Source organism: Salmo trutta, chromosome 1, assembly GCF_901001165.1.
Source record: "Salmo trutta chromosome 1, fSalTru1.1, whole genome shotgun sequence".
In the NCBI taxonomy this organism is placed as follows: domain Eukaryota; kingdom Metazoa; phylum Chordata; class Actinopteri; order Salmoniformes; family Salmonidae; genus Salmo; species Salmo trutta.
The window spans coordinates 56,641,920-56,709,631 of NC_042957.1; the positions used below are offsets into that span (position 1 = coordinate 56,641,920).

The following is a 67,712-nucleotide window of genomic DNA, read 5'->3' on the forward strand; positions in this document are numbered from 1 at the left end:
TGGTTGTTGTAACAGTGACTGTTCCATTTATCTCTAGTGGGTATTGCCATCCCTTTATAGTTTTGAGGGAGGTGGGGAGATCAGAGGTAATGAAAGTCTTCTATACGCTCTCCCAAAGTCTACATTTGCAAACTATTTCTTCAGGAGCATCTTGTTATTGTCATGAAACTGGTGTTATTAGTAAAGATAATATTGTGTTGCCTGTAACACCATAGGTGTTTTCGTTTGGCTTCTTCTTGTTTTTTGGGGGGGTTTTTTTACCCATTTTTCTCCCTAATTTTGTGGTATCTAATTGGTAGTTACAGTCTTTTCCCATCGATGCAACTCCCGTATGGACTCGGGAGAGGCGAAAATCGAGAGCCGTGCGTCTTCCAAAACACGACTCGTTTGGCTTCTTTATGGACCTTTTTTAAGGTCTTTCAATCAATTTGTGGGGTCATTTGCCAGTCTAATGATTTGATAGTAACCACTGTCATGTTGACGGCTGGTGAGATTGGAAGTAAATAACACAAGGCTGTTGTGTCAGCAGCAGAGCTATATTTACCTGCTCACGTTTGTGGATTAATACTGTGGAGTGGAATGATCACTGTTTTATCCTTATGAGGTCAGGTGACGTCATCCTGAGGCATCTGCTTAATTCTTGTTGTTTGGAGTGGTTAAAAAAACAAGCATGAACAGATTCAATATCTCAGACTGTATGTTACATGTTGAAGGGTCTCTTACAAGTGGTAATACAGTAATGGTCATCATGCATTACATACAATGCAACATTTGGGAGTAGGTATCCTACAACAAGGGAAAACTAAAACCAAGGCCATAAAAACATGTACAAACTAAATATATTTTTTCCAATCTCTTTATTTGATCAGGTGGGGAGAGCAAAGAACAGACATCATTTTTGCTTTAGAGAGAAGAAGCAGGTTGTAAGTTGACATGTCAAAGGAAAGTCGATTCTGTAACAAACCATCCTACCAGTAACCACCATCATCACCAAGCTCTGACTCAAGGCAGACGTTTACTAAGGTGACACCTAGCTGCTTTTAAAAATGTCAAGTAAAGTTGGAGCTGTGTTTTGAACATAGGCAGACTAGTAACACACCTCTTTCTGACTGTTGCTCCTTCAATGGGACCAATGGGATGCTAAAGGTTTAGGGGAAGAGGGGATTCACTTGCAGGCTTTCTTTCATCACATAGCAATGCATTGTGACTGGAGAGGGTTGACAGAGAGGTACAAAACAGATGCCTCTTTCCATTGCTCTTTAGATTGAGTAGCCATGGCACATACATCTTCACTACAAGACATTTATGTTCTCTGACATTTGGTCAAATATTTATGGGTTCAAGTGATTCATTTTAAACATATTGCTTATCCATAGCTCCTTGTTTCAGTCAAAAACAAGATTTAGGTCACTTTAGGAATGTGAAAGATTACCAAAAACAACCTACCATTTAAAGTGCATAATTTTAAAGTTCTGCCTCTTCTTTAAAAGCCATTATAATTTACTCAATGGACACAAATCTGTATAGCCCTATTTGCTCAAAGACAAAAAATGACAATCAAAGAAAACTACTGTTTTTTGAGGCACGGAGCACTTTCCAACAATTTTACATTGACCATTGGCCTACTTTACCTTAAGAAAACGTCCAACTCTACAAAACAAGAAACCCACAATAAACCAAGATGTTGTTCTGTAGATTCAGCTCCACCAAGATGTGATTGGTTGAGGTTTCATTCCCAGAAATGGAATTCTCCTGCCTCAAGAAGGAGGAGGGAGGCCTCCTGGGACTGTCCTCTGCTGAAATATCATTAGAGGGATCTGCAGGACAGATGGGGGATTGAAGATGTGATTAAAAAAAAGATCCTTGTTGTGCTGGCCACGCCCTGGCCTGTTATTAATTCCAGATGCTTTTCACATGGCAATGCACAGTCTCTGAACACTGGACAGACAATAGCTGCATCAATTCCAGATGACTGAGATGGAGCTGCTGCTGTTGTCTGTAACAAATCAATTTTGGGGTTTAGGTTATAGGATGTTGCCTGTCAAACTAGACTGGAAAATACCCAAAGCACAGGAGTTAACATGTTAGCAAGGAGCTTCAATCAGCAGTGGTATATTCAGAGGTGGAAAACTACTCAATTCTCATACCTGAGTAAAAGTAAAGATACCTTCGTAGAAAATGACTCACGTAAAAGTGAGACATCCAGTAAAATACTACTTGAGTAAAAGTCTAAAGGTATCTGGTTTTAAATGTACTTAAGTACAGTGGTGGAAAAAGTATACTTGTCATACTTGAGGAAAAGTAAAAATACATCAAATTCCTTATATTAAGCAAACCAGACGACACGATATCCTTATTATTATTATTTTTTGACAGCCAGAAGCACACTCCGCCACTCAGACATATTTTACAAACTAAGCATTTGTGTTTGGTGAGTCTGCCAGATCAGAGGCAGTAGGGATGACCAGGGACGTTCTCTTGATAAGTCTGTGAAATGGACCTTTTTCCTGTACCGTTAAGCATTCAAATTGTAACGAGTACATTTGGGTGTCAAGGAAAATGTATGGAGTAAAAAGTATACTATTTTCTTTAGGAATGTAGTGAAGTAAAAGTAAAAGTTGTCAAAAATATAAATAGTAAAGTAAAATACAGATACCCCAAAAAAACGACTTAAGTAGTACTTTAAAGTATTTTTACTTACTGTAAGTACTTTAGACCACTGGGTAAATTAGCCCTCGTGAAAAAGTACTACTGAATTATTACACAAAACCTATTTGTGCAGTAGTGACTATGTAGAGACTTGTAAGGATTGTGTAGATTATGCACTACTCAAGATACACAAGTAGTGTTTTGTTGTGTTCAGCTTGAAAACAGTAGTGATTACAGTAGTAATCAGGTAGAGCTTTTTACTACATGATGCATGTAATAAATATGTAGTCAAAATTCTACAGCTTTTCTACACAGGCTTTTCAATAGTAATCAGGTATAGTTTTTACTACTTGATATTAGTAGGAAATAAGTCATTTCAACACTATTGCCAGATTACACAGGCTTTTCGCAACCGCAGATGAAGGCAAAACAGGAAGTAGTTGGTTATTGTTGGGTAGCTACTGTTTTTGACAATTCCGAATGTAATCATCTTCCATCCTTCATCATCCTGTCTTTCATAGCCTTTATGCTGGCACCATCTGTAAGTTTAACTTTTGTTTATGTTTTCTGAATAGTTTCATGTTGTTGTTTAGCAGTTTATCTAACTTTTTACCACATCAAAAAGATTGCTAGCCAAAACGGTGTTGTGTTTAGCCTAGTTATTTGCTAGCCCCATTGGAATGTAGCTATGTAGCCTCTGTTTTTGTCATGCTAGCTAATAAGTACGCGTGTTTGTATGCAAATGTTTTTCTGTGTTGTCTTATATGACCTCTGATAGCAAATTATTGATAATGGCTTATATTTTGTTGTCTCTGGTGCTTGTCTTAATTTTCTAAAAGATTACGTAGTGGAGAAACGTGGCTGCAACAAAAAAGAGGATCTGAAGATAGTTAAAAACATCTTAAGGATCGGACCCTTTTTTTAAATTTTCACCTTAAATGACATACCCAAATCTAACTGCCTGTAGTTCAGGCCCTGAAGCAAGGATATGCATATTCTTGATAACATCTGAAAGGAAACACTTTGAAGTTTGTGGAAATGTGAAAGGAATATAGGAAAATATAACACATTAGATCTGGTACAATCATTTTTTAAATGCAAGAGAAAGGCAATAATGTATTATTCCATCCCAGGTGCAATTTAGAATTTGGCCACTAGATGGCAGCAGTGTATGCGCAAAGTTTTAGACTGATCCAATGAACCATTGGATTTATGTTACATTTTTGGATCAAGACTGCCCAAATGTGCCTAATTTGTTTATTAATAACTTTTCAAGTTCAAAACTGTGCACTCTCCTCAAACAATAGTGTGGTATTATTTCACTGTAAAAGCTACTGTAAATTGGACAGTGCAGTTAGATTAACAAGAATTTAAGCTTTCTGCCAATATCAGATATGTCTATGTCCTGAGAAATGTTCTTGTTACTTACAACCTCATGCTAATCCCCTTAACCTACGTTAGCTCAAAAATCCAATGGGGGACCCACCGATCCTGAAGAAGTCAAAGCTGAATGAAGACAAGGCCTCAAAGGGATTAACAAAAGTGTAAATATGTAATTTAATCAGTGGCGACCCGTCATTCAGGGCAGTTTTTGAGCACCACACTTTTAGGTAAAATAAATAAATATATATAGCATTTTTTGGGGGGGCTTGCCTGTTTTGCATATTATTTTGGCATTAATACGTGTTCCATATCAGTTTGCAAACAATGTAAAAAAAATATATACTGCTCAAAAAAATAAAGGGAACACTTAAACAACACATCCTAGATCTGAATGAAAGAAATCATCTTTTTAAATACTTTTTTCTTTACATAGTTGAATGTGCTGACAACAAAATCACACAAAAATAATCAATGGAAATCCAATTTATCAACCCATGGAGGTCTGGATTTGGAGTCACACTCAAAATTTAAGTGGAAAACCACACAACAGGCTGATCCAACTTTGATGTAATGTCCTTAAAACAAGTCAAAATGAGGCTCAGTAGTGTGTGTGGCCTCCACGTGCCTGTATGACCTCCTTACAACGCCTAGGCATGCTCCTGATGAGGTGGCGGATGGTCTCCTGAGGGATCTCCTCCCAGACCTGGACTAAAGCATCCGCCAACTCCTGGACAGTCTGTGGTGCAACGTGGCGTTGGTGGATGGAGCCAGACATGATGTCCCAGGTGTGCTCAATTGGATTCAGGTCTGGGGAACGGGCGGGCCAGTCCATAGCATCAATGCCTTCCTCTTGCAGGAACTGCTGACACACTCCAGCCACATGAGGTCTAGCATTGTCTTGCATTAGGAGGAACCCAGGGCCAACCGCACCAGCATATGGTCTCACAAGGGGTCTGAGGATCTCATCTCGGTACCTAATGGCAGTCAGGCTACCTCTGGCGAGCACATGGAGGGCTGTGCGGCCCCCCAAAGAAATGCCACCCCACACCATGACTGACCCACCGCCAAACCGGTCATGCTGGAGGATGTTGCAGGCAGCAGAACGTTCTCCACGGCGTCTCCAGACTCTGTCACGTCTGTCACGTGCTCAGTGTGAACCTGCTTTCATCTGTGAAGAGCACAGGGCGCCAGTGGCGAATTTGCCAATCTTGGTGTTCTCTGGCAAATGCCAAACGTCCTGCACGGTGTTGGGCTGTAAGCACAACCCCCACCTGTGGACGTCGGGCCCTCATACCACCCTCATGGAGTCTGTTTCTGACCGTTTGAGCAGACACATGCACATTTGTGGCCTGCTGGAGGTCATTTTGCAGGGCTCTGGCAGTGCTCCTCCTGCTCCTCCTTGCACAAAGGCGGAGGTAGCGGTCCTGCTGCTGGGTTGTTGCCCTCCTATGGCCTCCTCCACGTCTCCTGATGTACTGGCCTGTCTCCTGGTAGCGCCTCCATGCTCTGGACACTACGCTGACAGACACAGCAAACCTTCTTGCCACAGCTCGCATTGATGTGCCATCCTGGATGAGCTGCACTACCTGAGCCACTTGTGTGGGTTGTAGACTCCGTCTCATGCTACCACTAGAGTGAAAGCACCACCAGCATTCAAAAGTGACCAAAACATCAGCCAGGAAGCATAGGAACTGAGAAGTGGTCTGTGGTCCCCACCTGCAGAACCACTCCTTTATTGGGGGTGTCTTGCTAATTGCCTATCATTTCCACCTGTTGTCTATTCCATTTGCAAAACAGCATGTGAAATTTATTGTCAATCAGTGTTGCTTCCTAAGTGGACAGTTTGATTTCACAGAAGTGTGATTGACTTGGAGTTACATTGTGTTGTTTAAGTGTTCCCTTTATTTTTTTGAGCAGTGTATATCATTGAGTTAATAAAGCCGCATACAAACAAGGTCTCTTTTTTGTTTTCTTGAGTAAGGTAGCTCCAAAATGCAGGTGTTTCAGCCTAGCTCAGTGCTCTCTGTGGTGGTGGGGCAAGCCAGCAGAAAATAGCATTGCACCGTGATTGGCTCAGTGTTCTGTCACTCATGGGGACACTACATCACTGCCAAGTCTAAGGGTAGAGCTAGAAAATTCTAGCCCCTTGGGTGCTACCATAGAGTTACATTAAAAGTGCCCATCCAAGAAGGCTCAAGGTCATTGGCCACAGATAAAGTAGCTTTGATTGGACTGATCATGTCAACATCATACTTCCAAAATCTTAGCTAGCAGTCATCATTATGGATCAAGTCGACAATCTACTGGCAAATCCTTTTTAATTCTTGTCATATGAAGATAAATAATAAAGATAAAACGTATCAGTGCTCATCGGCCATTGGACATAAACATTACACAACAAGTTGGAAATCAGGAATTCAACAATGAGTGGTTTGGAAAGAATCCGTGACAGTGGCTAACTGCAAGCATTGCAAAGCAATCACTAGTGGAGTAGCTCTGTGGTCCCAGAACTTGTTCTCAACTGGCCTATTTGATTAAATAAAGGTGAAATAAAAAAATAAATAAATGAAATCTGGGATTAAGGGTCTCTTTTCCAAGTTTAAAATGATAAACATTCAACCTTGGCCATGCTGTCAATGAAGCATGATTTGTGCCGCGCTCAAAACAACTGTTAACTCAGAACTGCGAAAACGTGACTTCAGTGAGTTCAAGACAACTGGGAAGTCAGGAATTAACGAGCTCCGACTGGGAAAATAAGTCATCCAACTCGGAATTGTAAATCCGGCCTTTTTCTAGAGCTATGACCTGAAGATCAATGATGTCATCATGATTCAGCCTTGTTTTTACAGAGTTCCCAGTTGTTTTGAAAGCACCATAAATCCAGAGAATGCCAGACTTTGATGACAGAATTTTCCCACGATGAACCGCCGTGCCACCTTCCTGTTCAAGTGAGCACAACACAACAAGGTGAGCCCAAAAGGTATTGTATGCTGCTGCGTAAATTATGTAATATGCCAGGGAGATATGTATACTGTAGCTAAGAAAGTAATACTCAGTGTATGTTGTATAGTAAGATGTTAGTAGCCCATGTGCCTCACCCTAATAATTTGGTCTATTTACCCCTCTTAATTTATTCTACTGTTCTGGCTTGGTGGTGCACATGTAGCCTATAACCTGTTTTAGAGAGATGTAATCATTGAATAGTGTAAGAGCTTTCATTGTCTGCTTATATGCCCCCTTAACTTATCCTACGGTTCTGACTTGGTGTACAGGGAGAACACTGTAAGAAAGGCCCATGTTCTGAATTCTGTCGCTGTACATTTCAAAAGTGCTAAACAAATAGTTATATTGACTAGGTCCGTCCTAGCTCGCTCATTAATGTCTTAATCAAAATTACGGATTGCCTCTAATCCGCTTGTCGTCCCCTTATGCCATAGTTTGTACATCTTAATTGTCATTAGAAACCACATTTGGAAGTCAGCCATATCAGCTATGTTTTTCTAAAAGGCAGTAAATGAGGCTGAATGAACTGTTTCACTGCGAGACAAGGCTCCGCTGATAGCCAGGTGGAGCAGTGGTAAGATGTTGGGACTGCTGTTGGGACAGCTTTATGTAGGCCGTTTGTGGGCACCGTTTGCTACAGTGCAATTAATGTATTGTTTAGTGTTGTGTTGTGTAATGGTTTGCTGTCATGTATCCCACTTTTTTTGCCCCACCAAGCTTTACATGCTAAAATCGCCACTGAATTTAACATGTAATTCATTTTATTTAAAAAATGAAATTATGTTTGTGAAAGCTTATTATCTCTTGTTTGATGAAATAACTTCAGTCAGAAACTTGAGGAAATAACATGTGCACTAGTCTAGTAGTGACACAGTAGTCAAACAAGATGTCAATAGTGATTTTTAATAGTAGTATATGTGTCCGTTTTCAATAGTAATTCAAAATGGTTTATGTAAGAAATGAAAAAGGATCAGGAGCAATTCACTAGTGATCAGTAGTGACATAACACTTCACACACAAATGGCAGTAGTTATTCAATAGGGATTGAGTAGGCATACAGCAGTAATGTGAAGGCATTACATAGTTATTCATAGTGAACATGTAGGAATTGTGTCGGTATGTGTAGGTATTAAGGATCGGACCCTTTTTTTACATTTTCTCCTAAAATGGCATACACAAATCTAACTACCTGTAGCTCAGACCCTGAAGCAAGGGTATGCATATTCTTGGTACCATTTGAAAGGAAATATTTTGAAGTTTGTGGAAATGTGAAAGGAATGTAGGAGAATATAACACAAGAGATCTGGTACAAGATAATACAAAGAAAAAACAACCGTTCTTTTGTATTTTTTTGTACCATCATCTTTGAAATGCAAGAGAAAGGCAATAATGTATTATTCTAGCCCAGGTGCAATTTACATTTTGGCCACTAGATGGCAGCAGTGTATGTGCAAAGTTTTAGACTGATCCAATAAACCATTGTATTTCTGTTAACATGTTTGTATCAAGACTGCCCAAATGTGCCTAATTTGTTTATTAATAATTTTTCATGTTCAAAATAAATTGTGCACTCTCCTCAAACAATAGCATGGTATTATTTCACTGTAATAGCTACTGTAAATTGGACAGTGCAGTTAGATTAACAAGAATGTAAGCTTTCTGCCAATATCAGATATGTCTATGTCCTGGGAAATTTTCTTGTTACTTACAACCTCATGCTAATCGCATTAGCCTACGTTAGCTCAACCGTCCTTTGGAAGGGACACTGATCCCAAAGAAGTTTAAGTAGCAGATACCCAAAAGCTCAGTAGTCATCAAGGAAGAATTATATATTGACTTGAATAGGAAATATGTAGTGTTCACCAGTAGTGAAACGTCTCAATGTATCACTCATTACTAGTTAATTACTACACAAATCAATACTGGTTAACTACACATCTCAATAGCAATCAAGTAGTAAAACCAGTAGGTTTTGTGTAGATCTCAGGTAGTAGTAATGAGTAGTAATTCAGTAGTATTCCATTTCTGGTGTTTAAGTTTGAGACATAGAATGCAGCCATTGAGAGAACTCACCAGATGTGTAGCCATCAAGGTGAAGACCTGTCTTCAGTTCGTGTCTGGAAGAAAAGAGAGAAAAGAGGGTGCATAAAAGCTTACATGCGGGGGGGCATTAATCATTTAGGGAGATATCATGCTATGAATAAATGAATAAACTCACGTCTCTTCATTTGAAAAGACCCGCCTCAGATCTGAGAGCTTCTACGCACAGGTTGGGTGAAAGTTCACACTAATACAATAAAGCCTATTTCATTCATCCTGAGTCTTTTGTGTGTGTCCCTTCATTGACCCAAATTTATGAGGCCCTGCACGACTCCATTGAACTGGTAGGCTTGGGGAGGTAATGCATTTATAATAACCTTCCACAGAGCTGATGGATTGTTGTTCTGCCACTAAATCATTTAGTGGGAGCAGCGTAGTGGTGAGTACTTGAAAGCTAAATGTGGAACGGGCATACATCTTCTCACTTCATGCATCTCTACTTCTGCCACATGTTCCATTTTCCCTCCCTCTCTCTTCCCCTCCTCCTCTTGCATTCATTTCCACATCTTGAAATATCAGACAGCATTCAGTTCTCTAGGCTACTTGTTATTTTACTTTTATGTACCATGTAGACTGTAGACTAGAGCTACATCTGCTGTGAGGGTTGTTATTTCTTAGGGTCCACTCCATTGCTCTTCATGTAGGGCACCTCATTGGCATCATCAACATTGTGCCTGAAATGGGAGATGAGGGACATTCATCAATTCAGTATTGTTGATGTTAGCACATATTGAAGCTTCATTACAATTCTTTACTTGTCAGTAAGACTGATAAAACTATGAATCCTAATTTGATATAATCAGATAATGAATATGTGTCCATGCTTTTGAGCTTGATATGTTGCTGCAGCCACATGACATTATGTGCTGTTGCCGTGTGAGTGTAACGGTTGTCCAAAGGAGTAGACCAAGGTGCAGCGTGGTAAGTGTTCATCTTTATATTTATTTTAAATCAGAACACTTAAACAAAATAATAAACAATGATAAACGACCGTCACGTCTTGCAGGCTATACTGAGCAGTACAAAAATAAGATCCCACAACTCAAGGAGGGAAAGGGGCTGCCTAAGTATGGTTCCCAATCAGAGACAACGATAGGCAGCTGCCTCTGATTGGAAACCATACCTGGCCAAAACATAGAAATATAAACCATAGAATGCCCACCCCACACCCTGACCTAACAAAATAGAGAAATAAACCGTTTCTCTCAGGTCAGAGCGTGACAGTGAGTGGTCATGCAGGGCCAGGGGGGCTGAGAGGATTGCACTTAGAGTCAATTAGCAGCCCTCTGATCAAGAGCTCAGATGCATTTTTCTTTATTCATCCCTACATTAGATGCAATTTTGTTAATTTATAGTCACTCTGTCCGGGACACTCAAATTAGTATGATATGTTGCGTTTTGTGTGGTTACATAAGACAGAAGGTTATTTAAGGAGGGAGGTATAACATGAACGTCTACCAACCCAAAGGTTGCGTGTTCAAATTTCATCATGGGCAACTTTAGCATTTTAGCTAATTAACAACTTTGCAACTACTTAGCACCACAAATTAATACATACCATACCAAACGCAGCATATCATACTAATGTGAGTGTCAAAGATTTTTGTTTACTATGTTACGTCTACCCCTGAGTCCAGGTTGCAGCCGCAGCTCAAACCTGGAAACTTTCCACTTGATGTTAGATCAAGATTGTGTATTATTTGAGGAAGACAAGCCATGACTTTCAGGACAGTTTCAGTGATATAGCATAACTTATCTAGCATTTAGATGATTGCCCCTTAGAGTAATCACATTATGATCAATGTTTGATTTCATGTTTGATTGGTAATTAGATATCTGTTCAAATAATTAACATTCAGTGCTATTGAGACATTTGCTGTAATTTTCTATGAAGGGCATGAGAACACTTACAAACAGTACACAAATCCCATGAGAGAATTCCATGGCAGTATCAAAATACACTACCGTTAACAGTTCTGATGCACTGTGTGACATAACACCGTGATGCAATAGGTAACCAAAAACAATAAAAAATAGATAAATATCGAACCAACCAAGATACATTTCACAGAATCTGTCAACCTTGCCTGTACATGTGACCAGATACATGTGGCTCTGTGTATTATCAACTAGGTTTTCCCTCAAGAAGTGAACGTGACCAGAGCAAGAGGCATAGGATGAGAAAGAGTAAAAACAAGAGTACTTACGGTTCGACTCGGTTTGAGAACTTTCTGTATAGGATGACAGCAATAGTGGTGAGGACCATCGTAGTGGTGCACATGGTCCTATCACATGTATCCCGTCTTGGGACTGCAGCTGGGTTAGAACACGGACTATTCCTCCCATTGAGGGAGAGTAGAATGATTCCTGTGGCTCTCAAGCTAGTGGCAAGATTAGCCTATGGGATTAGCTCAGATCAGGGGAAGGCCTTGTTGCAGGGGCAGGAGGTAAACAGAAAGTAGTGTTTGTGGTCTGAGCTCAACCTTTTAATCCTCCATCGCCACTAGTGTAGCTTTACAGGGGCACTATGTGCTGTGGCCATTCATGTGGTCTGGGTTGAACTAGCGCTGCAGGGCTGTCATGGACCCTGATTTTGCTGTAGTAGCATACTCTCATGCTTAAAGTCATAATGAGTGTTTTGTCTTTATTGTGTAATGTCTCAGGGCTTTGATAGAGTAGAGCGTGTAGCCTATATTGTAGGCTACTAGGCTTATTGAGTTTACTTGAACTTGATCTTGTGTAAAATCATTTATGTAATGAAAACCTAGATTAAGCCTTCATCTTGGGGACAGCATAGCTGTCTTAATGTTTGTGTGTGTTCATGTTCATGTCATTGTTTTCAGTATCAGATTCGGCATATATGTAAATAACATATCACTAGTAGTTCTATTGCACCTTCATAGAAGTCATTAAGTAATCCAGACTCATTATAGTAATGTATTGTTACTGCACCTTCTATTCTGTAATGATATCTATATACAGTAGGTTGGTATGGGGGAGCACATACGGTACACAAGTCTTTATTGATGCTGGTGTGAAAGGCAACATGTGCACTTGTGTTCCCACAACAATCAATAATGTGCAGGGAGAGGTGGCTGGATTCAGAACTGAGCAACACTCTCTCTGAGTGTCTCGTGACATGGGAGGTATAAATACCTTTAGGCCTCCTGCTAATCCACCTATCGTTAGGACTGCTGACTCACAGGGAGTAGGCCACAGCAGGAGGAAAGAGAGTGCTAATACCTCACAGTGAAAAACAAGGGAATAAGAATAATATGCATGTCATGATTTCCATTATAGATATCGTAATTGTTTTGGTTTATTATGTTATTATGCAGATACAGGCATTGATAAAAAACATTAACATTGCTTAAATGTGGACACCACACCTCACAAGTTATTTCTCATTTTGTGAGACAGTGAAGTGGATCTGATTCTGAAGGGTGACTGATTCTGAAATACAATATACTGCCCAGGAAACACCAGCAAAGCATCGCATGAAATGAACAAAGGTCTTGATGTCAGTGTCAGGAATAAAGAAAGGCACAACCCAGGTTAACAACTGAGGGATTAGCAAAAGACCTACTCTCCCCTGTATGTATCTGTTTTTGGTGTAAAGATAAAAACATGTGTATGAGAGTGTACGTTTAGACTGTCTCTATGACATAATACAGTTCTTATGTCTGCCAATCCTCAATCTTCAACATAATCTCATGGCAATGTAACTGGAGACATCCAATATTCTATCAGTCTGTGTAGGGTTTATGCTCTACCTCAAACATAAATGCATACACACATATGGCCATTCACACACATTCCAACCAAAGTCAGCACAAACCACCACCCCATCATTCATAAGAGAGTCCATCAGAAGAACACACCCCACAGTGGGGCATGGGAAAGATACATGGAGGGAGCCATGATAATACATAGGAAGATTCTATGAGCTCTGGAAAGATACATTTCTTCCCTTGAATGGTCAGACGTAGATTGTCGTCCTCCTAAGCCAAGGCCCAGTAGCAGTCAGTCTCCGGGAGTCCACAGCAGTCACTGACGGTAGACCCAGACAGACAGATGGTTCACACAGCAGAGCTGGAGGCCCAGCCCACCTCCTCATACACGCCTTTCACGTGCCAGTAGACGGCATCCAGCAGTTTGGTCCACGCCACTGCCACCTCTGGAGTGATGTAATCAGGAAAGTCTTCAACCAGCACCTCCAGAATCACCCCACACAGGATCTGAGAAAGAGAGAGAGGGAAATGGAATGCTTTGGTGTGCCTGTGGATAATAGTTATGTGAAAACATGTTGCCTGGTTCTTCCTCACCTTGAAGTAGACAGGCTCCACCTTGTGTCTGAGTGCATGGGCCTTGCCCAGCAGCTTCAGAACAGACACCATCTTGTCCTCGTCATGGAGGTTCTCCACCAGGGTGTTGATGGCATTCATCACCCTGCGTGAGTGCTTCCTGAGCTGGGCACTCCTCTCCAGCTCCTCAGGGTCTTCCACCTGTTGGAACTGGCTAAAGTACTGCTTGGAGGAGGGGAAGTTCACAAAGAGCCTGGAGAAGAAAGGAGGTGCATTACTTGGCCCAGTGAGATATTATAAGTGAACATAGTTGAAGCGTGTTGACACAGCTGCGGAGCATGTTTTCCCTTTTAATGTTTAACCACTTTCCAGGTTCTGTACAGGTTATGCTTCATTTACTCAACCATGGCCTGAGCACAAGCATGTGCTATTCAAATACAAGATAACTGTGTTTGTAAAAACATACATTTCTTCCAGCTGATAAGGCAGAGAAATGTTTGTCAGTTAACAAAAAAACTGAGTGAAGAAAAAAACAAGCACAATTATATCATGTACCACAATGTAGAGCAAGGCATTGGTAAGAATCTATACAGTATCACACCCAGCCTGTCATCATGCTACAGGTCTGTGTACATCCTGGCGTTTCGGTGGCTACTGCTATGTTCTCCTGAGTCTAGGAGGCCTGTTGGTCCAGGTGATTGATTTATTTGGAAAAAGATGCACTGGGTACAACCCAGGCGATAACACGGTATAACAATTCCACTTGTTTCCAATGTGGTCCCTGATGTCTGGTCTCAGTGGCTGACAGTGACTGTATACAAGCTGTACAGCTCTCCCCTAAAACTCACAAAGCTGGTGTTTCATCATCTCCATGTCTGGCCATAGGATTAGCAGACCAACAGTGAAGTGCGCTAATGAAATTGAGATGGTTAGTTGGTTGCTTGTGTAATTACACACTGAAATAAACGGTCAGAATGGCTGTGTGTACTCAGGCAGCAGTGACTTCATCTGCTGCTTCCCTCTCACTGTGTTACTGTCGGGGTTGGAGACAATTAGCTCTACATCATAGGGATATACCATATGGTTGGTTTGGACGGATGCACCTACACCCACACTCATGTTCAACATTGGTGTGCGACAGTATTTGTGTATTCCTGTCAGCTCTTGTAAACACCCAAACAATGTATTAGGATAAGACAAATTCCTTACGTACCACCCATCAAATTCTCTACCATATAAAAACAGAATAACTCCAATGATGATATAGGCTTTCTTTGTGTAATAAACTGGTTTGAACACTGGAGACCACATTGTGAAAGAGAATAGTATTGAGCAATAAACTACAGCCTACGGTGACCAGGACAGATACACACAGACAGCTGTATTGTATCTGTTCCAGATGTCCCATACCTCTATCCTTTTAAAACCCATAACAGAAAATGGAACCTTTATGGGGAAGCCATTGTGTTTCGATGAAAGCACATGGCTTCCTGTCACATCCTGACCAGTAAAGAGGTTATTTGTTATTGTAGTTTGGTCAGGACGTGGCAGGGGGTGTTTGTTTCATGTGTTTCGGGGTTTGTTGGGCAATGTTCTATGTTAGTATATTTCTATGTTCGTTCTAGTCTTTCTATTTCTATGTTTAGTTTATTGGGTTGACCTTCAATTGGAGGCAGCTGTTCCTCGTTGCCTCTAATTGAAGGTCCTATTTAGTAGGGGTGTTTTTTCATGGGTTTTTGTGGGTAGTTGTTCCGTATGTAAGCTGTGTCCTTACAGGACTGTTTTTTGTCGTTGTTTTTGTTTAAGTGTTTATTTTTGTTTTCTTCGTAAATAAAGAAGATGAATATTCACATTCCCGTTGCGCCTTGGTCCCATCTTTACGATGAACATGACACTTCCACTACCTTCACCTGTGAAATCAAGTGTTGGGAGGAAGCAGACAAGGAAGACAGAGGACAGGGTCTCATTCTCTTCTGCTTAAAGTGGAGGGTCTATGCAATGACATTCAATTGTAAAGCCAGATCCTCTGTTTCACTCATAAGTAGTGAAGACAGTGGTGTTTAATCTCTCCCTTGACCTATGGTGGCTGCATATAAATAGCCTCATTAGTGTTTTATAATCATCAGCCTGTTAATCCTACTCTGGGATAGGGCTCATTCCTGAGATAGTTGCATGGCTGTTCTAAAAGTGACATACTTGCCCTGAGTGGAAATTGTATAGGTATTTGATAAATGCAAATGCAACTACATATGGATACCCTGGATTGTGTTACAATGAGATGCATCACTGATACAACACTTTCAGAGAGCTATGGGTATTTCACATTGGATATTTTAGTTATTTAGAGAGCTAAATTAACCAAGCATAGTTTTTAGTATTAAACTGACAGAGAGAGAGAGAGCAGTTGAGGTTTGAGGTTTGACATTATACTTGAACATGCCTTCAAATCTCCAAAGATGCCAAAGATTTTAAAGACCCCTTGACAGCTAAAGTTTGCTCCTTGTAGGTGCTCCATGTCACCATGTAATACTACAGGCATTTGGAATGCCTCAGAGCAATTTGAGGCTTAAGATGTTTTAAGTACCGGTATTCAAGTATTGCATCAAATGAAAGCATTGCAATTTATGACCAAGATTATGTCCTTTTAACTATTTAACTAACTATTTATCAGTTTTATGTCTTGGGGTGGAAGCTGTTCAGGGTCCTGCTGGTTCCAGAATTGGTGCATTGGTACCACTTGTCGTGCGGTAGCAGAGAGAACAGTCTATGACTTCGGTGGCTGGAGTCTTAGACAATTTTTATGGCCTTCCTTTGACACAGCCTAGTGTAGAGGTACTGGATGACAGGGAGCTCGGCACCAGTGATGTACTTGGCTGTCCGCACTACCCTACTGTAGTGCTTTGCGGTCGGATGCCAAGTAGTTGCCATACCAAGTGGTGTGCAGCCAGTCAAGATGCTCTCAATGGTGTGACGTCGGCAAACTTAATGATGGTGTTAGAGTCGTGCACAGCCACGCAGTCATGGGTGAACAAGAATTACAGGAGGGGACTAAGCACTCAACCCTGAGGGTCCCTGTGTTGCGAGTCAGTGTGGCAGATGTGTTGTTGCCTGCCCTCGCCACCTGGGGATGTCCCGGCAGGAAGTCAAGGATCCAGTTGCAGAGGTAGGTGTTCAGTCCCAGGGTCCTCAGCTTAGTGATGAGCTTGGAGGGAACTATGGTATTGAACGCTGAGCTATAGTAAATGAACAGCATTCTAACGTAGGTGTTCCTTTTGTCCAAGTGGGAAAGGGCAATAGAGGTTGCGTCATCTGTGGATCTGTTGGGGAGGTATGCGAATTTGAGTCAGTCCAGGGTGTCTGGGATGATGGTTTGGATGTGAGCCATGACTAGCCTTTCAATGCATTTCATGTCTACAGATGTGAATGCTAGTCATTTACACAGGTTACCTTGGCATTCTTGTGCACAGGGACTGTGGTGGTCTGCTTGAAACATTTAGGTATTACAGACTGTTTCAGGGAGAGGTTCAAAATGTCAGTGAAGACACTTGCCAGCTAGTCAGCGCTTGCAATGAGTACACGTCCTGGTAATCCGTCTTGCGGCCTTGTGAATGTTAACCTGTTTAAAGTTTTTACTCAAATCGGCTACGGAGAGAGTGATCACACTGTCGTCTGGAACAGCTGGTGCTCTCAGGCATGGTTCAGTGATGCTTGCCTTGAAGCAAGCAGTGAAGGCATTTAGCTCATCTGGTGGGCTTGCGTCACTGGGCAGCTCGTGGCTGGGTTTCCCTTTGTAATCAGTGATAGTTTGCAAATCCTGCCACCTCCGACGAGCAACAGAGCCGGTGTAGTAGGATTCTTAGTCCTGTAAGCGACAGCTGTAGCCTTTAGCTCAGTGCGGATATTGCCTGTAATCCAGAGACTGATGTGGTAAACTCCTCAATGTCATCGGATGAGTCCTGGAACATATTCCAGTCTGTGCTAGTGAAACAGTTCTGTAGCTTTGAAAAAGAAAAATTATAATAAAGACCTGCTGGTAGAAATGAGGTAAGACGGATTTCAGTTTTCCTGCATCAAAATAACCAGCCACTAGGAGCCTCTGGATGTGCATTTTCTAGTTTGCTTATGGCCCTATATAGCTCGTTGAGTGCGGTCTTAGTGCCAGCATCGGTTTGTGGTGGTAAATAGAAGTCTACGAAAAATATAAATGAAAACTCTCTTGGTACATAGTTATTGACTCGTGAGGGGCAATGCTGTCTCATGGTGCAAACATCACCACTACAAAGGCCTTGCTCATCACAACTGGTCACAGAGGTTAGCTACTGCTTGTCTGCTGTAATATATGTACAGTAAGTCATGGATGGTAGTATACCCAAAGCTATCTGCCTTTTAATGGTTTGATACAGTATAATGACCTCCTGTCCACTATGTACTGATGAATGGAGGGAGTGTCCCTGATCACTGATCTTCACGGACCTCAATGAGGGATTAGACAGAGACATCCCTGTGAGGGTTCAGTGAGTCAGGTCAGAAATCCCTGGTCTGCAGATATGTGAAACATGATCTGCCCTCAGAGAGGGAGCACCTGCAGAGCCAAATATGTCAGATTGGAATAAGCAGCTGTGACGAACGTCGTAGAGAGGAGATCAAGGTGCAGCGTGGTAAGTGCTCATAGTAATGTTTATTATAACTCAGAACACTAAATCAAAACAACAATCAAAGGAAAACGAAGGTCACGTTCTGCAGGCTTTACTGAGCTGTACAAAAACAAGATCCCACACTGAAGGAGGGAAATAAGGCTGCCTAAGTATGATTCCCAATCAGAGACAACGATAGACAGCTGCCTCTGATTGGAAACTATACTCAGCCAAAACAAAGAAATACAATGACATAGAATGCCCACCCCATATCACACCCTGACCTAACCAAACAGAGAAAAACGGCTCTCTCAGGTCAGGGCGTGACAGCAGCAAGATGGATTGAGCTGCACGCTTTCCCCTCTGATTCTGCCAACTGATAGGAAGGGAGCCAATTTCAGATGCAATAGCTCAGATATGAGTGATGGCGCTCTCTCTAACAGACTGAGAGCATGCAAGTCAATCGTCATGTTACAATCTTCACACGTTGTTAAAATAACTTTCAGTTCCCTTCACTTATAGTGGGGCTCACGCAAGGGTCATGGAGAGATTGTAATCTAGGTTGCAAGAACATTGTTATTTATTACACCCAACTATTGCAACACGATTTGGTAAAACAACCATTGAGCAAGATAAGGAGCCACGTGCAATTGCCATGTTGGCAATGTAATAATTAAGGAGAAGCAAACTTTAGCCTGGTTCTAAAATCAGCCTTGGTTGAGGCCCTGAACATCCCTATGATAACAAGATGCTGCTGAGAGTTTTGCTCCCTGTGTTGGCAGAAGTTGTTGCCACTGGTCAGGGGACTGCAATCACCAGCTCTGTTTGTGTGTGTGTGTGTGTGTGTGTGTGTGTGTGTGTGTGTGTGTGTGTGTGTGTGTGTGTGTGTGTGTGTGTGTGTGTGTGTGTGTGTGTGTGTGTGTGTTTGTGTGTTCAGCAAGAACAATATGTGTGTGCTGTGTTGAAACAGTTAGCATTCAGTAAGTTACAGCTCTTCTGTCATCAGCCCTCCACAACTCCCCAAATGGAAATGGGTGCACCTAGGCAAGTTGATCAGTGTCTTTAGGCGGACAATTTCAAGATGTTATAGGCAAGAAACAAGGGAAAGAGAGTATAGGTAAAGTTTACCTGATGAGAATGGCCACTCCGACATCATCACAGTTCTGGTAGACTGTGGCCCAGGTGTCCTTGATCATCTCTCTCTCTGAGTCACAGAGTGGGTCTAGGCGCTCCAGGCGATCTGCCTGTATCTCTCCCTGCTGTCTCTCCATCCAGGAGTCTATAGTGCTGCAGGAGTGGTGTGTTGAAGACAGGTGATAAGATCCCCAAGAACACAACTCCCACCCAGTTCCCTTTGTTTAGTCTCTCTCGTTCAAACAATCCCCTTTTTATTACCCTTCTCTTGCTGAGAGACCCTCTGTCCCCTCTCAACCTTTTCTGAGTGAGTGAATGAGGAACACTAAAAAGCAAGAGGAAGAGAGCGCACACAGAGTGAGGAGGAGCCACACACCTCTCTCTCTCCCCCCTCTCTCTTTCTCTCCCCCCAATTTGGTACTTGCCTATTTTCTGTTTTTGTGTGTTCATCAAATCAAATTTTATTGGTCACATACACATGTTCAGCAGATGTTATTGTGGGTGTAGCAAAATGCTTCGTGTGTGTGTATGGGAGGGGATATTGAGAGGAAAAGCATTCAGATTTTAAGAGTAATGTGAAAAACCGTTAACAGCTATAGGGCATTGTGAAAATGATCTGCATTAGACAAAATGTTATGTTTGCTCTCATATGAACACAGATAAAGGGCATTGCTCAAAAGATTAAGGTATGCTAGAAATGGAGAAGTCTTTTGTTGGTTTAGTTTTCCTCCATAAAAAAGGAAAGATCATATCAGTAACTAGAATTTTATTTCTGTTGTCCACAGGTACACTCCCTGAAGTATCAAGTTGCACATTTACAAAGTTCCCTTTGTTTACACAGTAGCTCTCGTTCAAACAATCCCTTTTTTATTACCCTTCTCTTGCTGAGAGACTCTGTCCCCTCAACCTTTTGAGTGAGTGAATGAGAAACACACTAAAAAGCAAAAGGAAGAGAGCGCACACAGAGTGAGGAGCCACACACCTCTCTCCACCCAATTTGGTACTTGCCTATTTTCTGTTGGTGTGTTCATCAAATCAAATTTTATTGGTCACATACACATGTTCAGCAGATGCTATTGTGGGTGTAGCGAAATGCTTCGTGTGTGTGTATGTGAGGGGATATTGAGAGGAAAAGCATTCAGATTTTTCAAGAGTAATATGTTGTAACGGCTGTCTGAAGTAGTAGACCAAGGTGCAGTGTGGAATTTGTTCATCTTTTATTTTAGATGAAAAGGCACTTCAAAGAAAAACAGACGACAGCCAAACAGTCCTGTCAGGTATCCTAACACACTAAACAGAAAACATCTACCCACAAAACCCAAAGGAAAAACATGCTGCTTAAGTATGACTCCCAATCAGCAACAACGATGTACAGCTGTTCCTGATTGGGAGCCATACCCGGCAGAAACAAAGCAATCCCCAACATAGAAATACAGACATAGAATGCCCACCCAAATCACACCTTGACCAAACCTAAATAGAGACATAAAAAGGCTCTCAGGTCAGGGCGTGACAGTACCCCCCCCCCCCCAAAGGTGTGGACTCCGGCCGCAAAACCTGAACCTATAGGGGAGGGTCTGGGTGGGCATTTCTCCGCGGTGGAGGCTCTGGAGCTGGACGCAGACCCCACTCCACCACTGGCTCACCCCTCTTCACTGGCTCCCCTAGAGCGTGATCTCCTGCCGCCGACCACGGACTGGGGACCCTCGCAGCGGCCCCAGACTGGAGGGCAACTCTGGCTGCTCCGGACAGGCGGGCGGCTCCGGACCGGCGGGCGGCTCTGGCGGCTCCGGACCGGCGGGCAGCTCTGGCGGCTCCGGGCGCAGGCCTCACCAGGCTGGGGAGACATGCAGGAGGCCTGGCTCTGGGCGCAGGCACAGGACTACCAGGCTGGGGAGACATGCAGCAGGCCTGGTTCTGGGCGCAGGCACAGGATAGACTGGGTCCTGAAGACGCACTGAAGGTCTAGAGCGCACGGCCTGCACAACCCGTCCTGGCTCGATGCCCACTCTAGCATGGCACTTGCGGGGGGCTGGGATGTAGCGCACTGGGCTATGAGCGCGCACTGGAGACACCGGCGCTCTACCGCATAACACGGTGCCTGACCAGTACCACGCCGCTTCCGGTAAGCACGGGGAGTTGGCTCAGGTCTAACACCTGACTCCGCCAATCTCCCCGTGTGCCCCCCCCCCAAAGAACTTTTGGGGCTGCCTCTTCACCTCCACCTGCTGCCCCGGCAGGTTGTTGCATTGGTCAAATAGCTGTTCCCAAGTCCAGTCTATTCTTGCCTCCAATACTTCCAGCGGCCAGGATGCCATCTCCTCCCGAGCATGCTGCTTCCTCCACTCCTGGTGCTGCTCCCCTCCACGCTGCTTGGTCCGTTTTTGGTGGGTAGATCTGTAACGGATGTCTGAAGTAGTAGACCAAGGTGCAGCATGGAATTTGTTCATCTTTTATTTTAGATGAAAAAGGCACTTCACAAAGAAAAACAGACGACAGCCAAACAGTCCTGTCAGGTATCCTAACACACTAAACAGAAAACATCTACCCACAAAACCCAAAGGAAAAACATGCTGCTTAAGTATGACTCCCAATCAGCAACAACGATGTACAGCTGTTCCTGATTGGGAGCCATACCCGGCAGAAACAAAGCAATCCCCAACATAGAAATACAGACATAGAATGCCCACCCAAATCACACCCTGACCAAACCTAAATAGAGACATAAAAAGGCTCTCAGGTCAGGGCGTGACAGTACCCCCCCCCCAAAGGTGTGGACTCCGGCCGCAAAACCTGAACCTATAGGGGAGGGTCTGGGTGGGCATTTCTCCGCGGTGGAGGCTCTGGAGCTGGACGCAGACCCCACTCCACCACTGGCTCACCCCTCTTCACTGGCTCCCCTAGAGCGTGATCTCCTGCCGCCGACCACGGACTGGGGACCCTCGCAGCGGCCCCAGACTGGAGGGCAACTCTGGCTGCTCCGGACAGGCGGGCGGCTCCGGACCGGCGGGCGGCTCTGGCGGCTCCGGACCGGCGGGCAGCTCTGGCGGCTCCAGGCGCAGGCCTCACCAGGCTGGGGAGACATGCAGGAGGCCTGGCTCTGGGCGCAGGCACAGGACTACCAGGCTGGGGAGACATGCAGCAGGCCTGGTTCTGGGCGCAGGCACAGGATAGACTGGGTCCTGAAGACGCACTGAAGGTCTAGAGCGCACGGCCTGCACAACCCGTCCTGGCTCGATGCCCACTCTAGCATGGCACTTGCGGGGGGCTGGGATGTAGCGCACTGGGCTATGAGCGCGCACTGGAGACACCGGCGCTCTACCGCATAACACGGTGCCTGACCAGTACCACGCCGCTTCCGGTAAGCACGGGGAGTTGGCTCAGGTCTAACACCTGACTCCGCCAATCTCCCCGTGTGCCCCCCCCCCAAAGAACTTTTGGGGCTGCCTCTTCACCTCCACCTGCTGCCCCGGCAGGTTGTTGCATTGGTCAAATAACTGTTCCCAAGTCCAGTCTATTCTTGCCTCCAATACTTCCAGCGGCCAGGATGCCATCTCCTCCCGAGCATGCTGCTTCCTCCACTCCTGGTGCTGCTCCCCTCCACGCTGCTTGGTCCGTTTTTGGTGGGTAGATCTGTAACGGATGTCTGAAGTAGTAGACCAAGGTGCAGCATGGAATTTGTTCATCTTTTATTTTAGATGAAAAAGGCACTTCACAAAGAAAAACAGACGACAGCCAAACAGTCCTGTCAGGTATCCTAACACACTAAACAGAAAACATCTACCCACAAAACCCAAAGGAAAAACATGCTGCTTAAGTATGACTCCCAATCAGCAACAACGATGTACAGCTGTTCCTGATTGGGAGCCATACCCGGCAGAAACAAAGCAATCCCCAACATAGAAATACAGACATAGAATGCCCACCCAAATCACACCCTGACCAAACCTAAATAGAGACATAAAAAGGCTCTCAGGTCAGGGCGTGACAGTACCCCCCCCCCCCCCCCCCAAAGGTGCGGACTCCGGCCGCAAAACCTGAACCTATAGGGGAGGGTCTGGGTGGGCATTTCTCCGCGGTGGAGGCTCTGGAGCTGGACGCAGACCCCACTCCACCACTGGCTCACCCCTCTTCACTGGCTCCCCTAGAGCGTGATCTCCTGCCACCGACCACGGACTGGGGACCCTCGCAGCGGCCCCAGACTGGAGGGCAACTCTGGCTGCTCCGGACAGGCGGGCGGCTCCGGACCGGCGGGCGGCTCTGGCGGCTCCGGACCGGCGGGCAGCTCTGGCGGCTCCGGGCGCAGGCCTCACCAGGCTGGGGAGACATGCAGGAGGCCTGGCTCTGGGCGCAGGCACAGGACTACCAGGCTGGGGAGACATGCAGCAGGCCTGGTTCTGGGCGCAGGCACAGGATAGACTGGGTCCTGAAGACGCACTGAAGGTCTAGAGCGCACGGCCTGCACAACCCGTCCTGGCTCGATGCCCACTCTAGCATGGCACTTGCGGGGGGCTGAGATGTAGCGCACTGGGCTATGAGCGCGCACTGGAGACACCGGCGCTCTACCGCATAACACGGTGCCTGACCAGTACCACGCCGCTTCCGGTAAGCACGGGGAGTTGGCTCAGGTCTAACACCTGACTCCGCCAATCTCCCCGTGTGCCCCCCCCCCAAAGAACTTTTGGGGCTGCCTCTTCACCTCCACCTGCTGCCCCGGCAGGTTGTTGCATTGGTCAAATAGCTGTTCCCAAGTCCAGTCTATTCTTGCCTCCAATACTTCCAGCGGCCAGGATGCCATCTCCTCCCGAGCATGCTGTTTCCTCCACTCCTGGTGCTGCTCCCCTCCACGCTGCTTGGTCCGTTTTTGGTGGGTAGATCTGTAACGGCTGTCTGAAGTAGTAGACCAAGGTGCAGCATGGAATTTGTTCATCTTTTATTTTAGATGAAAAAGGCACTTCACAAAGAAAAACAGACGACAGCCAAACAGTCCTGTCAGGTATCCTAACACACTAAACAGAAAACATCTACCCACAAAACCCAAAAGAAAAACATGCTGCTTAAGTATGACTCCCAATCAGCAACAACGATGTACAGCTGTTCCTGATTGGGAGCCATACCCGGCAGAAACAAAGCAATCCCCAACATAGAAATACAGACATAGAATGCCCACCCAAATCACACCCTGACCAAACCTAAATAGAGACATAAAAAGGCTCTCTCAGGTCAGGGCGTGACATATGTGAAAAACAGTTAACAGCTTTAGGGCATTGTGAAAATGATCTGCATTAGACAAAATGTTATGTTTGCTCTCATATGAACACAGATAAAGGGCATTGCTCAAAAGATTAAGGTATGCTAGAAATGGAGAAGTCTTTTGTTGGTTTAGTTTTCCTCCATAAAAAAGGAAAGATCATATCAGTAACTAGAATTTAATTTCTGTTGTCCACAGGTACACTCCCTGAAGTATCAAGTTGCACATTTACAAACCTCGACATTTCATGGCTTGTTTACTGTTGGCAGTGTTATCTCCAGACATGTCTTGTTATGAGTTAAGTTTGATCCTCCTTTTTCTTTTGAGATTGTGCTTTGACATTGGTGTAGAAGTGACCTTATTATCTCACAATCTCCTTCTTTCCGTCCTTGTGGTTTGGTAATAATAGATACAGTAACAACAGAAGGGGTTGGGGACCTAATCAACGAGAGACTTGTGGATTGGATGTGTAAGCAGAAAGTAGGTTACATGGGAGTCAAGGAGTCAAACAAATCACTATCATATAAGGGTTACAAGCTTGAGCTGATACATGTTCAACACCTTGCTTTGTGAGGTCCAATTCCAGTAAGAGTTCTTCTAAACTTCTCCATCAAGGAAATCAATGTAACACATGAAAGATGTCCATAGAGAGGACAGTTTTTCACTTGTACTTTTTCATATGAGAGGGGTAGATGTTTTGCAAGATATAAACTTGAAAGAATTTGACATCTCAATAAAGTAGTGTGAACTTGAACATATAGCCAAGGATTAAGGGCAGGTTTGCTGGGTGTGGACGTTGTCTTGTCAATGAGAAATATATGGGGAATAGGTTAGTCAAGCGGTGAGCAGTGCAAGCTGGAGCATGTGCCACTGTGACTCTGTAATTGATATTGTGAATTTGATACACTGGACTGACTGTTCTCCACATGATGCTAATGATCTTCCAGAGTCTTCAGTAGGCTTTAGCTTACACTCACAAGACACGACTTGCAAACTGTTTCACATAAAAATATCTTTGTTACAGCACTGATCTTTCTCTTTATGTTCTGGCATATTAGTGTGTAGCCCAAACTGTTTGGATGCTACAGACAGAAGTTGGCAGATCGCCCAAAACGCTTGAGAACACTATTGTGTTCATGAGAGTCTTATCTTCCCATAGAGAGGTCCTAATTGTTTTCTAGGCCAAACCGTTTGGACGCTACAGACAATTTTGTGAGAAGACCGATTTTCGGGATATCTCAAGGTTCTGACAAACACCGCTCTAGCCTGGTCTCCTTCACCGCAGATGTGGAAGTGCGACATAGGCAAATGCGGTGGATTGAGACACATCCAATGAAAAAAAAAAATCAGATCTCTAGCTTAAACTGACAGCTTTTTACGTTTATTTATTTATTATTATGCTAATTAGATTTCCACAGGGGCGCTGACATCAACCTTAGGGGGTGACGGATTTTGATGGGCATTTTTTTTATTATGTTACTTAGATTAACGCAGGGGTCTGATTAAAACTTGACAGTTGTTGACCTCTTGAGGTTATTTTGAGCAATTGCAAGAAAAAAACAAATGAGCAGGAACCACCCACACACACACACAGACATCACAGGTGCTAAAATGTTTCCATGCTTATTTTATACATAGCCTAAAGGAAAACATGAATGTATTGTTTTTGGGTGTCCTTTGTAGGATAGATAGATCAGAGATGTCCTGTCAACACAGCAGTAGTGTATCACATCAGCACTATCCGCATGATGATTTCTGCAAGAAGCAAATCAGATGTTCAACTGAGCTCCTGACTTCAAGCCCAAAGTTCGGCAGTTGGCGATATTGAATCATTTCATTTTACCGTCCAAACGCATTGTATGCAGGCGGCAATACATTCGTATCCCTAGTGGACCTTTTTGTACCTGAAACATTCTCCATTAAGGCTGCATAGGCTTCACCTTCCTCATTAGCTTTATTTAATGGACAGAAGGCAGAAAAAGATTGGGAAAATATGTGTACTTTCTTAATAAAAAAAAACATTTTCCACCGCCCTGCTAGTGTAACCGATGTGAAATGGCTAGTTAGTTAGCGGTGGTGCGCGCTAATAGCGTTTCAATCAGTGACGTCACTCGCTCTGAGACTTGAAGTAGGGTTTCCCCTTGCGTGGCAAGGGCCACGGCTTTTGTGGCGCGATGGGTAACGTTGCTTCGTGGGGTGTCAGTTGTTGATGTGTGCAAGGGTCCCTGGTTCGAGCCCGGGTTGGGGCGAAGAGAGGGACGGAACCTACACTGTTACACTAGAGTGGCTAAATGTTAATCAGGCTGCAGCAGTCTGTTTTTTCACCCCTAACCTAATAGAGCCCCACAGTGGAGTTGTCATAATACAAATAGAACGTAGTTGTCAAGCAGGAAAATGGTTCCAATCATTTTTACACTTCGTTTTTCCCATAAGGGATTTTAGAAACACTTAAAATAAGGGCTGTGTTTCGTGTAGGCTTACATTGGCATGATGTTTTGATAACCATGTAACCATGTATCAAAATATTCAGCTCTATTTATTCTCATATAATCGAAAAAGCTAATTAGCATCAAAGTAGACATCATGCAAGACTACAAATCCCTGCTTGCTCATGACTGATCTTTTCGACTCATTCAGTCAAAATAACAAAAGTTTTGATTAATTTCGCTCATTTGAGTAAGAGCACGCAGGACCACCGACCAGCAAATGATGAACTAAAAACTCCAAGGAGTTAATATTCTTACAAGCCTCTCATTCACATCTCATAGATCCAGCCCAGTGGTGCAGTGGTCTAAGGGCTGCATGTCAGTGCAAGAGGTGTCACTACATTACCTGGTTCAAATCCAGGCTGTATCATATCTGGCTATGATTGGGAGTCCCATAGAGTGGTGCACCGTGCTGGGGTGGGCCATCATTCTAAATAAGAATTTGTTCTTAACTGACTTTCCTGGTTAAATAAAATACAACATTAGAATAAGATGGACGGTGAAATGAAACGACTCAATATCGCTGTCTGCCGGCCTTTGGGCAATTTGACTCCCAGTGCAGGAATTTATATAACTAATTGATTAAAAAACACTCCCGTTTCCAACTAAAAATACATACATTGCTAACTCAACTAATAACAGGTGGCAGGTCTGTCAAATAAATAAATAAATACTTTCCCCAGATTGGTATTTTGATTCGGTTCAGGATTCTTTTTTTGTGGTTTTGTTCATCTCTTGCACAGCCAGCCAACCACACACAGTCAGACAGACAGCAAAGCTAAAGAGGAGCTATCCGCAAGCAATTTATTTCACTCAACTCTCAACTATAGATTATATTTATACTGGATTTAATAAGGTCTAATAATAACAAAGTGCATTTTAACATCAACGTCGCACGTTTTTGTATCTTTCTTCGTATGACTACCTAACAGTTAGCTTAGCTTGCTAGCAAGCTGCAAGTGTGGTAACGTTAGTTTGAGAAGAAGCTAACTAGCGGTTTACACAGGTGCTAGCTAGCTAACCAGCTGCCAGAATGAATGTCGCAAAAAGTGGTTATCGGGTCTTCTCTGCCAATTCTACTGCAGCATGTACAGAACTAGCCAAGAAGATAACTGAGTATGTATATTTTATTGTTCTAGCTAAATGTACGTGTTATGATAGATAGCTAACCAGATAATGTTGCTAGCTAGCTCGCTAAAATGTGTATGCTGGTGTTTGCAGGTGCATGGCCACAGATGAAGATATTTGAATTTAGCCAGATGTCATTAATCTATTGGGTTTATGAGTTGGGTCATTTCCTAGATGTTGACAATGACATTCAGAGGCTTAAGGGAATTGATTTAATGTGAGACAATGTTGGGTGTCTCGGCTTAGTGAAACTGGGAACTGTCTGTTATTAACGTTAGTGACATAGAAACAGGGAGCGAGTGCCTGTGATCTAGCTGAACTCTTCCCATGTCAGAATATGTAAGGTAGTGGGCCCACTGTCTCTGAATTACAATGTGACACATTACACAATTTTACTTGGGTATCAAATGGTAGAGGTACAGCAGACTTAGTCAGAGTGGGATCAGTTTCCATGCAGGGCCTCTGTCCTGTCTGAAAAAGACACATCTGGTGTGTTTTTTCACAGACGACTAGGAGTTGAATTGGGCAAGTCGGTGGTATATCAAGAGTCCAATAGAGGTGAGTTGAAACTAATTATGTATATAACGGGAGGCTGATGAGGGGAGGACAGCTCATAATAATTGGAATAATAACATGGGAACCAGGTGTTTGATACCTTTCCATTGACTCAGTTCCAGACATTATTATGAGCCATCCTCCTCTCAGCAGCCTCCACTGGTATACAGTGCATTCGGAAAGTATTCATACCCCTTCACTTTGTTACGTTACAGCCTTATTCTAAAATTGATTTAATTTTTTTAAATAAATCCTCATCAATCTACACACAATACCCCATAATGACAAAGCGAAAACAGGTTTTTAGAAATGTTTGTAACTGTATTACAATTTTGAAGCTGACCCTTTGCTATGAGACTCAAACTGACCCTTTGCTATGAGACTCAAATGTTTCTAGAACTTGATTGGAGTCCACTTGTGGTAAATTCAGTTGATTAGACATGGAATAGCCTTCCCTGTAGCTCAGTTGGTAGAGCATGGTGTTTGCAACGCCAGGGTTGTGGGTTTGATTCCCACGTGGGGCCAGCACAGGAAAAAAAAAAAATGTATGAAATGTATGCATTCACTACTGTAAGTCGCTCTGGATAAGAGCATCTGCTAAATGACTAAAATCTAAAAAAATGTAAATGTAAAAATGAATGGCACATACCTGTCTATATAAGGTCCCTCAGTTGACAATGCATGTCAGAGCAAAAACCAAGCCATGAGGTCGAAGGAATTGTCCGTAGAGCTCCGAGACAGGATTGTGTTGAGGTACAGATCTGGGGAAGGGTACCAAAACATTTCTGCAGCATTGAAGGTCCCCAAGAACACAGTGGCCTCTATCATTCTTAAATGGAAGAAGTTTGGAACCACCAAGACTTTACATAGAGCTGGCCACCCGGCCAAACTGAGCAATCGGGTTGAAGGGCCTTGGTCGGGGAGGTGACCAAGAACCCGATGGTCACTCTGACAGAACTCCAGAGTTCCTCTGTGGAGATGGGAGAACCTTCCAGAAGGACAACCATCTCTGTAGCACTCCACCAGTCAGGCCTTTATGGTAGAGTGGCCAGCTTGCTTGGAGTTTGGAGTTTGCCGAAAGGCATCTAAAGACTCTCAGACCATGAGAAACAAGGTTCTCTGGTCTGATGAAACCAAGATTGAACTCTTTGGTCTGAATGCCAAGCGTCATGTCTGGAGGAAACCTGGAACCACAGGGGCGAATGTTTACCTTCCAACAGGACAACGACCCATAGCACAAAGCCAATACAACGCAGGAGTGGCTTCGGGACAAGTGTCCTTGAGTGGCCCAGCCAGACATTGAGTGGCCCAGCTAGAGTCTGGACTTGAACCCGATCGAACATCTCTGGAGAGACCTGAAAGTAGCTGTGCAGCAACGTTCCCCATCCAACCTGACAGAGCTTGAGAGGATCTGCAGAGAAGAATGGGAGAAACTGCCCAAATACAGGTGTGCCAAGCTTGTAGCGTCATACCCAAGAAGACTCAGGGCTGTAATTGCTGCCAAAGGTGCTTCAACAAATTATTGAGTAAAGGGTCTGAATACTTATGTAACTGTGATATTTCTGTTTTTTATTTGTAATAAATTTGCACAAATTTGTAAACTTTTTGGGGGGGTTTTCATTACGGGGTATTGTGTATAGATGGGGGAGAAAAAAAAGATTTAATCAATTTTAGATGAAGGTTGTAACGTAACAAATGTGGAAAAAGTGAAGGGGTCTGAATACTTTCCGAATGCACTGTATAAATCATTGGTTGAAACCAGGCGTTGGAACCAAAATTATTTTCCTATCGTTTCGTTCTGAACAGAACCATCATTTTTATTTTTCGTTCTGTTGAACTGTTCCGACAGCAAAATGAATGTGAACCGTTTCTAACCCCAAAAAACTGTTTATATCATTCATTTCTGTTCCTTTTTAAACCTCTGAAATTGATAGATTTTTTAAAAACATTTAGTTCGACATTAAATCACCACCAATTAGTGCGGATAGAATAGCTTGCTATGGAGCGGGCAAGCTATTTACATGGATTGGACAGGCAAGTGTAGGGTGCTAGATGGGACTGAAATTGAGAGCGAGAGAAGGAAGAGGAGGCTTGGCTTGACGCGCTGGGCATCTTGTTGTTTTGACATGTTTTATCTGAATTAGGCCCACAGAATTATACTTACGGAGGAGCGGCTTCCATGAATTAACTTTGAATGTCTGACCTACAGAGAGTTGACTGTTGGACCAGAGCTAGCTAACAAGCTTGTGTGTGCAGAGAGGCATCAGAATTCAAATAAAAACATGTCTTACCTTTTTGTAGTCTGAGCGACAGAGTGAGGGCTTTGCATAGGCACTTTGTTGCATTTTTTGTGGGACTGGGAAAAAAATGCCTGGAACATAAAATAATGTTTTTAACCGGTTCCCATACTTTTAAAATAACTGTTCTGTTCCGGAACAGTATAGATCACGTTCGTTCACAATTCTGTTCCTCCAAAAACAAACATTTGTTCTGTCACTCTGCCTACTCTGCTAACACAAAGAACAACTTATTTGTTTGGCCTGATACAAATCATTTTTCTCTTTTGGAAAACATGACATGTTACAGATAAGTGTTTACAATGGCTTGATAATTATGCCTGAACTGAGTGTTATGCCCTAGTTGACATAAACAAGTCTAGGCACATTTGGGGAGCTGTAAGTGTAAAGTTAGCATTTTACCCACACTTGCTGTTGATTCAACTTTATGTGACCCTTGATAGAGACCAGAGTAGATGTGAAGGAATCTGTTCGCGGCCAAACTATCTTCATCATCCAGACCATACCCAGGTGAGTAGACTGAAATATGTAATCTCCTCCACACTTCTGTGTCTAGGACACGCACACACCTATACTGTGTGTGTAATGTTGTGCGGCCCAAAGGACTATGCATATCAATCTATGTTGTAGGAGGGGTATTCACACAGTCATATCACGTGTTAGGTTGCATTACCCATATTCAAACCTGTTTGATTCACACACTATAAATCAGGCACAAGCTCATCTACCATAATATGAATAGCTACCAGTGTTATTAATAGCCATCCTCTTATCTGTCATCTGACTTGGCGTGCACAAGCTGTACTGAGCATATGTTGTTGCCCTCTGCTGGAGAGTTGCTCAGCATGAGTTTGCACTGACCACACCATAAATGTGACCATTTTGTTATTGACACTTTTCCCTTGTTTTAACCAGAGATGTCAACACGGCCATCATGGAGCTGCTGGTCATGGCCTACGCCCTTAAGACCTCCTGTGCAAAGAACATCATTGGGGTCATTCCCTATTTCCCCTACAGCAAGCAGTGCAAGATGAGAAAAAGGGGTTCCATAGTGTGCAAGCTGCTGGCTTCCATGCTAGCCAAAGCAGGTAATTACAGCCTGTATGCAAGTGTTAACAGTTTTCTGTTTAGATTGCCCTTGACCATCTGTGTTAAAGGAAAATGTATACATTTTTCAACTTCATATTTGTAATCTTCAGCCCCACCCCAACATCAACATATGTGAAAATGGCACGTTGTTTTGTTTTGTGGAAAAAAATATAGAGGAAGATAAATGTTTCCAATGACGTCAGCTGTGTGCATCACGTGATTTTAACCAATAATGAGTAGGCATTGACTTCTAATTGTCTACCAATTGGTTGATGATGTCATTGGAAACACTTATCCACCTATCTTTTTTACTACAAAACAGAAACGTGCTATTTTCACGTGTTGATGTTGGGGTTGTGCTGGAGAAGAATTTGAAGTGGAAAATGTTTTACATTTCCCTTTAAACTTGCCACTGTGGCTGATTTCTCATTCTGCACCCTCTCTTAAAAGCAGTCTGCTGTTTCTTCAGTCTCTCTTCTCATCCTCTCTCTTTCTCCTTCCAGGTTTAACTCACATCATCACCATGGACTTGCATCAGAAGGAGATCCAGGGCTTCTTCAGTTTTCCAGTGGACAACCTGCGTGCCTCCCCCTTTCTGCTTCAGTACATCCAGGAGGAGGTAACCATCTCACTGTAGCTCATGTGCCATTCCAGGTAGTACAGTTGTAAGATAGTAAACTACACACAGCAGCCTATTCAATGTAAAATGTGGGCTTCTCTCACTTCCCTTCAGGTCCCAGATTACAGAAACGCCATTATTGTTGCAAAGTCACCGTCTGCTGCTAAGAGGTAACATACTATTTAGTTACAGAGGCCTGGAGTGTGATCATCTAATGTAAATAATGTAAAAGGGTGTCTGCATTTCTCCAGTGTTTTCTTGCTGTCTTTCAGAGCTCAGTCCTATGCAGAGCGACTGCGTTTGGGCCTGGCAGTGATGCATGGCGAGGCTCAGTGTTCAGAGTCTGACATGGCGGACGGACGACACTCTCCCCCCTGTGTCCGTAACACCTCAGGACACCCTGGGCTGGAGCTGCCTTGTAAGACCTCTCTAGAAGCCCTATATAGCTTATAGCTTGGTAACTAGCCAGGTGTAGTTGTAGTCAGTCTGCCATCAGATCAAATTGAAACCGTATCTTTGTCTGTAGCTTCCCCAATTCTTTAGTGTTGGTCAGGCTGTGTCTGTAAGATCTAGATGGATGCATAGATTCCTGTACTCGTCAATGGTTGCATCCAAAAATATGTTTAGTGTAGTGTGAAATGTTCAAGTCTCTGAATTATTTGAATAATTATTTCAAACCCCCAAAATATCCATTGCAAAATCCTCATCATTTGGATTTAATGTCAGCACTAACAGCTTCATAAGTGATGATTCTGCTATAACCATTTTAACACCTGACATTATTTTTAAAGGATCTTGAATTGTGTAGCCTGTTTACTGCACGTTCTAATTCCACAGATACACTGCCTCTACTAATGTTGCGACCTTAGCCTCCCTAAAATGTAAAGGCATTCATACCAAATCGTTTTAGAATTGTTTGCATGTTTAAAACTGACATTTTGAATAAGAGAACATACATTTTGTTTTTCATTTTGAGAGAATGACACTAACTTGATATTGGATATGTCTAATTTTCTCAGTACATTTGTGGTAAGGCTGTTAAAACAGTTGGGTCTGACAAAACAGGGTCAGACTTTCTGTCTGGGCTTTGTGTCATTGGCAAATGACTCCAGAGTATTTATTATGCCCAACTGGCTGTGTCCCCCTTCAGCTTTAGTGTTTTTAATAATATTTGTATTATTTACTTAATTTATTATCCTTGACTTTAAAAATCCTCTTATTGTAAGCCTTGGTCAGTTGCAAACTGTCCTACACATTTCTTGAATGAATAAGCTTAGAGGAATGGTTTTGGATTCTTCACGGGTTAGCTTTTAAGATTTTGCTTCCTGTAAGAGGATTTTCCCAGTCCTGGCTTCATGTCTTCGTAGTCTGTTATGTCGAGTCTCTGTGGATGTGTGTTAACGTGGTGTTTATTTGTTGATAATAGCTGGCAGCAAACAACAAGCTCCGTTCCCAGGCATAGAGCTCCCAAGTACGACCGTAAACTTAATTCCCTTTTGACCACCAAATGGTTCCTCTCAAAATGGTTCCTAAATGCGTGCATGTAGTGATCAAGGGTTTTCGAATCATCTTGCCAACAAACAGTCTTAAGTGCATGGTCCTCAGTTGTGATTGAGGAAAGCATAACAAAGACAATCAATGGACCAATTACAAATGATATGGATCAGTTAGTTGATGTGGTCTAGCGCTACAGATCCATAGTGGATGTACTGACGCCTATGTACCCTCACTGCATACTGTAGATGAGATCCTCATCAGGAATGGATCAATGTCTTCCTTGATCCCCAGTCAGGTCTCCAGCAGTGTGCCGGTGTCAGAGGCAGAGACTTCAGACTGTTCTGCAAGATGGCCTGAAAGCCCTCTGTTAGTTGCTTTGTGAGACTCTCTTCAATCATCTGACAAATGGAACCATTTCTCCCAGATACATGTTTTTATTTTCATCCGGACTCATCTTGCCAATCAACACGTCATGCTTCCCTATTGAAGCCTCGCCTGAAGGAGTCTGATTAACACCTGGCCTTCAGAAATGCATGCTTTGAATACTAATTAAGCATGCCTTTTATATGTAGGCCTAATACATCATGATAGGAAACAGGATAATCATTTTTTTCAGAATCTAAAGCAAAGATCCAGATTTTTGGGTGGGTGGCAACATGTTGTTCTTGTGTGTGCTGCTGAACACACAGTACAGAACACCACAGTAGGTCAGGTCAGGGTTATGTTGTGTTCACCCTCTTCCCTGCTGCCCATACAAACCAGTGGGCTGCTGAACACACAGTACAGAACACCACAGTAGGTCAGGTCAGGGTTATGTTGTGTTCACCCTCTTCCCTGCTGCCCATACAAACCAGTGGGCTGCTGAACACACAGTACAGAACACCACAGTAGGTCAGGTCAGGGTTATGTTGTGTTCACCCTCTTCCCTGCTGCCCATACAAACCAGTGGGCTGCTGAACACACAGTACAGAACACCACAGTAGGTCAGGTCAGGGTTATGTTGTGTTCACCCTCTTCCCTGCTGCCCATACAAACCAGTGGGCTGCTGAACACACAGTACAGAACACCACAGTAGGTCAGGTCAGGGTTATGTTGTGTTCACCCTCTTCCCTGCTGCCCATACAAACCAGTGGGCTGCTGAACACACAGTACAGAACACCACAGTAGGTCAGGTCAGGGTTATGTTGTGTTCACCCTCTTCCCTGCTGCCCATACAAACCAGTGGGCTGCTGAACACACAGTACAGAACACCACAGTAGGTCAGGTCAGGGTTATGTTGTGTTCACCCTTTTCCCCGCTGCCCATACATACCAGTGGGCTGCTGAACACACAGTACAGAACACCACAGTAGGTCAGGTCAGGGTTATGTTGTGTTCACCCTCTTCCCTGCTGCCCATACAAACCAGAGGGCTGCTGTGTCACACACCTTGGGCCTTCCCACATTTAAATAACTATAAATCCTAAACGTGGACCCTACATGTCAATAAACACACATCTACTGGTTTGGGTGTGAATATGCAAATCTGATTATAACATCAAACCATGACTATCACATATTAGTTGTATTATAGCATATGTATTCCTTTGCTCAGCAATGCTGGCTTCTAGCATCATTGAGAGGATTGCTGAGATCTTCAGGCTTTTCAACTCTTGCCTCACATATATCCAAGACAAGTTTATCTCTAACATATGTGTAGGCCTAACTAACTAGTTTTTACTAGATCATTTTGATTAATTTCTATATTCTACCTGAAAACATTCCAGGTAGTACCTCTTTAAGACTACAGAAGGTTTTAAGACCTAGGGGTGATGTTGATGCATTTTGAAAAGCTGAAATGTTCCAGTGCTTATTATTGCTTGTGTGTGGTCCCCTGTAAGGAAGGCATGTGTTCCAGGAAGGAATGTGTTCCTGGCATGAACCTGTGTTCCCTGCTCATCTCTAGCTTCCACTCCCACAATCAGCTTCCCCACTCTGGCTGGCTGATTGTCCATCCGCTGATTGTGCGCTTCCCCCATTGACTGACAACAGTGGTGTTCAATAAGACAAACCTGGAACATTAGTAAGCGTGTGATTACCTCATCAGTGCTTGTCTGCCTCTATCGTTTTTGATGGATTAATGACAAGATTAGGTTGTGCATATTGCTACATGCAAACTGTTGCCAAATGTCTGCACTGAGCTCTGAGCAGACACTGTGTTGTGGAGGCAATTTAATATCAGCGTCTGATTGGGTATGCTGGGTAAAAAGCCTGTCATTTTGATTATCCTTGTGCTGGAATGAGTTTGGCATTCCATTTAAATCTATAATGGTATAATTGGGACAATTGACAGAATGTATCTAATTTCCCAATTACATCTCATTTTGAAAAGAGAATGTTAATCAGTTACCAAGAAGGGGGGAATTGCATGGAACATCAACTATTAATTGCAGAATACATAATCACAACAGTGATTGAAATTGGACTTTGTAATTGTGGAAAGCTCATACTTTTTAACCCATTTTACCCAATCTACTCTGAGATGTATCCTCATTAGTTTTACAGTTTATGCCAATGGATACTGTATGTGATGACTAGCAGTGACCAGTTCGTTCTTCCTTTTCAGTAATGATGGCCAAGGAGAAGCCCCCGATCACTGTTGTAGGAGATGTGGGAGGAAGAATCGCAATCATTGTTGTAAGAAATGTGCCCCTTTCTTTGGGCCATTTGCGGTTTTGTCTTGGAAGGCCTGTGCTAAAATGAGCCACTTGAAATGAATTTGCAACATTTTGCCACATTGTATTTAATAACAGAATATGACAGCCTTAGATTATGGATGAAGGAACTACAGGCCTACATCATTACCAATCCCATGGTTGCCGTTCTTTCCCAGGATGACATCATAGACGACGTGGAGGACTTTGTGGCGGCAGCTGAGATTCTGAAGGAGAGAGGAGCTTATAAGATCTACATCATGGCTACACATGGGCTGCTGTCTGCCGATGCCCCCCGTCTTATTGAGGAGTCCGCCATCGACGAGGTGAGATACAGATGTAGGATCTTAATTTCAGACAGTCTGCTACAGCAGGAAAATAATCCTGGAGCAACAGGAAATGTGGATTGTAATTAATAGACGTTTTTGTAGGGGTTGATACATTTTTCATGTGGGAAAATCAAGTGGAAATGACAAACTTCAGAAGCCTTTTTAAACTTCAAATACACTACAAGTTTTAGATTTCCTGCATTACATTTCCTGCAACAGGGTGATCAAATTAAGATCCTACATCTGTAACAGTAGCCCTGTGTTCTGAATTTATCACTACATCTTGAATGGGGAAGTGCTCAGTTCCTCATCCTAAAAGCTTTTCAATCACTTTACAATAGAAAGGCAGTGGCAACACTTTCTATGTACCACCTGTGTGCAAGGTATTGCAACTTGATTCGTAGGATGTTTCGTCGCATGTATAAAGGCTGTTATAAGATACGGTAGTCAGGCACAGTTCAGTCTGGGAATGAGACAAAATAGACCACGCCGACGAACGGTTGAAAGCAGCGGGTGGCCCGGCTATCCTATCACCTTTGACCACAGTACATTGTCCATCATTTTCTATTTATTTCCAAGCGATTCTACATGTAATATCAACACTGTTCGTGGACACCCGGCAGGTGATCTACTGCACACGGCCGACCTTCATTATGGTGTTTCCTCCTCTGATCCCTGTCTGTCTGCCCCCCAGGTGGTGGTGACTAACACCGTCCCTCACGAGGTACAGAAGCTCCAGTGTCCCAAGATAAAGACAGTGGACGTCAGTATGATCCTGGCCGAGGCCATCCGACGCATCCACAACGGGGAGTCCATGGCCTACCTGTTCCGCAACATCACGGTGGACGACTAGGCCAGAGACAGGGTTGAGTCTGTGCTGGACGTGAGGTGTTCGGAGAAAGGCTGGTGGTATACACGCTATGGTCCCCTCCTCTCTCCATAGTGCTAGAAGTACATACTGTCCCTGTAGTCTGCACCTTCACACACAGCCTAGTTCAGATGACTAGGACGAGGGGGAGTACCGTCATCATATCCCCTCTTACAAACCAATAAAATGCATTTTCATCAGCTTTAGTGCCCGAAACATAACATGGAGTTGCTCAATAAAAGTGATAAAAGAAACAAAAAGTTAAGAAATACTAAAAGGTTGATTTAACGTGCATATTTGTTGTCAGGTCATTTGTTTTTTTTGCCTTACCATGCTAAGGTCTGGCAAACCAGCAATGCATGAATTACTGTACCTCACCTCCATGGTAGTTTTGATGTCTTTTTTAATTCCTCCATGCTTCAAGATATGAAGGGATTTGTTATTTTGTTGGTTCACTGTTCACTATTTTGCCCACCTGAATAAAAGGTGTAGGGTGAGTGTTACGATGAAAACTATTATTTTGGGTCAAAAAAACTCCAGGCCACTCTTGAATGTCTGAAGCTAGATAGAAACTATGTAGATATTATAATGGACCGATATTTTTTTCAAACAACTGCGCTTTTTCTGGCCCACAAATTGCTTTTGAAAGAAATCTGTGCCGCCTTCTGATAAATGTTGAAATCCCGATGTGGCCCTCGAGCCAAAATGATTGCTCACCCCTGGTCTAGCCACTGTCAACATATCTAATGATGTCTTTTTCTTCAGTTCTCCGTTATGAAGGAGGGTGACCGTATTTCACTCTGTTTAAGTATCTTCCCAATAACATCACTTATTGCTTGAATTATTTCCCCCCACACCCCTGGCCCTCCAGGCCTACCGAGCACTGTGACTGCTTTGCATTTGGATGCAGGTGTGTTAATGCAAAACCTACTGAGAACAAAGCTAAAGGAACCCTAGTACAGCAGCTCCCCACCAGTTCTGTGTTCTGTGTGACACCTAAGCCTTGTGAATTCAGGCTGACTCACCAAATACATCTAGTAAGACCACATGTATTGTCTACCACCACACATTAGGCCACAGATTAGGAACTTTTGACCCACCATGTTTGAATCCCAAACACTGTCCTAGTCATTGTTACTGCATTGGTCCAGTCAGTCAACTATTCTCTGTGTAACTGTAACAAATGTCATGATTGCCACAGATCGTTGGGCAAACTGTATAACATCAGCTGGATATCTGAATGGATATAACCTTTTATATTAAAGGGGGATATGACATCCTGAATCTGAAGTAGACTTTCCTATATAGTCTTGTTGCTTCTCATTGGCATTCAGAAAGACTGACAATATATGCATTATGTGTCCATGCTGAGGTCATGGTTTTGAATATAGAAATTGTAATCGTGACACTTTACCGTATAATGTATGGAATTGGGGTGTCAACTTGCTGATCAGGAGGACTGAGATCTGTCATGATGAAAAGATGTGGACTAATAGCCAAACTGATGTTCAAGGGAAGTCGTGTCTGAACACTCTGTTGGAGCATTAAGCTCAGGGAGATATGCTTCTGAGGCAAATGCATAATGTATGTGAAGAAAAACCGCTCTTAATGCTTGTGCCTATGTCTCTGGTACAGCAAAGTCTGCAAATGTAAATGTGTTGCATTCCGTTCGGCAGAACTTCCTCTTTACCATTCTTTGTTACATTTGTTGTTGACATTCGTTCCTTTGTTATCCTGTGCTAATTGTAAACCGCTAACTATACCTGTGTGTGGTACAGACATGAGGAAAGGTCCTTGGAGAGAAATAACTGTTGCTATGCCAACTCATATCCATGTCTTCCGATAGCACATTGATTTGTTACTTCACCCTTGTTGTCTGATCTTGATGTAGCCTATTTGTGAGTTTATGATTTAATCGAATAATTGGTTTCTGCATCCAATTTTTTGTAAGTTAAAATAAACCTTTGGCTTCATTTGTTTTTGCCAGACTTTTTATTGGTGAACAAAATTGTTATGTGTTTAATAATGTAACCAGTTACATTTTATTCTGGAGAATTCTAGTATCTCTAGTCTTAACAATCAATTTACTCTTCTGTTAAAATGAACCCTTCACATTATTCAGGTCAACCTTCATCAACCTTCATCAAATCCCAGAACTATTGATTTGTAGTTACACAATTATTTGACCATCGTACAATCCCAATATTGTCAGTTGTTATACTTGATCAGGGGAAAATACCATTGAGTTTAATCTACGCTTTGATCAGAGAACATTACTTCTGGTTTGTGTTGTTGTAGTATAGCTACCTAATGCAGTGAGTGTACAGTATAATGAGACAACTTCTTCAGATGAAGTCAGGGACCCTTTACTTGTTCCAAACTTCTCAGGTTTCTACTCATCACTGAGGAGCTTTGACCAAGTCAAGGGGCAGAGACGGACTAGAAAACTCTTATCCCATGCAGTGGTGGCATTGGTAAGGATGCACATGCTAAAATACTTCACCCCCACTCCTAAGAACTGTAAAAAGGTATGATAAAGACATTATAGACTAGTAATAGAATCTCTTTTAACTAGATGTGCTGACTTCTGATGTTGGCCCTATGAAGTCTTGGATCACAGAAAATAAGTTGTATGCATAATGTTTAGGAGTTGTAAGGTAGCCCATCGCCTATAACTTAAATTGTACATTCTTTAAGTTTTGATAGATGGTAAACGGAAGCCCTTCCAACCCCGGAGAGAGTGGTACGCACCTGAGTGTGGGTCTCTGTCGGTGCGCGGTGATGAGTGTGAACCAGCTGGTGCATTGACACCTGTGTGTTTAAACAGGACTCAAAGAGGAACTAGAGTGTCACAGATCATAGGTCACTTCCTCGTCTGGGCAGAGGGAAACAATTCACCATGTCTCTGTGTGTGGCTGGAAAGGGGAAACATATTTCTGTGTGCATGTGTGTGCACAGTACTATATATTAGAATTATCACTAGAGCACAGTTGTTACAGTCTTAACGTTCATTAAGTACACTTATACTGGATTCTGATTGTTACGATGGAAACATTATCTGCAGGTAATTGTTGATATAGATAGCTACAGGAAGTCAAATGCTAAATCTGAAATGTCCATGCAACCATATTATATAACTGAAATGATTTGTGGCAGTGTCAGGTTAATGATGCGTTGATCAGGAAAGTAGATCCTTATGTGAGAATTTCACACTCTTTTCATATGGAACCTAGACATGATTCCCTGCAGAATGTTTTCTGTTACTAGCCATGTCAATGATCTGGGCATTGGAGGAACAAGTTGACATCCTGCTGAGCAACACAAACAATGGTCTTTTGTCTGGCACAGTGAGAGGTTCCATAGTATTTCATTTCTGCTCTGGCCAGGTTTTGTATTTACTAACAGGTTTCCCCATAGATTTGAAGGTGGATTGTGTGACAGACAAGCAATGTCAAAAACATATAGGCCTACCACTAGAGGGTAATGTGAGACAACTTACTGTAACTGGTGACAGTTTAACATTTTTTATTTAACATTTTATTTAACTAGGCAGGTCAGTTAAGGACACATTCTTATTTACAATGATGGCCTACCACAAAAGGCCTCCTGCGGGGACAGGGGCTGGGATAAAAAAAGATAATATCGGACCAAACACACATCACGACAAGAGACACCACAACACTAAATAAAGAGAGACCTAAGACAACATAGCAAGGCAGTGACACATGACAACACAGCATGGTAGCAACATGACATGGTAGCAACACAACATGGCAGCAGCACAAAACATGGTACAAACATTATTGGGCACAGACAACAACACAAAGGGCAAGAAGGTAGAGACAACAATACATCATGCAAAGCAGCCACAACTGTCATTAAGAGTGTCCATGATTGAGTCTTTGAATGAAGAGATTGAGATAAAACTGTCCAGTTTGAGTCACTAGCTGCAGCTACCTGAAAAGAGGAGCGACCCAGGGATGTGTGTTCTTTGGGAACCTTTAACAGAATGCGACTAGCAGAACAGGTGTTGTATGTGGAGGATGAGGGCTGCAGTAGATATCTCAGATAGGGGGGACTGAGGTCTAAGAGGGTTTTATAAATAAGCTTCAACCAGTGGGTCTTGCAACAGGTATACAGAGATGACCAGTTTACAGAGGAGTATAGAGTGCGGTGATGTGTCCTTTAAGGAGCATTGGTGGCAAATCTGATAGCCGAATGGTAAAGAACATCTAGCAGCTCGATTTCACCTTTACCTGCCTATCTACAAATTACGTCTCCGTAATCTAGCATGGGTAGGATGGTGAAGATGCTTGAAGAGGTAGGATACTTGTTGAAGGTTTTGGGAGGAAGTGATTTTTGAGGAAGTGGATTTGTGATGCTGGTATGATGTTTTGGAATGATTCTACACCCCTGGTAATGAAGCTGATTTTATTATCAGCATAACCACATTTATGTCCTGTTGATTATATGCTTGTTTGTGTTCTTTTTATTTATTCCGGAGCTTGGCCAGGTCTCTGCTGCAATCATACTGGAAATGGACAGATTTTTTTTGAGGCATTCCTTTGTAAGTTGTTCTAAATATCATCTCTGGCTAGTCTGTTATACAGTCTCTGGCTTGTTGAGTTTTGACTTGAGTAAAGAGATTTGATGTTTGCGTGATAAATGAGTCCTTGTCACACCTTATACCAGATGTGTTATTACGTGGCCATTAGTTTATTGCACTTTCTTTCCCAATAAGCACCTGTCGAAATGAGTCCACCGAAAATGACCATGATATATAATCCGATTTTATTTATCATGAATAGACAATATATATACAACAAGTAATAAAACCATAACGTATTTGTTATACTGTTTTGGTGAATAAACATGATTTAATCATCAACATGTACTTCAAATTTTCATAGAAAAACAATACACTATATAATTTATATTTGAACACATTTTGTACGTTTTTTAATAAATAATAATATCTGTGCAAAATAACTCCAAGTGCATATGAATATTTCCAAACAACAAATTGGTATTATAGAATGAGGAACGCAACCAGAGTTGATTCAGAACATACTATGCTTTGTTGCAAAATAAAGATTTGTCACAAAGAAACTTCACTTGATGAATAAAAAAGCTCTCATGACACATTGTCCAAATTCAGCTTTTGCCCAATTAGCCACAACTGTCTATCTTCACAGTTATTGCAAGTGAACACCGTCGACACGTACAAAAGGCAAACACAACAGTAACATAGTAGGACATAGATTGAAAACTTGACAAAGTAAGCTCATTGCCACTTTTGCACTGTCACAGTATATTTTTAACAATGACACCACCACATTCAGGACATTCAGTGTTCTTGCACTTCTTTCATTTAGTTTCAGCTTTATCAATGTCCCACACCTGTGTGATGTCATTAGTTCTGGTTCCCCTTTAACAGTCAGTGTTCCTTTCCTCTACTTCAGTGGAAATGCTGTGGTGGAGATACTTAGGATGGTTAGATGAGAGGCTTACAGGGAATTGAAGCCGTCAGACTCCAAGTCAGCAGCACGGTCTATAGCAGCAGCAGTAGTAGCACATTCAACACCACTGTGTTTGTCTGTAACACTGACCCAGCTTCGGGTCCCCATCCTTAGCCTCTCTGGCCCCTGTCTGTCTTGTCTATCTGTCAGACCTCTCCAGCCCCTCTGCCTTAGGAAATGAGGCAGCTGTTGGTCTTGTTCATGGGGGGCCGTTTGTTGCCGTCTTTGGGGAAAGTCTCCCTGCGTCGTCTCAGTGCGGGGCTCAGCCGGCTGGGCAGGTTGGCTTGTTGCAGCAGCTCCCTGAACACCTCCAGCACATTGTTGTTCTCCTTGGCAGACGTCTCCAAGAAGCTGTTGTTCCAGTCCAGCTCCACAGTGGACAGCACGTCTTCGCTGGACACCGTCCGCTCGCCATGCCGGTCCGTCTTGTTGCCGACCACCACGATGGGTGTGAACTTGTCTTCTTTGACCGCCAGGATCTCGTCTCGCAGGCTCTTGACAGCCTCCAGGGACTCAGGGTCATTGATGGCGTACACAAGGGCGAACGCGTCGCTGTTCTGAATGCAGAGCTTCCTCATGGCCGGGAAGGAGTAGCTGCCGCTGGTGTCCATGATGTGGATGGTGACCTTGGCCCCTCCGATGTCGAACTCCTTGCTGTGCAGTTCCTCCACGGTGCGCTGGTGCTTGGGTTCGAATGTGTCCTGGAGGAAGCGGCTGATCAGGGCCGTCTTCCCCACGCCGGCCGCCCCCAGGAACACCAGACGCACCTCAGTCTTCTCCTTCACTTCTAGAGACATGATGACTTCCTCTAACACACTTCCTCTAACACTAGCTCTCTCTCTTCCAATTCTGCTATTTTTACAAAATAACTCTCCTTGAACCTTTAGAGATGATGGAGAAGTTGGACTCTGCTGCAGAAGCTGCTGGAATTATTCAGTGAACAGGGACAGTGTGGTAGGTTGTAGTAGTAAATCACTGAGAGTAGCTGGCAGTTGCATCTGTGTATGGCTGGTTGCCTGTGCAAGCTATTTATGGTCTTTCTCAATCAGAGATTCCATGCCCCCTCCTGCTCTCATCCAATCAGGAGAGTGGAGTGTCTCTTTGAGTGAATTCAAAGCAGCCAATCAGAAAGACTCATGCAAATGACAGAATCAGATTGCGAAGGAGGGAGGTGATGGATAGGAGTGAGCCCAAACCAGCGGGTGTATGTAGGATGCATTGTTTGCAGTGAGATGGTTTTTGTATACCCGTGATTGTATACTTTCATAAGACCTTTTGCACACAAAAAAGCAATTGTCTGCTCTGTGTATGGGATTGTTAAATCAGCCTATGTGTTTGTGTACTATAGAATGTACGTTGACTGTTCTTTTATGCAATATGTATGTACAGACGTATTATCTTAATTTAACCTGTTTCTCACAGTAGGAAAATGAATCCTGCAGAAACAGGAAATGTGAATGATTATAATTAATGGGCATTTTTGTAGGGGTTGATAAAAAATGTTGTTAGGGCAAATCAAGTTTGAAATTGTTAAGTGGAAATTACAAACTTTTGTAAGCCTTTTTAACCTGTTGGGGATACAATCTCGTTAACGGGATTGGTTGGGCAACAACCAGTGAGAGAACACGGCGCGAAATTCAAAACAAAATAATCTCAAAATTAAAATTCAAGTATTATACGGCATTTTAAAGATACTCTACTCGTTAATCCAATCACATTGTCCGATTTCAAAAAGGCTTTATGGTGAAAGCAAAACATTAGATTATTTTAGCATAGCACATCACCAAAAAAAAAAGAAGCACGATAGCCATCACAAAACCAGATATACAGCTAAAATGAACCTCAAACAGTACAAGTTTGCATTCCACATTCTCTGCAACAAGAGATCAAATTAAGATAGCACAAGTTGCATGTTCATTTCTTATATGACATCATTGGTATGCCATGTTGATCATAAAGGACCAGCAATTAACCATTCATCTTTTACAACACTTGGGACCTTGAGTGAGCACGGCAGAATGAATTTCTGAAAAGCTCACTTGCTTTTATGCCTACAAAAGGTGTTGACAAGGGAGCTTGCATGTTTGATGCATTGTGTGATACATTCCAATATCTTTGTGAGGATGGCTTCTGCCCTAGTACATACTGTGCTTTGAGCTATTGATAGACAGATACTGTACTAAAGAGTACATATGTGTATCTATGGATACAGCTACTTCTTTACCACAGCCTGGTTATCAAGTGGTTATCAGGCTTCTGTGTCCTTCTGCTCTCCATTCCTCAGCTCAGTGTGAGAGAGAGCCTTCAGGAGCTCAGTTTCTTTTATATAAAGCAGCTCTACTCATTCTCTAGTAAGACCCTAGCTTTTCCTGTAAACCTCTCCAGCAGTCTGTGTGGTCAGTCCAGCTCAGCCCTCCACCTCCCACAGGATCCCGCTTAGTTATTTGATGCTCATCATTCTGTGACCTGCCAGACCCAAACGGTCAGCACGTTTTGAAAGGTTGTGGTCTCAAATGAACCACACCACTCGAGGAAATACCGGTACTGTGTCACTGTCTCAGAGAAAATGGCATAGAAAGAAAATGGTGTTAAATATGCATGAATTCCTCTCCATTAGAGAATTGTCAATGCATCTTTATTTCTAATAGCCAATCCAAATGAACAGCTGATTGAACAGGTGAAGTGGAGGTTGTTATAACAGCGCTGTAAAAGGGATTCTGTCCTGGAAGCGTCTGTGTTAATCACTATTACTGTTTATAAGAACTTGTTGAAGGATCCAGACTTTGACTTAGTCAAATCCCAATGCATTTTTATGCAATTTGTCTTGCATGCAATTTATCTCTATGTCTCTGTCATCCTGCTGTGTCCCAGTTAAGCCAGAGTCACAGTGGGAGTTCCCCTTACATTGAGAGGGTATTGCATCACTCAGTGGGATTGCTCATCAGAGGGGGCATTCCATGGATTGGTGTATCCCAGTGCCCAGCTCACATGTCTGGCACTGAGGACCAAGTCGAGTGGCTCTTTCATCTCTCCCTTTGGTCCTGTGTGAGGCGGCCTGGACCTGGGAGCCCCACTACTTACGCCCTCGACTGGCCGTGGCGTAGGAGGCTTTCTCTCAAATCACCCTCATGGCCACTTAGGCTCTCGTTAACCCACATAGACACTTATTGAGAATTTGTATGGAATGACAATGTGTGTGTTGTGCAGAGAGGGCTTTATTTTCCCATTTCCCTCCCTCCTTCACCGGCTGGCTTTGTAGTCTCTTTCCTCTACACTAATGTTCTCTTCTGGAGGACTTCTGTCTTCAAAGCTCAGCTAAGGGGTCTGTCTGTGTATCTTTATGAGTGGATCCTCCTGCTATATTGCATGCAATGGAACACTAGTCACTTGAGTAATGCAAAATATGTAAACATTATTAATCTCATTACTCATGTATATACTGTATTCTATACTATCTACTGTATCTTAGTCTATGCCGCTGTAACGGCGGTCGTACAAAGGGGACCAAGGCGCGGCTGTAACGGGCGTCGTAATGATTGGACCAAGGTGCAGCGGGAACGTGCATACTCATCTTCTTTAATTGGTAAAAGAAGGAAAAAACTAACAAAACACGTATACAAACACAACGAACGCCACTAACAGTCCTGTCATGTGCTCAGACACTAAACAAGCATTTCGCTACACCCACAATAACATCTTCTAAACACGTGTATGGACATAACATTTGATTTGAATTGCACTCAGCTGTCATACTCAATTATTCACTTGAAAGAGCCTCATTACAAAGTTTTATTTGTTTATTTTAAATGTTGCAATCATTGGTTTTGGTTTACCATACATTTTAAAGTGAAAAATCTCTGTTATCGTGGAATTGCCAATGTACTTTAGCTGGCTTTACTCACTCACTCACTCACTCACTCACTCACTCACTCACTCACTCACTCACTCACTCACTGTCCAGCTACAATTATTTAATGAGCAGGGATTTGTGCCTTATTAAAGGCATCCTTATTCACAGCGTTGATTACTGATGTGCTGTTCTGAATTATTGTAATTTTCAGTAGCATTATGGTAGCATTGTGATATGAGGGGGTTATAGAGTGATTGCCATCTCATTTGAGTACTATTGTGCTAAATGGGATTGAGACTGTCGGTAGAAGTCTTATCACAGTTTCTCAAGTTTCATGACTAGGGTAGAGTTCAACTCTCAGGCTACTTACTAGGTGAAAACCTTCCCTTTTTGAAGATCTTATGAAGAAGTTGAGGAACTGGTAGCTAGACAAAACATCCAGGCTGGGTCTCAAGGCAGATGTGATGCCTATTACTAATGGTGAGTGAAGCTGGGTAGAAAGTGTATGCCTTTAGCTTAATCTAGCAGCCTTGCTTCGCACTGTTGTCTCAAGTCATCATCTCTGTCATCCAAAGGCATGTTTTATATATTTTCTGGTGCAGAGTTGTCACTTATAGGAAGTTGTCAAATAAAATGAGTCCTCCCTGGGCTCCAGACATTCAACCTGAAGGTCAAATCTCGTTGAATTAATCTCCTGTTTAGTTGAATGTTCTACGTTGCCTCACTTAGTCTGGCCTCATTTCTATTACTTTTTGACCCTTTCAAAAGTCCTGTCCTTTCCAGGCCAAAACTTGTGTTTACTGATGGCTCGGTGTCCCCCAGCAATTCAGCTCCCTCTCAACTCTCAGTTATTAACGGGTCCAGAAAGTAATATTAGAGTCATGTCACTGTATGTTTACTTAGAATTTCCCCCTAAATTCCCCTGTATGTCTATCACTACTAGAACGACAGCAAAAGAGAATATATAGTCCCCCAGCTGCTGTGATATTGAGCTGGTGTGTTGCTCTCACGGCCCCAGAGGTGTAAGTGATGATGCGTGGGTGTGAATGGGTGATGTTAGGAACAGGCTGTTCTAGGAACACACTGTTGAAGGGGGATGGGCTCTCAAAGCATTCAGCAAGCAGTCATTTTTATTTATTTATTTTATTTGTATTTATTTATTTAACCTTTATTTAACTAGGCAAGTCAGTTAAGAACAAATTCTTATTTACAATAACGGCCTAGGAACAGTGGGTTAACTGCCTTGTTCAGGGGCAGAACAACAGATTTGGCACACCTGTATTTGGAGAGTTTCTCCCATTCTTCTCTGCAGATCCTCTCAGATCCAGCTCTATCAGGTTTGATGGGGAGCGTTGCGGCACAGCTATTTTAAAGTCTCTCCAGAGATGTTTGATCAGGTTCAAGTCCAGGCTCTAGAAAAAAGAAACGCACACCTATAAAGGCGAGGTGCTGGCTAGCGGAGCAGAACACTAGAAAATAAAGGAAAGCCGCACACTCTAAGAGCTCAGATGCAAAAATTTTAATAACCAACGTTTCGACAGCTAAGCTGTCTTCATCAGGGTATCATCACAAACACTGAGAGATGAGTCATTTATATAGTGTCAAGAGACACACAGGTGTTTGTAATCATGGCCAAGTATGGCCTAATATCATTGGTTAACTGAAATATTAAAAAAATGGTATACAAGGAACATACAAAAGTCCAGGCTCTGGCTGGGCCACTCAAGGACATTCAGATCCTTGTCCCGAAGCTACTCCTGCATTGTCTTGGCTGTGTGCTTAGGGTTGTTGTCTTGTTGGAAGGTGAAACGTTGCCCCAGTCTGAGGTCCTGAGTGCTCTGGAGCAGGTTTTCATCAAGGATCTCTCTGTACTTTGCTCCATTAATCTTTCCCTCAATCCTGACTAGTCTCCCAGTCCCTGCCGCTGAAAAACATCCCCACAACATGATGCTGCCACCACCATGTTTCACTGTAGGGATGGTGTCAGGTTTTCTCCATTCTCTAGTCTGATGACCCACAGGCACTGAGGAAACCAATAATTTATTCTGCTTATTGCATGCCTTCAACATATAATGAAACAATTGATCCAAAAAATATATTTTCCCTAACAAAATATGCGTCTACCTCCTACAAATATGTAAATGTATTATAATCCACATAAGAATTCACGAGTGACGTGCTGTAGCCTGCACCTAGCCTACAGAAGGTACGGTCATGGCCAAAAGTTTTGAGAATGACACAAATATTAATTTCCACAAAGTTTGCTGCTTCAGTGTCTTTAGATATTTTTGTCAGATGTTACTATGGAGTACTTAAGTATAATTACAAGCATTTCATAAGTGTCAAAGGCTTTTATTAACAATTACATGTAGTTGATGCGAAGAGTCAATATTCTCTCTTTCTTTCTCTCGGAGGACCTGAGCCCTAGGACCATGCCTCAGGACTACCTGGCATGATGACTCCTTGCTGTCCCCAGTCCACCTGGCCGTGCTGCTGCTCCAGTTTCAACTGTTCTGCCTGCGGCTATGGAACCCTGACCTGTTCACCGGACGTGCTTGTTGCACCCTCGACAACTACTATGATTATTATTATTTGACCATGCTGGTCATTTATGAACATTTTAACATCTTGACCATGTTCTGTTATAATATCCACCCGGCACAGCCAGAAGAGGACTGGCCACCCCTCATAGCCTGGTTCCTCTCTAGGTTTCTTCCTAGGTTTTTGGCCTTTCTAGGGAGTTTTTCCTAGCCACCGTGCTTCTTTCACATGCATTGCTTGCTGTTTGGGGTTTTAGGCTGGGTTTCTGTACAGCACTTTGAGATATCAGCTGATGTACGGCTATATAAATACATTTAATTTGATTTTTGATTTGATTTGATTCTTTTTCAAGACCTCTGCAATCTGCCCTGGCATGCTGTAAATTAACTTCTGGGCCACATCCTGACTGATGGCAGCCCATTCTTGCATAATCAATGCTTGGAGTTTGTCAGAATTTGTGGGGTTTTGTTTGTCCACCCGCCTCTTGAGGATTGACCACAAGTTCTCAATGGGATTAAGGTCTGGGGAGTTTCCTGGCCATGGAACAAAAATATTGATGTTTTGGATCCCCTGCTGATTTTGTACGTTTGCCCACTGACAAAGAAATGATCAGTCTATAATTTTAATGGTAGGCTTATTTGAACAGTGAGAGACAGAATAACAACAAAAATATCCTGAAAAACACATGTCAAAAATGTTATAAATTGATTTGCATTTTAATGAGGGAAATAAGTATTTGACCCCCTCTCAATCAGAAAGATTTCTGGCTCCCAGGTGTCTTTTATACAGGTAACGAGCTGAGATTATCTCAGTTTGTTACCTGTATAAAAGACACCTGTCCACAGAAGCAATCAATCAATCAGATTCCAAACTCTCCACCATGGCCAAGACCAAAGAGCTCTCCAAGGATGTCAGGGACAAGATTGTAGACCTACACAAGGCTGGAATGGGCTACAAGACCACGTTTGGCCACGACTGTACAATGGAGGTATGGTACTGCATTGTATACAAACACTACTTCCAGCTGCCATCCAGATATTCATATCTTCCTGCTGCGGATTATTCTCCTCCTGCGATTAAAGGGGTCAAATTAACATCTGACATCTGTAGGTCACACACAGGACTCCGAGATGAAGAGAGCGCGAGAGCCTGCTATAGAATATGTACATTAATGAGGTCATTCATCATTATTCACAGACTTGAGAAGCTCCATGATTCTGAGTAGTTATCTCCTTTTTGGTGCAAGGGATGATATAAAGCACACTCTGGAATCTTCTCTATTCCGCTGGCAGGGAATTGACCCAGTATGAATCATCCAGAATGTAACGTCAGAACCATCACGTGAAGCCACGCCTCTCTTTAAGACTGACCCACTTTGGGATCCTATGAAGACTTCTAGCTTTAATTGGATTTGTATGATATAAGTGTTGCAGTTTGGAGTCCTGATAGCACGGCAGCGTTATTAGAGGGACTTGAAAGCAGTCTGGTATTGACTGAGCCTCTATCCACAAATAGATAAGTTACTGAGTGTCAAGAAAAGTTTTATTTTTACAATACAAAACGTACACATACAAACGACAACTGCCCAGACCCACCTGCTCACACTCCCTTCTCCAGCACCCGCATCCCTCTCTGCCGGATGGCCTCAAACTGCACCAATTGGATTCTTTCTCTCTATTGCCCACACACTTTCAACAGTTAAATAATAAAGCATTTGACCTTTCCATTGTGTTAATGATGGAGGACTGGTTGATTTCAATTTTTTAAGTATTCGTTTTTTCAAGATGATTGACGAAAAAAGTTTCATCCAAGTTATCGGGTATCTCACTGCACCCTCATATGCCATGTCTTTAAATATGCAAATAGACGGATTAAAAGTACATTTACATTGTAATACTTCTGACAGGCAACTTTCTAAATCTGTTGGACTTTAGCATTCCCAGAAGGCATGGATTATTGAGTCATTATTAGTTGTACTTTTAAGACATGACTCTACCGTTGTGCTGTAGAATTTGGTATCTTGTGTAATAAATTCTATACATCAGTTTATACTGGATTAAGCGTACATTTTCGTTAACTGTCATTTCATTAGTTGTGTTCCAACATTCCCTCTATCATGTGCCAATATCAGTTATTTTCAGGTCTTTGTTCCAATAGCTTATATCTTGTTCTAAGAGATTGTCAGCTGGATAGGCTCTCTGCAAGATTTTTATATCTTACCTATCATATGAATATTATTTTCTGACTCATAGTATTTGAGTTTTCTTGGCATGAAATGTGAAACTATTTTCTATTAACACATATGAGAAATGCAAGGAGAACGTTTTCAAAATGAAGAAGTTCTCAGTGTTGAGTTCATGGTTTAATGTTGATTAAAGAATACTGTTTATAAATTCTCAACTGCAAAATATCTGATAATGTAGTCTATTTTCTACCTTGAGTCTGTGATAATTCATCTACACAGAGTATATCTGTAACGGCTGTCTGAGTGGACCAAAATGCGGCGGAGTTAGGGTTCGTCATATTTAATTCAACGAACACTATGCAATTCACAAAAACAACAAAAACTGACAGCCAGCACAGTCCTGTCAGGTGCAACCACAATGACAAGAACAATTACCCACGAAACACAAAGGAAACGTAGGCATCTTATGTGTGACTCCCAATCAACCACAACCCTCTACAGCTGTGCCTGATTGGAAGTCACACGGCCAAAATCAATGAAACAATAAAACACACACTCCCTTCTGCCACGTCCTGACCCAACTACACCCTCTACTGGTCAGGACGTGACAATATCAAACATTTTGCCCTCAGAACAGCCTTAATTCATTGTGGCATTGACTCTACATGGTGTCGAAAGCGTTCCACAGGGATGCTGGTCCATGTTGACTCCAATGCTTCCTACAGTTGTGTCAAGTTGGCTGGATGCCCTTTGGATGGTGGACCATTCTTGATACACACGGGAAACTGTTGAGCCTGAAAAACCTGGTAACGTTGCAGTTCTTGACACACTCAAACCGGTGCGCCTGGCACCTACTATCATACCCCGTTCAAAGGCACTTAAATATTTTGTCTTGCCCTGACTCTTCCTTTTCATCTACATTGATTGAAGTGGATTTAACAGTTGACATCAATAAGGGATCATTGCTTTCACCTGAATTCACCTGATCAGTCTGTCATGGAAAGAGCAGTTTTTTAAAATGTTTTGTACACTCAGTGTATATTGTTATGCTGAACCCAAAAAGCTAAAGGTTAGTCGGTAGAAAAGCAGAGAATTGAACTCGCCTGAAATCCGAAATCATTACAATTACATAGATTATCTCTGTAGAAATGACATAAGGAATTGTCAATGTACTGATTACCATCTACCGCTCAATATATGACAGGGCTAGTTTGTCTTTTGCTTATTGTGATCCACCCATCCTTCTGACTAGTGTCTTTGTGAATGGCGGAGGTAAATGAGGGTGCACAAACCACAACCTTTGTGTATCAGCAGCCCTCTACTAACTCATCACGAGAGAGCCCAGAGGGACACACATGGCTCCCTCCCTACCACAGGAGACGGCCCCTCCTCCTCCCTTCTCCCTAATCCCTGTCCCACCTATCCCGTCTTCCATGCACTGTGAACATCTGAAAGATTAAACCTGAAATACCCTGTTCTGGGCGGTAGAAAGAGCCTCTTTGTGTTCCTGGGTCTTGGAGTGGATGTGACAGGAAGGTAGCCCATCCCCTGATGCCCATGTGCCAGGGAGTCATGTTTACAGCCACTGGCGCTGTACCTGTCTGTACCCAAAGCACCCTTGGCAAAATGGGACATTCACACAATGTAAAAAGGGCAGAATTCTTATTTTTCAGGACATATTGTCCTCAAAAGAACTCAGATCCTGTGTGCTTGTTATTCCAATGTTACACAATCCTATAAAAATTTCAAATACTTTTTGACCCTTCGGATTTCATTACATTAGTGCTGATCGATGTGTACTTTTTGAGGTCGGTTCGGTTTTGGTTAGATTATACAAATAATCTAGATTTTTTGATTTTGGTTTAAATAATTTTTTTTAAACATTAAATGCACTATGCATTATGTGGGTTGAATGATGTAACAACACAGAATAAAACAAAAGTCCCATGATGGTAGTGACTGTCCCTTACTGCTCATCACTCATTAACCATTTATTCACATTACTTTAATAAAATATTTCAGTTGTGTATATTACATTTGTTTTATTTGATGACTTTATTTAATTCCAAGTCATCTCATGCCTCTAGAGCGGCTGCATATGCTGTCTGATAAAATCATTATTTTAGTAGTCCTTCAAAGTAAATAAGGCATACTTTTATGAATACCAACTATCAATCACTTAGATCATGTGTTTTCAGATAGAGATACCTAGTGAAGCAAAATAATGAACGAAATGGAATTCAAATAATTGAACCAACAGTCAGGTAAATTAGTTGTTAAAAAAAAAGAAGGTGGTTAACACCTCAGCACTACATGACATTGACCATTCCTAATTGTTGTGTTGAAAGTAGTAGTCTAGTCGGTCAATGTTTCCATTCACATATGTGTAATATGACCCGGGGGCTAGACTGAGGTCTTCTCAAAAGCATTTAAGTCTAAGTTCTTTTTTAGAACCATAGGATCCTATAGTCCTATGGTGAATTTAGCCTTAAGATGCTTTTGCCTATTACACATCATATGTGAATGGAAACATGTTAAGTCATTCCTCCCTGCGTCAACTATATGTGAGCCCGTTTCTGTGTGATTTACAGTGTTCTGCTGCATGACCGCAGGTCCCTTGACTTATGTTCATATTTGTTTGTGTATGGCTTTTATTTTCAATGCTGAACAGTCAAAGAGGACCATTTTTGCATAAGTGTTTACACACTTACATTTTACCTCCAGACTGCTTTTCAGTCATTGCAGGCCTCCCTTTATGGTCTCAAGCGACTCTTGAATGTACAAAAAACTAAATTCATGACCTTTACCAGAGCTAGAACTCTGCCAGAGAAGGTTAGCATAGTCACATCTGGTGGCTTATCCATTGAAAAAGTGTCCTCCTAGGTACCTAGGTATTTGGTTGGATGACAAGTTGTCCTTCAAAGGTCATGTGGATAATCTTGTGACAATGCTTAAATTGAAATTTAGTTTTTATTTTTGTAATAAGGCTCGCTTCCCGCTTATGGCTAGAAAGAAGCTTGTTCAGGCCCCTTTTCTCTCTGTAATTGATTATGGTTACTTGTTGTAAATGCATGCAGACTCCTCTGTCTTACAGAAACTGGACTCTGTTTATCATGCATTCTTGCACTTTATTACAAATGCCAAGTCACTCACCCACCATTGCACCTTGTACCAAATGGTAGGTTGGACCTCACTTTATATGCGCAGAAAGATACATTTGTATGTGTTCATCTACAACGTCCTTTTGGGTAAACTCCCTCTTTACCTTTGTAGTCTGGTCTCCTTCACCACCAGCAGTTACCATACCCGGTCTGCTAGGTGGTTGCTACTTAAAGTCCCCAAGACATTCACAGTATTAGGCAAGACTTCCTTCTCTTCTCGTGCAGTCTACAATCCATGCTTCATCTAGATATGTTAGTGCCACTGAATTAATTTAAAATATTGATGGGAGACTCTGTTATGGAGGAGTGTAAATGTTTTTTTTTAGCCTGGATCAAACTTTTTATGTTGTATATTTTAATTATGTACTGTATTAATTGTTGCTGCCTGTCATGTCCTGACCTTAGAAAGCTGTTATTTTCTATGGTAGAGTAGGTCAGGGCGTGACAGGGGGATTTTCTAGTTTAGTTTTTCTATGTTGTCAGGTTCTAGTTTTGGGTTTCTAGGTTGGGTTTTGTTTGGGATGATCTCCAATTAGAGGCAGCTGGTCCTCGTTGTCTCTAATTGGAGATCATACTTAAGTAGGTTTTTTTTTTCCACCTGGGTTTGTGGGAGATTGTTTCTGAGTTAGTGTATGTTTTCTGCTCTGTGTCACGGTTTATTGTGTATGTATTGCAAAGTTTCACAGTGAAAATAAAATGTGGAAAGACACACGCTGCACTTTGGTCCGCTTCTTCCTACGACAACCGTGACACTGCCTTCTTGGCCAGGTTTCCCTTGAGAAAGAGACTCTGGATCTCAATTGGCTTTTCCAGGTTAAATAAAGGTTACATAAATAAAAACCAGGACAGCTACACGACTCATTCTGTCAGAGGAATTGCTGGTTCCTGAAGCTCTAAATATTTAATGGGTAAGAAAACATAGACATGTATGACTGACAGGCCAAATTCAGATGTGTAGGGTATTAATTGACCTTTAAGGGTTAATGTATCCCCAGGCTTTTTCCAATGTCTTTGTCCAAAGCATCATTAGTACCAATAGGGAAGAGTCTTCAACTGTTCCCAGCCACCCTAGTCATAGACTGTTCTCACTGCTACCGCACGACTAGTGGTACCGGAGCGCCAAGTCTAGGTCCAAGAGGCTTCTAAACAGCTTCTACTCCCAAGCCATAAGACTCCTGCACATCTAATCAAATGGCTACCCAGACTATTTGCATTGCCCCCCCCCCTCTTCTACGCTGCTGCTACTCTCTGTTATTATCTATGCATAGTCACTTTAATAACTCTTACCTACGTGTACATATTACCTCAATTGCCTTGATGTGCCCCTGCACATTGACTCTTTACCGGTACCCCCTATATATAGTCCTGCTATTGTTATTTTACTGCTGCTCTTTAATTATTTGTTATTTTTGTCTCTTACTTTTTTTTAGGTATTTTCTTAACTGCATTGTTGGTTAAGGGCTTGTAAGTAAGCATTTCACTGTAAGGTCTACACCTATTGTATTTGGCGCATGTGACAAATTGATTTGATTTGAAAATGTGCAGTTTTGTCACACAACACAATACCACAGGTGTCTCAAGTTTTGAGGGAGCATGCAATAGGCATGCTGACTGCAGAAATGTCCACCAGTACTGTTACCAGAGAATGTAATGTTAATTTCTCTACCATAAGCCGCCTCCAACGTCATTTTAGAGAATTTGGCAGTACGTTCAACCGACCTCACAACCGCAGACCACGTGTAACCACACCAGCCCAGGACCTCCACATCCAGCTTCATCTGTGGGATCATCTGAGACCAACCACTTGGACAGCTGATGAAACTGAGGAGTACTTCTATCTGTAATAAAGCCCTTTTGTGGGAAAATCCAATTCTGATTGGCTGGGCCTGGCTCCCAAGTGGATTGGCTTGGCCCATGCCCAGTCATTTGAAATCCATAGATTAGGGCCTAATTTATTTAAATTGATTGATTTCCTTATATGAACTGTAAGTCAGTAAAATTGTTGCATGTTACATTTATATTTTTGTTCAGTATTGAATACAGAGTGCAAGGGCTATTTAACATTCATCTGCAAAATCTGTAAAGTCTAGCGGGACTCCTTGAACTATATCAATATTCACAGAATGTCATATTGGGTGGAACTTGGGTTAAAATATTGATATTGAAAAAGTCTGTTTTTCTAACAGCCCAAAGTTTACACTGAAATGTCTGTGGTTTGACCAGCAGAAGGTTCATACTGTGTTGTTTTGCTACTCTATTTCAATGTAGAAATGATTCTGAAAAGTCTGAGAACATAAAGTTATAGCTGTTGTTTTTCCATTGTATTTTATTAAACAAATTGTGACCAAGTTTTTCTGTGGAACATGTTGAGGGAGGTTACTCCAGCACACCAGACAAATGTTTAGTTTCCCTCTCAAACATTTGAATGAATATCTATCAAAACTTTGGCATCATTACATAAAAATAAAGCTGCGCATTACTTCTGATTAAACGGAAGATGGACAAATTCACAGTCACCTCACTACCACTTCATCAAAAGTTGTCTTGCAGCCTAGTTCTCTTTAAGACCCCGTGGCCACTGAGCCAGTATAATTAGGTCATTATAATGTTTAGAATAATATTATTCCTCTGAATGTGAGAGAATCTAATGCTCCGTCTATGACTGATCTCACCCTGTGCTGTTAAATTAGCCTGCTCTGACTAGGAGCCATTAAATGATCCGACATCGTAAGATGAAGCTCCCTGTGACCGCTGCTTCTCTCACTTTCATTTAGATAATGATCTGAACTGATGTGGTGTCCATGGCGCCCAGCAGTTTGTCATAGCATCGCCATTTTCATTTGAATTACTTTGTATTGTTCATTTCAAAACATTTATTCAATCTACAGAAATACATACAGTGGTAAAACTGTATGTGTGCGGACTTCCAAACCCATTTGCCTCGGCCCTCCTAGTCCTCATACAAACCTTCCCCAATCACGATAGTAGTAATACAGTACAGTAGCTCAGAGACAGTTCTGACAGACAACATACAGGTCTTTACAGTGCCAATCAGCAGTTGAAACAATAACAAACCATTCTCCTGCCACTGTTTCGGTAAAAAGCTGAGGGATAGGGCTGGAGAAATGTAAACATTCAAATTCATAGATATAGCTATGGATGCAAGGACTGACCTTCCATGATATCATAATTATACTTTAACGTATTTTTTTAACGTAAAAGACGGGGAAAACACCAGCAAATCAGCTACAAGTGATTTTAATTTTGGAATCTGGACCCAAGTATTCCAACGCATAATAGAGATATATATACTGTATGTGATCGTATACAAATGTACATTTTAGTCATTTAGCAGATGATATTATCCAGAGCAACTTACAGTTAGTGCACTTATCTTAAGATAGCTAGGTGGAACAACCACATATCACAGTCATATTAAGTATATTTTTCCTCAATAAAGTAGCTATCAGTAAAGTCAGTGCTAGTTCGAGCCCCCTGACATTCCGCTCCAGAAACATTCATCCCGCGGCTGAAACTAGTCGATGATCCCTGCTGTAGTGTTTGTTTACATTTACTTTTACATTTTTTATGTTTACAAACATTGGAGTAAAACAAACGTATATTTTTGGTTCTGATGGGGTACGACAGTTGAACTAAGCGAATGAGGCATTCACAAATTATATTCTTCAATAATCAATGGGTACATATTATTAATTTATTAGTCCAAAAATGGAGGCAGTAACTGCAGATTGCCCCTTTAACATTCCAGTGAGGGTTAAATACATCACACCAGCTCAGTAGGAAATGCCATGGGCCCCAGGTTACTATGTCAATTTGGGTTGATGGTGTACTGTACTGAATATAACCCCTTTTGATTAGAGATTTGCTGATAGTGACTCCTCTTTGATTTGACTCCTCGTGAGGGTCAGATCTGTTCTTAATAACATTTGGCATGAGCAAAAATCTTTCCAAACTGCCTACGAGGGAATAGAGACCTCATAAATGTCAATGGTATGTTGTTGTCTGTTTGTGTCTGATAGAGCTTCGTTAGTGCCCTGAGACATGAATGACCTTCCTTTGTCCCTCTCACTCTGTGGAACCTCAGGCCCTCACCACGCTGGCTCACATGTGGGTACTTAGGGGCTCTGTGTGTGTGTGTGTGTGTGTGTGTGTATGTGTGTACGCTGAGATGTGTTAATCGGTAATGAGTGCCTGCTGGGTGATTTCATTGTCAAGCCCAGATCCTGAGGACTGTGTTGCCATGGTACCTGAACAACAGCAGCAGCATCTGAACATCTGTTTATCTGTTTGCCACAGGGATCAACATTCCATCTTTATTTTCTTTTACAATTTCTTGTTATAGATGTGAAGATTTTGACAATGCCATAGAAAATATATTACACAATGCATTTCTGTATCTCTGAAATTTCAAAGATGGTGAAACTTTGCTATTCAAGGGCTAACATTCTGTCCCTGTGATTCGGTCGTCCTCGTCCAAGGATGTATCATAAACATGCAACATTTTACACTTCTGTCCAGTTTATAAGAACACAGACGACTCAATCCTCACTGCCAACACGTCAATACACTCATTAGTTGACATATGAATATGTTTTGAAGAGGCTAGGCAAGTAAAGGCTGACAAACATACTAGTCTTATCTCTAATATGTTCTTTGATGAATGCTAACCCTTGACTTGGACCATAGATCACCGCACAGGGGAGGAGGTTTAGGCATATCACTGTGATACATTATGTACATCCAATGCTCTAATATCCTATGAAACCTGTGTAGTTTGTGTGTTTCGAAAAGCTGGTCTCTCTCCAAGAGTGATGGCATCCCCTGCTTCCTGTGTAATGGGCTGTCCCACTGAGCGATGAGAACCATGATTGCCTGCGCAGACCAAATGGGACCAGGGGGGATTACTCTGACAACTTGATGTAGGTGTACCTCACCCCCCACAGACAGCAGGCCTCTATATCTATACAGTTAGAAAGCTGTCTTGCTTTTTTCCATATATTTTTCAATGTCTGGGAGGTGACAGCATGCTGATGAAAGAAAGAACAGCACCACTTGTCTGATTCCCTATAGGCTCTAAGTTTCAACAGCTGCTCTGCTTAGAAAACACAGGGAGAGGAAATGTATGAAGAGCAGGCTAGGCAGTTGAACAGAATGGACACACCGTAACCGTGGTCCTTGGGTCTTGAACAAACAACAGACAGGTAAGAAAAAATCTAGAACCAAAAAGGGTTCTTTGACTGTATCCATAGGAGAACCCTTTGATGAACCCCCTTTGGTTCCAAATAGAACCCTTTCCACAGAAGGTAATACATGGAACCCAAAATAGTTGTAAGTGGAACCAAAAAGGGTTCTCCTATGGGGACAGCCACAGAACTCTTTTGGAACCCTTTTTTCTAAGTGTGTATACATTGTGACATACAGGTGCTATATGTCTTGAGGTATGGTAATGTAAAGTATTGAGTTGTCAGATTTCAGATGCGTCACCTCTACAGTTATACTCCAGAACAGATGACAAAGGAAAGTTTGATCAAACGTTTGCCCTTATCCACCTTACTCCCTGAAGATCAGAAGTACTTCCACATTCTTTTTAAAGACCGGAGGGATTTTCATCAATGTTTTATATCTCCTCACGTTTAAACCTGCCTGCATATGTCTACATGTCAAAGGTAAACAGACTAAAGCTCACACAGCAGGTGCTTGATATGCAAGAACGGTCCATGTCATGAATCAAACATGAGTGGGAACTGCCAAATCTGCGGTCTTGTAGGTAGGAGATACATTTTCCTGCAGGCCCAGTGCGATTTATTGCATTTGGTGTTGGGACTACATTTTGCCCTGCTTATCAGCACGCCCCTATTCTATTAGAGTCTTAAGACATGGACTGACCATCAGCACTAGGGATATAGTGGATCAGAATGTGTTTCAAGTAGACGTGTGGACGGGACCTGACTTTGATCAGTTATTTTTTAGGGAAGTGAAAATCAGCCAAAGGAATTACTGTGTTGGCTCTGCATGGATGGGTAAACAGGCGTTGCTATGATCACTAACTAAAGGAATGTGGTTAGGTTCACCTTTCAAGGTCAGTGGGTTGAATGGCAGCGTGTTGACACACTTCAGCAGAATGTCACTATCTGCATGGTGGCATTTCGATCGATCTGTCACACTTTCTTTTTTCTTATGTTTGTACTTTAAAACATGGTCCATGTTTTCTCTGTCTGTTAAAGGGTTAGTCTGTAAGGTACACCAACATGACCTTGCATCCTTGCTTTATTGTTAGCATAGGCACTATAGCATGACAGGTGCATTTTATCTGCTGATCTAGGTTTACCACTTTATAAAGCAGACAGACGTGCTGCTGCAGCACATCTCAGGGTACAGTTCTATCTGAAGTATGACGTGCCGTCACTGACTACAAGGGTATGATGAGGCTGTTCTCATATGAGGAGCTTCATCACAACACTAGAGCCAACCACGGCACAGAATATTTATTATATTTACCAGATACTCAAGTGGCCGCTCTAACAATGAAAATAAATTACTTCAAAAATGGAAGGCATTTTGGAGCAGGCAAAGATCAGGTGGGACTATTCTAGCCAATGAGAGGGCAGATATGCACGTGAACAACAGGTACAACTCCGACATAATGTTTTTTTCCTAAAAGTTGCTGGGATGTCACGTGTCCTACTTATATCAGTACACTCATAACAACCTAGGCATTACGAAATATCTCTTCGTAGGAAATAAGCCATTACGTTTTTTGTTAACCAAATTCAATACTCTCAAAACGCCACCTACTCGAGAAGACAGATTTTGGGCGCAGTTATCCCTCTCACTTTACCTCTTCTTCTCTGACCAAGGTCAGGAGGATACTTCACCACTGACTGTCTGTGTCCCATCAGATTACTTCCTCATGTCATACATAGTTCAGCTAGTACGCTGTTTTAATTCAATTAAAGACATGCACTGGTACTTTGGTGACTAAGTAAGTCTTTTTTAAACCTCCTATTTTGGGCTAGATGTGTCAATGTGTTGTTCATACATTCGTACATGCATATCCTATGAGCAGAATTACTGTCTTAACCTCAATTAGCCACGAAATCCCTAGTTTGAAGGTGACTGTTATCTGGAAGCTATGCCTGCCATTTAGAGTACTGCGAGCTTGGACCACGTGTGCCAGCCCTTTAGCAATTTGAGTTCCAGTCAATGAGGTTCAGCCCCTTGCCATTTGAGTGACAGCTAGCAAGAGGCCTGCCCAGCATTATCCAATGAAGTTGCAGGGTGGCCCAACGGCTCAGTGGACACAGCAGAGAGAGCAAGAGATAGAGAGAGCGATGACGTGGTGCACCTATCTGCACATATGTGAGGTAGTATGCAATTTTCGGGGGCCATTTTTGGCTTGTGAGCGCTACTTTCAGAGCTACTAGCTAAAAAGTATACAAACGTATATTTCATATTTTAAAGAGCTTCTATTACAAGATTATAGACAGTCCTTTTATCTCTCATCAAGTTTTCAATGACCTAGGTTTCAAAGCCGCTAATGCTCAAGTTGATCTAGAAGAAAGATTTATTCCATTCGACAAGCATCGAGTGGAGCAAGACCTTATAGGATGATGTAATGTATGTGGAATTGAATGTTGAGGCTCAGAGACTGAACAAGATTTGATTGGGTGAAGCCTGATTCTGAATGAGGCTCAACAGTAGGCCCCGGGTCTTTCATAACAGCATGGTTACCTCACAACTGCTGTTGGTCACCATGGAGACCGTAGACAGCACATTTATGATCAAATTTACTTACAAAGAAAACACGGCCCTCTGACTAGCCCTAGATGGATGCTTCCCTATAGGCCTACATTTTTATTTCTTGGAAAAACAAATAAACATAGAGATGACCCTGGGATACAGTAAACAACACCTACCTAAGTCTGGCTTTCAGTTTAAAGTGGGGCTAATGATCCACCCCAGAGCCCTGAAGAGGCTCAGTCTACAACATGTTTTGTAACCACACTAGAAAACATTGGACAATGTTGATTGCAGGGACCAACAATCACAGCAGGGCAGGCAAAGCTGGGCATTAGAGAGTGTTTTTCTCCTCCAGGCCTCATGACCTGTTTCTACATAACATCCACTCACTATATCCCTTGATGCTCTGTTATGAAATACCTGGTTCTACCAGGTCACGGTGGACTTACTCCATGTTCCTTCCCTGCTAGATGTAATCTCAGGGAAAGAGCTTGGCAGGATATATGAAGGCATATGCCAAACTGCTATGGCACATTTAATGTGGAGAGCTATTGGAGATCAAATCATTAGCAGCATGCTTGTTTGACCCAAACAACTTTAGGGACTAAGGTCCAAACAGTACCATCTGAGAATCAAAATAATACTTATGTCTATATACACTGAGTGTACAAAACATTAAGAACATCTGCTCTTTCCATGACATAGACTGACCAGGTGAATCCAGGTGAAAGCTATGATCCCTTATTAAGGTCCCTGAAATTAAATTAAATTAAATTCACTTCAATCAGTGTAGATAAAGGGGAGGAGACAGGTTAAAGAAGAATTTTTAAGCTTTGAGATAGTTCAGACATGGATTGTGTATGTGTGCCATTCAGAGGGTGAATGGGCAAGACAAAATATTGAAGTGCCTTTGAACGAGGGTATGGTAGTAGGTTCCAGGCACGGTTTGTGTCAAGAACTGCAACGTTGCTGGGTTTTTCACAGTTTCTGAATATTTTGTACACTCTGTGTATAGTCCTGCTTTAGAGGCTACCAAGATCGATGGACTAGGCTTGAGTACGCAAACATGGTTATCATATTTTATATTCTACATGAGCACTCATGGCCATGTATCTGTTAGTAAGGGTAATATTTATGTATTTATTCATAGCTATATAATGCCTTGTATAAAATGTAATAATTGGCAGGGAATATAGTTTCACTGTAAAAACACATTCTAATCAAAGCTCTATCTGGTCAACTAGAAGAGGATGGACTAGATTCCTCTGCAAATGGCTGCTTCCTCTCAAGGTTTTTTCCTACATAAAGAGGTTTTCTTTGCCACCTTCCTTGCCTTTGCTTGCTCTTGGAAAATATCAATTGTAAACATGGGACAACTGTGTTTTGTAATCTAGGGTTAGTTCTGTCCTACTACTTTCTACTCTTGTCACTTTCTCGCCTTCTGGTGTTGCACCATTGGGTTTGAGGGCAATGTTACCAAGTTATTGTATTCATACTTTAAAGACTTTGATCTAGGCCTATATAAATGATAAGCTTAACAAATAATCACTTGAGGGTTTAGTTGTGTAACAATGCAATGCACAAGCTAGAGTAAAAACGACTCCAGGATGTGTCATTTAGCTGTAGGGTACTGATTTTGCAATCACTCTACAATCTCCACTGGGTCACAGCATGGCCTAAGAGTGACCCACTTAGTGTTTGTTGACCCTGGTCATGTGATAGGGAATCTGTGATGATTCATGTCTGACTCTGTTCAGCAGTCAATGAGTTCAGCCTTACTTAATGAGCTTTCACCTGCAGCCCCTTGTGTGACTGCCTGCCAACTGTGTGCACACGCATGCACGCACGCACGCACACACACACACACACACACACACACTGACACACACGGTCAGCATGATCTGGTTGAGGTCTGGACCGGAAGCACTGAACTAAATTGCTAATACACTGAAGTGCATTAAGGTTCCAGTGCATTGTTAACACATAATGAACTGATCTTTGTTTGGGTTCAGAGGCACAGTACCTGATACTGTTTGACTGTCTAATGTGGCGAAATAATGAACCGTGTTGTCGTGATGTCAGCCACTTGCATGTGTCAATGGGTTGCTGTTGCCACACACTGTGTTATCAGCAGTAGCCCGTTGGCTTGGTTGGGACATTATGACCACAAAGATTGTAGATTTATTGTTGTACACTCATGTAGCCTTTTTCTGCATGATTCTAAAGTAGGGACAGATAACTGAAAAAAATACTTTCCTCCGTGTGAAGAAGGTACTGTAGCTACTTGAACTTATCCTCTGAATGCTGTTTACTGATTTAGATTGAATAACGCCATACTGCAGGAATGTCATCCTTTTGTGAAGGACCTTGGTAGACTCAATCAAGAGTTTTAGGGATTATCCCCTCAGGTGTCATACGTTTCTAAAGTCACTTTCGTTTAATGAAGTCTGTCGGTAGAGTATGGTGCTGGCAACGCCAAGTCGTGGGTTCGATTCCGGGCCACCAATGCTGTACGTAAAATGTATACACACATGACTGTAAGTGGCTTTGGATAAAAGCGTCTGCTAAATGGCATAATATTAGTTATAATGCTCTGTCTATCATGTCTCTTGCCCCCAATTATACAGCTCAAGTATATAAATAATTTTACTGCATCCATTTGATAGCGGCCCAGCTGTGCTCTTCACAGCCACTCAGCCAGATGGCTCAGCTAGGCGCTGTCAGAAAAAAAAACAATTAGGACAGAGGAGCTGGATTTGGACATGAGAGCATCACGTGTGTCACTTAAACCATCATAACACAAGGGGAATTAGATGTTGTGTCATTTCAACGTGGTCATTAATACTGTAACATGCTCATAAAAGCTTCCCACCACAAGCACATTGGCCAGACATATTGTGTTGTGTGTGATTGAGAAGGCGGAGGATGTCCATGAATCTGAAGTGGTTTAACCTGTAGATGTAGAAGCTCATGGATTACCGACGTGTTTAAGACTTTCAACACTGAGGAACAAAGCACGTGGTTTGACCTTAGCTCTCTGCAATATAGACCTAGCTGTATGACCTGTGTGGGTTATGAGGCTTTGTGTTGATCAGTATGTTGACAGAGGTCAGGGCCTCTGACCTACATATTCAGCTCTGTTATGGAAAAGAAGGATGCACGTGTGTTGCTTAATCAGGGCCTTTAACAGGTATATGCTCTTATCCGTCACCTTATGTTCCTGTCTTTGACATCTAGTATCCTCAAGGATCAGTATCCACTGTGTGGTGTATGTATTTAAAACCTGCTTTTAGGCAATGAAACTCATTTCAACCAAGAGCATAATACAGGGGAGATGGATGCTGTTCCTCCATGATGCATAATGTAGCCAGGGCACAGCTAAGAGAGATTGATGATTATCACAAAAAACTTAGGATAGATTTAGTGCTGCTGTTGTGAGCAATGCAGTCTTTCATGCATTGTGAGGGCTGTTTTGCAGCTAGAGGATGTCGCCCTCTGATCTGAGATGATGTTAAGCTGCAGCTAAGTGTTCTAGGCAAGATGTTCTCTTTATTAACCTCTGCCCTTAGATTTGAAGCTTACATTGTGCACATAACCATGCAGGACTCTTATCCTTCAGTACCCTCACGCCCACAGTCTGGAAAGCCTAGTGTTGTGTACATCAACATGCTGTTATTTGGAATTTAATGATGTTTGTCTGCTCATTTAAATAAGGCCTTCGTTGCCGTTTATTTATGGCCTTTCTAGGGAGTTTTTCCTAGCCACCGTGCTTCTACACCTGCATTGCTTGCTGTTTGGGGTTTTAGGCTGGGTTTCTGTACAGCACTTTGAGATATCAGCTGATGTAAGAAGGGCTATATAAATACATTTGATTTGATTTGACCTAGCCAGGTTCCTGAGGAGCCATTCACAATGCCCTCCATCCCACAATGAAAGACACGACTGGCTCTGAGTGATAAGAATGTGCTAAAGACATTGGAGACATAGAGAGGGGAGAATGCTTACATAACATGGTGGAGGGGATACATTTGTTAGCTTCTTCAGACAGGTTAGTCTTCTCTTTTCAGCAGTAGGCTTTCCAAATGGTATGTTTTTCTCACAATTGTATTTAGAAATTTGCGAAAGGCAAAGTGACAGCCACAACCAACCAAATAAACATAATCCATAGATTGCAGTTCTCATTCAAGTCAGGACTGGCAGCCATTGCTAGTGAACCCATGAGTTTAACAGTCAAATTGCCAGGGTTAGAGGTTCCGAAACCCTTCTATGGATTATATGTCTATGGCCACAACAAGGGACGTCATGCACCCATTATTTTAGAGGGGACACAAAGTCTGTGTGGATGGATGGGGGTGGTCCGCAGGGGGGCTGATCCACCCCCTCCCTCCAGAAGATAGATAATTTAGCATTTTTCAAACAACTGTAACAGCTTTTTCCTGTAATCTAGAACCATAATCATTATGCCCAATTCTATGTAAAAAATATGTATAATGTTCTGCATAGGTTATCTAAGCATGCCTTTTAACCTGTTCAATTGTCATTTTAATTGATGAACATTGATTATTTGAGAACTTCTTTGTCTTAATAGTTTAGTACAACTGCAACACTGGTGTAGAGTATCATAACCTTAAATATGCTTCTATGCATTTTTGCTCAAATCTGGGTAAAAGATTGAATG

The 67,712-nt window shown here is 42.4% G+C and overlaps 3 protein-coding genes and 1 long non-coding RNA gene across 5 annotated transcripts; 1 reads left to right on the top strand and 3 right to left on the bottom strand.

Annotated features, from left to right (window-relative positions):
- Positions 1 to 840: 840 nt before the first annotated feature.
- On the bottom strand, positions 841 to 9,690 carry LOC115202012 (uncharacterized). Its single transcript, XR_003879874.1, has 3 exons — positions 9,254 to 9,690; positions 9,109 to 9,152; positions 841 to 1,817 (listed from the first exon to the last, which is right to left on the bottom strand). It is a non-coding gene; the product is annotated as an uncharacterized LOC115202012 (long non-coding RNA).
- A 2,742-nt stretch (positions 9,691 to 12,432) lies between these two features.
- Positions 12,433 to 19,541, bottom strand: LOC115202001 (cytoglobin-2). The gene is made up of 3 exons (XM_029765864.1): positions 19,202 to 19,541; positions 13,461 to 13,692; positions 12,433 to 13,373 (listed from the first exon to the last, which is right to left on the bottom strand). Exons 1-3 carry the CDS (start codon positions 19,342 to 19,344, stop codon positions 13,215 to 13,217), a joined length of 534 nt encoding a protein of 177 aa, XP_029621724.1. The 5' UTR covers positions 19,345 to 19,541; the 3' UTR covers positions 12,433 to 13,214.
- Positions 19,542 to 27,657: 8,116 nt separating this feature from the next.
- On the top strand, positions 27,658 to 39,990 carry LOC115202020 (phosphoribosyl pyrophosphate synthase-associated protein 1). 2 transcript variants are annotated; one of them, XM_029765879.1, is made up of 11 exons: positions 27,658 to 28,060; positions 28,578 to 28,630; positions 31,368 to 31,434; positions 31,840 to 32,012; positions 32,517 to 32,632; positions 32,747 to 32,802; positions 32,905 to 33,050; positions 34,059 to 34,103; positions 36,733 to 36,803; positions 37,000 to 37,146; positions 37,844 to 39,990. In XM_029765879.1, the coding sequence occupies exons 1-11, from the start codon at positions 27,978 to 27,980 to the stop codon at positions 38,000 to 38,002; spliced, it is 1,116 nt and encodes a 371-aa protein (XP_029621739.1). In that variant the 5' UTR covers positions 27,658 to 27,977; the 3' UTR covers positions 38,003 to 39,990. The 2 variants fall into 2 exon arrangements, with proteins under 2 accessions (XP_029621739.1, XP_029621746.1); XM_029765886.1 differs by lacking the exon at positions 34,059 to 34,103 and having other exon boundaries at positions 27,661 to 28,060.
- A 2,795-nt stretch (positions 39,991 to 42,785) lies between these two features.
- On the bottom strand, positions 42,786 to 44,684 carry LOC115202038 (ras-related protein Rap-2a-like). The gene has a single exon (XM_029765892.1). It carries the CDS (start codon positions 44,331 to 44,333, stop codon positions 43,707 to 43,709), a length of 627 nt encoding a protein of 208 aa, XP_029621752.1. The 5' UTR covers positions 44,334 to 44,684; the 3' UTR covers positions 42,786 to 43,706.
- Between the last annotated feature and the right edge of the window lie 23,028 nt (positions 44,685 to 67,712).

Coding starts and splice junctions, on each gene's coding strand:
- LOC115202038 (XM_029765892.1), bottom strand. CDS start 44,333: ATGTCTCTAGAAGTGAAGGAGAAGACTGAGGTGCGTCTGGTGTTCCTG.
- LOC115202001 (XM_029765864.1), bottom strand. CDS start 19,344: ATGGAGAGACAGCAGGGAGAGATACAGGCAGATCGCCTGGAGCGCCTA. Junction 13,693..19,201: donor GGAGTGGCCATTCTCATCAG/GTAAACTTTACC, acceptor TTTCTTCTCCAG/GCTCTTTGTGAACTTCCCCT. Junction 13,374..13,460: donor TGGAGCCTGTCTACTTCAAG/GTGAGGAAGAAC, acceptor TCTCTTTCTCAG/ATCCTGTGTGGGGTGATTCT.
- LOC115202020 (XM_029765879.1), top strand. CDS start 27,978: ATGAATGTCGCAAAAAGTGGTTATCGGGTCTTCTCTGCCAATTCTACT. Junction 32,633..32,746: donor TTCAGTACATCCAGGAGGAG/GTAACCATCTCA, acceptor ACTTCCCTTCAG/GTCCCAGATTACAGAAACGC. Junction 36,804..36,999: donor GAAGAATCGCAATCATTGTT/GTAAGAAATGTG, acceptor GTTCTTTCCCAG/GATGACATCATAGACGACGT.